At 41.4% G+C, this 72089-nt stretch overlaps 2 protein-coding genes across 3 annotated transcripts; both read right to left on the reverse strand.

Moving 5' to 3' along the window:
- Positions 1-6933: 6933 nt before the first annotated feature.
- LOC124648380 (protein POOR HOMOLOGOUS SYNAPSIS 1-like) lies at positions 6934-10497 on the reverse strand. Its single transcript, XM_047188163.1, has 7 exons — positions 10201-10497; positions 8537-8653; positions 8345-8410; positions 7679-7782; positions 7399-7592; positions 7213-7215; positions 6934-7064 (listed from the first exon to the last, which is right to left on the reverse strand). The coding sequence occupies exons 1-7, from the start codon at positions 10495-10497 to the stop codon at positions 6934-6936; spliced, it is 912 nt and encodes a 303-aa protein (XP_047044119.1).
- An 11409-nt stretch (positions 10498-21906) lies between these two features.
- LOC124688007 lies at positions 21907-24782 on the reverse strand. 2 transcript variants are annotated; one of them, XM_047221758.1, is made up of 7 exons: positions 24728-24782; positions 23988-24171; positions 23845-23891; positions 23738-23768; positions 23598-23656; positions 23486-23513; positions 21907-23093 (listed from the first exon to the last, which is right to left on the reverse strand). In XM_047221758.1, exons 2-7 carry the CDS (start codon positions 24046-24048, stop codon positions 21928-21930), a joined length of 1392 nt encoding a protein of 463 aa, XP_047077714.1. In that variant the 5' UTR covers positions 24049-24171; positions 24728-24782; the 3' UTR covers positions 21907-21927. The 2 variants fall into 2 exon arrangements, with proteins under 2 accessions (XP_047077714.1, XP_047077780.1); XM_047221824.1 differs by lacking the exons at positions 23738-23768; positions 24728-24782 and having other exon boundaries at positions 23988-24020.
- Positions 24783-72089: the final 47307 nt, after the last annotated feature.

Here is a 72089-nt window from a genome sequence, read left to right on the forward strand (position 1 = left end):
GCATCAGACGGCGTAGATCGAATCCCTGAAAACACAACGACAGGGCAGGCCCAAAGCCCCATTTGACTAAGCGAAGACGATTCGCAAAAAAAAAAGAGTAAACGAAGACGGAAATAAGCGTGGTCTAGCTCTGAATAGCAAGATCTCCTGTCCGAATTCACCTTCAGTCGCCGTCGCCATCACGCCTATCTCCACTGCTCTACAGTCACGGTCCTGTCCGGCTGCACCGTGCCGTCGAAGGGGCACTCTCAAGTCTCAACCAGCGCATGTGTTGCCCTGGTCGTTTTGCTCTAGCTCTGTGTTGTCGATGCCCAGCGGACTCGCTCGCTGGCATGAACGTAGTCTGCTCTGCTGCACCATGCCGTTGAGGTAGAGCTACGCTGCTGCCGGCCCACTCACTCGAAGGCATGCCCAGCTTCACACACGTATTCGGCTGCACCACGCCGCTGAGTTAGAGGTGTGCGCCGGCGCACTCGCTCACTGGGCTACCAAGCTTCACGGAGGGTGTTCGGCTACAACACACTGTCGACGTAGAGCTACTGCCGCTGCCCAGCGCACTCAGCTCACCGGCATGCCGAGCTCCGCGGACATGGTCGGCTGCACCATGCCGTCGAGGTAGACCTGCGGCTACGCTCTCGCTGCCCGGTTGCACCACATCGTCGAGGTCTGGGCTTTTGACCTGACTCCTTGCTATGTTTCCAGGGGATTCCACCTGCTGCCGTCGGATGCCCAAGGGACGGACCAAACACATCAACGTCCCTCAGCAGTTTTCTCGAAAACGTCAGAGGATCTCGTTCCCTTTATGGTCGGTAATTCTGGAGCTCGGAGATCCTATATTGTGAGAAAGCAAAAGGCTTGTTGTGCCCAGTGGACCACGCAAAATCGAGTAGCTTTTTTAGGGACGGAGGGAGTAGTATATTTCAAGCTTTTACTAGCCATGAACTATTTCTTAGTACTTGGAATGTATTTGGAAAAATAACTCGAGGTACTGAATTCTGCTTGATTGATAATAATGATGTGATTAAATTATTTTTATCCCCCAAAAGCAACCAGTGTGGCAGAGATAAGGGCAGAGAACATTGATGGGATGAAGGAAAAAAGTAAGAGGAGTCTTTGTGTTCCTGCGTGCGGTGGTGTGGAAAGAGACATGTAACAAGGAGCCAAGGAGGGAGAGAATCAAGTGGGTGCATGACAGCTGCCTGTAGTGGCAAGAAAGAAGTGGAAATTCATTGCAAGCCAAAAGTGGAGCTGTAGCATAGGCTTGGAAGCTTCGATTAAGGTCTAGCTGTTTAAAATATCGTGTATTATTAATGTTGTTTTTTAATTGACAGATTTGTGGTGTTTTTAGTTATCTTTTAATTGATGGATTTGTGCTAGGAACGAGGTTTACGGGACTACTTGGTCAAAAATATAACTGTTTTTTTACTTTATGGGACACATGTACACATGCAGATGAGTCGATGATTAGAGTTGAGCCATATTGTGGACAAAGGTGATTCTATTGAAGGAATATGTGTTCCGTGAAAAAATGTCTATCCCTTACTGGTAGTATGTCGTGAGGATGAGATGTAAACTGAAACTGCACATATTTCCTTAAATACATATATCACTCGATCTAAAGAGATAATAGGCGTTTTAAACACACAAAAAGAAGTGCTATTTAGCCACGAAACTATCCATATTTCTTCCAGATTCTAGAAGATGGCCATGCATATGCATTTATGATGTTAGTTTTTGGTTATCTCTTCTAACATTTTTATGATTTTTTTACCTTGTTGGAGTAAAGTTGGTAAATAGTTACCAAATTTGATTAGTTTGATATGTGCAATTCAGTGATGCAAATATAAGTTATCTTAAAAATATTTTACCAAATGATGTCTTTGTTGGACCGAGTCATAACGGATCACTTAGCAGCTGTGCTTCACTCGAGTGACACTCTAAAACATAATCTTGAAAAAGAAAAAGGCTCATGATACAGGTGATAGCTCTGTTATGTGAACTTTATTTTTTAATAATTTTTTGGTTTGCTTATATGCATCGTCGTCCGTGGCAACGCACGGGCATATTTACTAGTTTTGTTGTATAAGCTTTAATATAAGAGCGCTGCTCGACAGATAAGTACAATCCGATAATTGTTCTTTGACCAAGAACGAAGTTTGCCATCACTAATTATGATTTCCTATGCACCTTTATTTGTGATTTCCTTCTACTTGTTTCAAGTTGAATTATATGAGGAAGTTGTTCACTAGAATGTCTTGTGAATTAATATGATGCTTCTTGTCCGTATTTTATTTATCGACTCTTCACTCCATAAACATGTGGTCTTGTTTACTGAGTTCAGTTTCGCTTGGGGACAAGTGAACTCTAAGCTTGGGGGGAGTTGATACGTCCATTTTGCATCACTATTTTATATCATAATTTACTGTTATTCATTAATATATTTCATATTTAGAGATGATACTTATGTTATTTCACCTATTTTGCATGTTTCATGATTATTGGAGAATCATTCACCGGAGTCAGGATTCTGCCGGAAAAAGCACCGTCAGAATGCAATATTTCTGGAGATCAACAATTGACGGAAATTACACCGAAGATCTTATTTTTCCAGAAGAATGAGCCAGCCAAAAGGAGGAGCCGAGGAGGGCCGCCATGGGCCCCCCCATAGGCTGGCGCGGGCCCTGCCCTGGCCGCGCCGCCTTGTGGGGAGGGGGCCCACAGCCCCCTTCGGCCGCCTCTCCTTCGCATACTTCATCTACCCGAAAACCTAAGGTGCTGGGGATAATCGTGAGGAGACACAGCCGCCTCTGCGGGGCGGAAAACACCAGAGAGAAAAGAGCTCTCCGGCAGGCTGAAATCCGCCGGGAAATTCCCTCCCGGAGGGGGAAATCGACGCCATCGTCACCGTCATCGAGCTGGACTTCATTGGGATCATCATCACCATCATCTCCACCGCCGACACCATCATCTCCACCGCTGCACCTCGTCACCGCTGTAACATCTAGGGTTGAATCTTGATTGTTTGATAGGGGAAACTCTCCCGGTATTGATTACTCCTTGTTATTGATGCTATTGAGTGAAACCATTGAACCAAGGTTTATATTCAGATTGTTATTCATCATCATATCACCTCTGATCATGTTCCATATGATGTCTCGTGAGTAGTTCGTTTAGTTCTTGAGGACATGGGTGAAGTCTAAATGTTAGTAGTGAACTATGTTGAGTAATATTTAATGGTTTGATATTTAAGTTGTGGTGTTATTCTTCTAGTGGTGTCATGTGAACGTCGACTACATGATACTTCACCTTTATGGGCCTAGGAGAATGCATCTTGTATTTGTTTGCTAATTGTGGGGTTGCCGGAGTGACAGACAACTCTGAACCCCCGTTGGTATATCGATGCGGGAGGGATAGCAGGATCTCGAGTTTAAGACTCGTGGTTAGATTTATCTTAATTACTTTCTTGTATTTGCGGATGCTTGCAAGGGGTATAATCACAAGTATGTATTAGTCCTAGGAAGGGCGATGCATTAGCATAGGTTCACCCACACAACACTTATCAAAACAATGAAGATTAATCAACTATATGAAGCGAAAGCACTAGACTAAATTCCCGTGTGTCCTCAAGAACGTTTGGTCATTATAAGTAAACAAACCGGCTTGTCCTTTGTGCTAAAAAGGATTGGGCCACTTGCTGCAACTATTACTCTCGCATTTTATTTACGTGTACTTTATTTATCTGCTATATCAAAACCCCTTGAATACTTGTCTGTGAGCATTTACAGTGAATCCTTCATCGAAACTGCTTGTCAACACCTTCTGCTCCTCGTTGGGTTCGACACTCTTATTTATCGAAAGTACTACGATACATCCCCTATACTTGTGGGTCATCACAAACATGCCCAATAATATGTAGAAAGATCCTCCTAAAGAAATGTGAAATCAATCACCGAGGAGAGAAATGAAGAGCATGCTGCGAAGGTAGATAAACTATTAAACACTATTAGGGTAAGGCAGATATCCAAGTTAATGCCATCACCAATACTACTGTAGAGGAAGTAGATTTCATTGCTCGTAATCCTTATACCCTGCGTCGAACAGTCAAATTTATGGCTCGGATTTTCATATTCTAATCCTGCAGGTGCTCGAACAATTTTAACATTAATGGTGGAACAAACCATGGTAATCTCCAACTTGAAAATTCTCTGAAGTCATTTATGCAAGCTCAAACTGAGAAAAATATATTCTTATCAAAATTACGGAGAACCATGATGTAATTATTGGTAAACTAGCTAATCTACTATTAGAAATGATGTGCAGGCTTTACAAGGAAGGACAAAGACCGTTGATGTTGTCTGAATCAGATTGGGACCTCTATGTCTATGGTAGGATCGCAAACCGTAGAATCTTAACTTTTAGATTCGTAAAATCTTACATTCTACTTAGCAGGATTGTTGAATCGTTCCACTCAATTTGGGTCATAAAGTCATAGAATTGTATAGTAGAATCATGATTCTGACAACTATGGTTGAGACATAATTGTGCAAGATAGATTTTTTCGATAAAGGGAATATATTAATATCAAGAAGATACCAATTACACCCAGCCTCTACAACAACGCACCACCCTAATGGCACTACGGATGCACACAACCAAAAAAAGGAAAAGAAAACTAAGAAACAAAAGTCCCACTACAGTATCTCAGGCCTAACAACACCAGTACATCCACCGCTAAGACAACACCTGAATTACAGACTATGCAAAAAACGACGCCTCCAAGAAGAAAACAGTGCTCAAACACCATCGTTGCCCGATCAAAGATCTTAGGTTTTCACCCTGAAGATAGTCCCCGCTCTCAAAACAATGCCTCCACCAAGGCCATTGTCAGGCACAACCAGTTAAGGCCAAACCTTGGGTTTTCACCCTGAAAGGTAGGACTCTGCGCTTCACCTGTGTTGTCGCCCCCACTTTCATACCGCTGCTGTGAAGCCCGGAACACCAAGCCAGTCTCTCAACAGCGCGGAGACTTGAACCTCCCTTAGCTAGTCCTCCCCTCCGGCCCCCGAACCAATTTCGATTGAAGACCTCAAGATGATAAGGGTCAAAGCCAAGGATGAAACCCATGAAGAAATGAACTATTGCAATGCTCCAACCCCGGGGTACTCTGTGGAAGTCCTCGTAAATATAATCACGGTAAAGAATCCTGGTATCCAAAAAAAAAAGTAATGAAACTATATCCCGAACCAATTAATAAATGAAGTAGCCATTAAAGTTCGTGAGCTAAATAATAATTAAAAAGAAAGATTTTTTTACTTGCGGGACTATGTCCATATTCATGTTGTGTGTGCTTTCAACCCCTCCCACCCTAAAAAATTAAAGTAACAAGAGAGGTTTGAAAAATGAGGGGAAATACGGGGATTGGGTAAAATGGAGAGTTTCACCAGATCATCTCCCATCCCCAACTCTCTACATTGTTTCATTGACCACAGGTTGTTCACCTTAAAGACCTGATGCGATTATGAGTACAACCGGATGTGGACAGTACTCATCCTCCGAATTTTCATGGGCCGCCGGGGGCGCACCGGACACCACGCGACGTGCGGTGCTCTTCTGACCACTGGATCCTACCTCCGACTGAACTGTTTCAGGGTTGGCAAAGCCTTAAGCAGAAAAGATAACTTTTCCCAAGGCCCCCACGGGTGAAAATACGATAGAAGTAAACAAAGCCTGACGGAAGTCCAGCAGAGGCGGCGCCGCATGGGTGGTCAGGGTGGATGACACTGACACGTTTGCTGCAACGCACACCGCTGCACTCGGCCTTGCTGCTCCCGGAAGGAAGGAAATTGCCGGTACACCCAGGGGACTGGCCACGCTTGGCTCTGCCGTGGAGGGTGCCAACCAGGAACACGATATGCATACAGTCCGGGCATCCCTTGAGCAAACACTTCCTTCCATGGCAGTGCTGGTAGTTGGACATGATGATCACCAGGTTGATGGCCAACACGCCATTTTCCTCCAGTGGCACAGCAGCAAGAATTTCCGCAGACCGCATAACAGTTCATGCCTCGATGTGGGCAAACAGATGCACGAGCATCAGATTCTGACGGAAGGGTGACAGGCTTGGAAATGCTACGGGTGAAGATGCACACAAGGATAAACATCAGCCAGATATATATTGGCTAAATAAAATCGAGACAATGAGCCTAAGTTGTGATTGAACACCATGATACAGCACAAATAACATAACTGAACACACCAAGATACAACACGAATACACAAAGAGGCTGAAAGGCAGCATACCCTCAATTCAGAGTAATAAGCTTACGAAAATAGTCGAGGACGCAAATGCCTGAAGCTTCTACATTAATAGTTTGTTAAACTGTAGGTGCTGGAGCTACATCAGAGAAAACATACTGCCTAATTCTTGCTAGTCCCACAATGTTATCATCTAGGTAGCTTGTAGTGATACAGCCACGCAGGATAAGACTAGGTTTTCATTATAGGAGCAGTACCAACACTAGGCGAAGTACCATTACATTGCTATATTGGTCAGAAGCAAGTATGGTCTTCCAGTGGCGTACAAGAGGTTTTGCCAACTAAAGTAACATGTCGCCACCCAGTTCATCAATGGCTTTGTCGAGCGAGGCCAACATATCTAGGGGAAGCAAGAGTACTTAATCAATAGAAGCATGTGAAATGAGGTTGAATGTACAGGTAGTATGAAAAATACAGGGTGTAGGTTTTCAAATTGGCATGCGTTAAGCACCCGAAATGCTAAGAAAGCCATTTCATGGTTTATTATTAGCAATTATCAAGGAATATTAAAAAATTACACCCATGGGAAGAGGAAGAGAAAACATACCATTGAAAGAGTCGCCGCCCCCATATGTCTACAGCAGTAAAAGTAAAACAGAACGTGTTAAAACATATATCTTAGTCTGGCGAATTAAAGAACAATCTTGACGAGCGAGATACCTTTATCCCTGCCAAAATATCATCAATCTCTTTAGCAGTAACCTTTCCTTTATCAGTAATCAATTCGGTACCGGCAACTGCAACTGCAGCTATTATTACAGACAGGTCATGAAAAGATGGGATAAAACCATAAAAAATATAAGTAGCAATACAATTAGATTATATGTACCATCATGACAAGTATCCAGTGTACACGCCTGCAAAAACTGCAAACATTAAGAAAATTTCCTTGCATACCATCTGCAGGATTTACAAATAACCAGAGTATTACCTTTTCAGGAGCATGATGAGTTGCAATCGCTGGACAGGGTACGTTTATATCTGAGTTACATGTGTTAAAATTTACTTAAACTAGACCAGCAGACATCAAAATGAAGATATTTACACTTTCAGAGTAAATTTATCAGATCATGATTTGCCTACCTTTCTCATTTTTTATGGAATAACCTGTCGGCATTTCAGAGTAGCTATGAAGGTAACCGGGGTAGCTGCTATCGATATTTGTAGACAGAGGAGATGGAAGAACAGACTGGTCTAGCTCCTCAGGGTAGCCTAATGAAGATGCATCTGTCCTGTGATCAGAAGTTGGCTCCTCAAAGCTTGCCACCTCATCAGGCCTGGGCATAGAATATGATGTTATCAAAGGCATTATTTCCCCCATGTCACAAACATGATCCTTTTTTGCTTACTTATTAGTTATTACCTGTATTGAGGTCCATCAGGAGCAATATGTTCAGATGATGATGAATCTTCATACACGCAGTCGCTTCCAGATGGTATGACATCCATGGTGTTGCTTGAGAGCTCCTTTAAAGTCCATCGAACAAATGCATTTAGTGCTTGACAAATCATAAGACCTTACACGGTGAAGGCATATGTTGTCTAATACTAATTCTTATTGCTCACTCCCTCCAAGAAAATCTGTAACTAGCATGGAAGGTAAATATTATTACCCGACTCCCGTGCAAAGTAAATTTGAACCAAAGAAATCTGAATTGTGCAGTGATAGTACTAGCACAGCTGCTATTATCACCCAACAAGGTGATAAATGAAGGTAAGCAAACTTCGGTAACAGAGAGCCAGTATAGTATGTCAAAGGCCGAAAAGCATCCAGTCACTAACATTATGGTACTCATGTTCACACATTAAAGCAGCCAAGTAGGGATGTGTTGTGTACCATTGATAAAGAAATAGATAAAATCTTTCAAAACAAGGCGCAAGTTAAGAAATGGTGGTGAATACTACGAAAAACATTTCGAAGGTTGCTGTACGGCGTACAGCTACTAGTATTGTATTTATTGTGAATCTACAACTACTTAAGCCATGCCTGAATAACATCTGAAGATAACAGAAAGATAGAATATTGCACCTTCACACTATTCAAGAATGATTCTGCATCACCTAGATGTGGGAAACGTACAGCAAACTTCTGGATCTGCAGAAAAATCAATGGTATATATAATTTTGTCAAATTTATGTGCAGACACATTCCATACGAAAAAAGTACAACAACTACAACATCATTCGTCAGAATAGCATTTGGTATTGCAAGAAAACATGCCTGCTTGGACCTATCACAAAAGCTCACGAACACAACCCTGCTCCCTCTAACTGGGCACTCTGTCACGCATGCAACTTGTGGCCATGAGAAGTTGAGGATGGAGACATAGTGCTCCTCCTGTGCCATGAAAAAATACCTTAAATTTAAGTTATTAGGACAGAAAAAAACCATATGACCAAACAGAAAAGAACAATGTGTTACAGCTAGTGGACTCTCCTCATTTTTCCAGCCTCAATAACTTCTCTCGAACAATATTCGATCAAGGATTATGCAAAACTTAATACCATTAAGGTTCAAAAAAATCTTAATACCATCATGGGGGAACTTTGTGGCAAGATGAGCCTAAACCCTAAACCCTAAGAGGTAAGAGGTTTTTGGAAACTTCCTTTGAGAGAAATGTACTTGTTCAACCATGAAAATGTTCAGCCAACACAGTTCAGTTCCAACTTTCAAGTAATGGAATTTCCAGGGTTGCTCCCTCTTATACATTAGGGACCCAATTAAACGAATATCAATCTTGCTCTGACCAAACCTCATAAATGATTCCAGGTAGCACGAGTTTGTCTCCAAGCATAACAGTTCATTGAGTAACACGAAAATGAGAGCGTATTGGATAACTTGAAGAAGAGATTTACACTGTGAATTCAAAAGGAGAATAGAATAATTTCATTTTTTTGGAATGCGCAGAACAACCATGCATTCTTGGGTTCAGAAACTATCTACAACCTACCCATGTCGTCCAAATAATCTAGTAAGAAATAAATGCAGTCCACAGAGTTCTTCCACCTCCGAGGAACCATTTTTTGAATTTCCTCCTATGTCACATTTCTGGCCTTGTGGAGTATTTTACTTTCCAAACAGAATATAAGATTCACAAATTTGTAGGTTTTAATTTAGAACCTAACTAAAAGTAAAAATTGACACAAAGTGAACACAAGTTTCCCATAATAAGATGATCAAGGCAGGTTACAAGAAAAGAAAGATGAAAAACTACACATTAAATGAGAACATGCTGCATCATGGTAGGCTACAACAGAACAAACAAACAAAATAGTGAAAGTAGGGAAAACCAACATTAAATCAGCAAATACAACACAGCGTAATCTCACAAACACTGAACAACTTGTTTGGCTAACATTTGGCACATCAATCAGTTCAACAAGCATCTCTTATTTCAAATGCGAAATCATCTGAAGACCAGAGGTGGCTCTGACCCTGTTTAGAAATGCTGTGGCATCCAACAGTGCTAGCCTAAAAACAACCATGAACAATCATACTTACACAGTTACACTGCAGCACAATACAAAGACACACGATCCATATCGCAAACTCTTGAAACAATCAATAGCAGAGCACCAGCAAGCACACCGAAGAGCAATGCTGGGTCACCGACTGCTTAATCTAATGCAGGAAACTGGTTGAGAACTTACGATGACACAAAAAAAAAAACTATCAAGAACAGAGCTGCCAAACCAAACTAAACCAACGGTCTCTCGAGTTATACAAACAAATCAACTCAGGACAGCAGTAACAGGCATTTCTCAGATGCCTACGTCAAACATTCCTGCCTAGATCATACTGGCAAGCAAACAAGCATGTAACATTACAAGCGAAAATTAATATGACCAGAAGGGGGGGAAGAGGGGGACGGTTTGGGTACGGACGTAGACGACGTCGCCGATGGAGACGGTGAGGACGTGGGCAGCGAAGGAGTGGGTGGGGCGGGAGATGCAGAGCGCGGCGGTAGAGGCAGCCGGGAGCCAGGTCCCGTGGAGGCGGTTCCTGCCGCGGGACACAAAACGGAGGCCGGGGGGCGGCGCCGTCGAGGGGCTGCGCCGCGGCGTCGCGAAGTAGCGCGCGAACTCCACCTCCCACCTCTGGCTCCGCCGCTTGCCCCCCGCGCCCGCGGCATCCGCGCGCGACGTGGGGAGCTCCCTGCTCCTGCCGCCGGAACCCGCCATGGCGATGAAGGTGGTACGGAGGCTTGCCGTTTTGGGAAGTTGGGGTTTTTAGAGCAGAATTTGGGGTTGAATGGCGGAGGTGGATGTAGCTATTCCAGCATCGGCATTAGTTTTTGTCAGGATCAGTACAACAGCGACAATACCTTCGGTTCCTGTAGCCGTCAGCTAACCGTCAGATCATCATCCAACGGCTCTCAGCGGGTCACAACTGTTTACCATCTTGCCCTTTTCGGGTTGTAACGTTTTCAGTTCCGACAGGACATGGATGTAATTGCTTGAGCCTGCCTTTCGATATAAAGGGCAGGTGGGGTGGTTGGGAGGATCAAGCAATCCAAAAACCCTAATTTTGTTATCTATTTTCCCTTAGTTGTTGTAGATCCGAGCCACGAGAGCTCCTTCCCTATCTCATGCTTCGATTTATCGTCATGGATCAATCGTGATCCTGACAATTGGTATCCAGAGCCGTGGTCCTCCGACCACTCCGCACCGGCGGCGCTCCCTCCCTCCCTCCCTCCCATCGTCTCCAAGCACGGCGACATGCCGGCGAGTACCAGATCCAGATCTGTGTCACGTGAGAGGCAAGGTCAGGGCGGCCACACCGTCCACACGGCTTCCTCAACGGACGCCGACCATGCTGCCGAACGAGCTCGTCAGCGAGCCCAACGCGACGAGCGCTCCGTTGGGCGCCGTCTCACCAAGCATCAGGCAGAGTCGACCGCCGCCATCAACGCCCTCCATGACCAGATGTCTCAGATGACCGCGATGATGGCGCAGATGCAGACAAGCATGGCCCGCCTCACGCCGGCCGAAGGTACGAACAATCCTTCCTCTGCCTCCGATCAAGCTCGCAACTTTGTTACACCTCCTCCACGCACAAGCTCGGTCCTTTCACCCATACCAGAAGGAACTACCCCTGCACCCACCCCACACCAACCAAATCCGCCACCTTTCCCACCCAAACTCGGTGGATTATCACCGGATCAGCTACCCTTACCACCAAACCCACCACCAAACCCACCACCTGCTCGACAGAACGCCACCACCACAGTCACCACCACCACAGATCCAATTGTTACCACCACCTCAGCCTCTTCATCTCACCAACAAACCCACCAAATTACAAACCCATCCACCCAACCGCAGTATTACCAACAACTACCAGCCTACAACAATGGCTACACGCCATTCCCACCTCCCCAAAACCCCTACTACCCACAAAACCCGCAGTACCCTCCATATTATCACCCACCATTCCAACCACAACCATACACATACCCACCTCCACCACCGCCGCCTCCACAGCACCACAATACCACTGACACATACCCACACCAGCAAACCCACTATGGCGAGCCACAACTCCGTACTCCACATGTTGAGCTACCAACATTTCACGGTGACAGCCCACGAGCGTGGATAATGGAATCGGAGGACATCTTCAAGCTGGTTGGCATCACAGGGGATCAACGTGTACGTTGGGGCTTGGCACACATCCGTGGACAAGCTAAAACATGGCTCAGCAGTGCTGGTTTGGACCTTCAGCAGATTACATGGACAGAACTATGCCAAGTGTTGATCGACCGATTCCCTGATACACTATCTGTCGATCCCATGGAACAACTTCAGCTACTAAAGCAGGTGACATCAGTTGACCAGTACATCAACGCTTACGAATCGTGGATGACCACTATGAAGAGAGGACGCACCTATCTGCCACAGGATTTCTTTGTGGATCGTTTCATCAGTGGCTTGAAAGACAACATCAAGCACATTGTTCAGTGTCAGAAACCCACTACTCTCTTGTCAGCTTATTGGTATGCAAGACAGTATGAGAAATCCTATCTATCCAATAACAGGCGACCCCCAACACTTCTTCCATACCAGCAAGGGCCAATCCGCAATGCCTTGCCTCGGGAACCTCGTGAACCAAGAGACAGGAATCGAGAAGGACAACAAAGGGCCAGAGAACCTCGAAAATGTTGGTATTGCCCTGAAAACTGGGCAATTGGTCACAAGTGTGCTCCAATGCAGAGAGTCCTCAATGCAATACAGATGCAAGCAAGCTCTGAGGAAGATGAGGAAGACCAGCAGATACCACACCCAGCTATGGCTGCCCCCGGACAGCCAGAGGAAGAACTGATGCATATCTCTGTCTCTGCATACACAGGTTCTCCAAGCGATTCCACTATTTCCTTGTTGTTGTCCTTTCCTGGCACACAAGCAGTTGCTTTGGCTGACACAGGAAGCACAAACACATTCATGGACTACAAATTTGCAATCAAGCACAACATACCTATGATGGACACAGCAGCTAAAACAGTGGTAGTAGCAGGTGGAGGGAAGCTGATCAGTACTACAACAGCTCCAAACTGCTCCTTCACAATTCAAGGGAAACCATTTACAGCAACATTTCAGATCCTCCAGCTGCAGGGCTCTGACGTAGTCCTTGGTGTCAACTGGTTCAAGCTCCACAATCCTGTCACATTTGATTTTGTGGCCAGAACAGTTACTCTGGGTAAACAAGATACCTGCTATACATTCCCTGACCATCTTGTTCCAGACAAGCATCTCTTCATATCTGCTGATGAGTGCTCTAAATTATTGGACAATGGAGCAGAAGGGTATATGCTTTATTCTCCTGATCCTCCAAGCACCATCACTGACCAACCTCCTCTTGAATTGCCACAATTACTCCAGCAGTTCACAGATGTCTTCTCTGAAGCTACTGTCCTTCCTCCACACAGAGCAGCTGACCATACAATTCCTCTTCTACCAGGCGCCAAACCACCTAACATACGGCCCTACAGGATGTCCCACAGCCAGAAAAACACTATTGACGCAATTATCAAGCAACTGCTCAAAAAAGGGGAAATACAACCAAGTTCAAGCCCTTTTTCCTCTCCTGTCATCCTAGTAAGGAAGAAGGACAAATCATGGCGACTATGTGTAGATTACAGAGGTCTCAATGACATCACAGTCAAGAACAAATTTCCTATTCCTGTAATTGAGGATCTCCTGGATGAACTGCATGGTGCCTCAATATTCACCAAATTGGACCTGGCAGCAGGATACCACCAGATCAGAATGAAGACTGCAGATATTCCTAAGACTGCTTTCTCCACTCATTTGGGACACTATGAATATACAGTTATGCCTTTTGGCCTCAGTAATGCACCTACTACCTTCCAAGAGCTTATGAACTCCATTTTCGCTCCTTATCTCAGGAAATTCGTCTTGGTTTTCTTCGATGACATTTTGATCTATAGTTCATCTATGTCACAACATGAGCACCATCTACAGCTAGTGCTTAACACACTGAGGAACCATGAGCTTAAAGCAAAACTAAGTAAGTGCTCTTTTGGTCAGCCACAGGTTGAATACCTTGGACACATTATCTCTTCCTCGGGCGTCGCCACAGATCCTAGCAAAATACAAGACATTGTTCACTGGGACAAGCCCACAACTGTCAAGAAACTCAGGGGATTCTTAGGCCTTACTGGATACTATAGAAGATTCATACAAGGATATGCAACAATATGCCAGCCATTATTTGCTGCTCTCAAAAAGGACAATTTCCACTGGGGTCCTGAACAACAAAAAGCTTTTGATTCCCTCAAACAGGTGATGACAAACCCACCTCTTCTTCGTCTACCAGATTTCACAAAGCCTTTCACCTTGGAAACAGATGCCTGTGCATCAGGTTTGGGAGCAGTCCTCATGCAGGAAGGCAGACCACTTGCATTCTTCAGTAAATGCCTTGGCCCTCGTAATAGTGCACAATCTGTGTATGAAAAGGAAGCAATGGCAGTATTAGAGGCACTCAAAAAATGGCGCCACTATTTCCTTGGAAACAAATTGGTGATCAAAACTGACCAGAGAAGCTTGCAATACCTGAACAGCCAAAGACTGTTAGAAGGCATCCAACACAAATTGATGTTGAAGCTCCTTGAATTCGATTACTCCATTGAATACAAAAAGGGCACAGATAATACAGCAGCAGATGCCTTATCCAGACAGTTCCAAGACTTGCAGCCAGATGACACAGCTGAATCACTCCCCCAACCTCCTTCTCAGTGTCAAACCATGTCAGTAGCAATTCATGAGTCCTATGCTTCTGACAACAAATGTATCAAGCTGCTTCAGGAACTCACTCTGGACAAAGACAATAACCCTCCCTTTACTCTACAATCTGGTATCCTCAGATTCAAAGGAAGAATCTACATTGGCAGTGCCACAGATTTGAGAACTAGAATTTTCCACACCTTCCATTCATCACTATTTGGTGGTCACTCAGGCAGTAGAGTTACTGTGCACAAGATCCAAGACTTGTTCTATTGGCCCCAACAGAAGCAGTTCATAGCACAACTGGTGGCTGAATGTCCTGTCTGTCAAATATCAAAAACAGAGAAAGTGCAGTACCCAGGACTACTCAAACCCTTGCCTATACCCTCACAAAAATGGAAGGACATAAGTATGGACTTTGTGGAGGGATTACCCAAATCCCAAGGAAAAGATGTTATCCTGGTGGTAGTTGACAGATTGACTAAGTATGCACACTTCTTGCCTCTAGCACATCCTTACAATGTGCAGAAAGTTGCTGATCTCTTCATGGACAACATCATAAAATTGCATGGACCACCAGCAAGCATAGTCGATGATGGGGATACAATTTTCACCAGCTCTCTCCGGAAACAACTCTTTGGTGCTTTCAACATAGCCTTGAACTATAGCATCGCGCATCACCCCGAGTCAGATGGACAAACTGAACGTGTCAATCAGTGTTTGGAACAATACCTACGCTGTATGACTTTCCAGGAACCAAAGAAATGGGCTAAGTGGTTGCCAGCAGCTGAATGGTGGTACAATTGCTCCTACCATACTTCCATTAAGATGTCTCCCTTTGAGGCTTTGTATGAGTACAAGCCACCCCTGATGCATCAAATATCAGTGCCATGCAATGCTTCTGCAGAAGTGGAGGTCACCATCCAGGAAAAGGACCATATGATCAAGACCCTCCAGCAAAACCTGCTACAGGCACAACAGAGGATGAAGAAATACGCAGACGCCAACCGCACTGAACGATCATTTGAGCCAGGGGAATTTGTCTACCTCAAGATGCAGCCTTACCGAGAGACATCGCTGGGACTCCGCAACGCTCTGAAGCTGTCATCCAAATGGTATGGCCCCTTTCTCATCCTTCAGAAAGTTGGCTCCGTTGCATACCGTCTCCAACTCCCTCCAGATGCCCAGTTGCACAATGTGTTCCACGTGAACCAACTGAAAAAGCACTTGGGTACACACGCAGTACCAAATCCCAAACTGCCATTGGTCACCACCGAAGGGAAAATCAAAGTGGCTCCCAAAGCTGTCCTCCAGCGTCGCCAAATTCCTCGCAGCGCCGGTAACTATGATGTCGCCGTCCCACAATGGTTGGTTCAGTGGGAGAACATGTCAGCCGAGGAAGCTACCTGGGAAGATGCAGCATTCATCACGGCAACATTTCCCAAATTCAAGCCCTGAAGGCTTGTCTCAAGGAGGGAGCACTGTCAGGATCAGTACAACAGCGACAATACCTTCAGTTCCTGTAGCTGTCAGCTAACCGTCAGATCATCATCCAACGGCTCTCAGCGGGTCACAACTGTTTACCATCTTGCCCTTTTCGGGTTGTAACGTTTTCAGTTCCGACAGGACATGGATGTAATTGCTTGAGCCTGCCTTTCGATATAAAGGGCAGGTGGGGTGGTTGGGAGGATCAAGCAATCCAAAAACCCTAATTTTGTTATCTATTTTCCCTTAGTTGTTGTAGATCCGAGCCACGAGAGCTCCTTCCCTATCTCATGCTTCGATTTATCGTCATGGATCAACCGTGATCCTGACAGGTTTTTTTTTTTTGAGCAAATCCAGCATCTGCATTAGGGTAGGACTAGACAGAGACCAACCTCTACGAAGGTCTAATCCGTCGCGGAAACGCGCATACGATCAGCGCGCGGGGTTGCTCCAGCGTTTACACGTGGCAAGCTAGCAGTGCCTTGCAGCGTATTCCTTCCACGCGAGTACGTGCATCCCTTGCTCCAACGAGTACCAGCGCCCGCGTACGCGCATGTCTCGCGGGAGTACAACCAGCCAAGATCGATTCATCTTGCGTGACAAAAAATCAAGTGTATGACCTACACTTTTTTTTGGTATTAGGGCATCTCCAATGGGTGTCTCATTTCACGTGTGAGTACGGCCGGGAAGAATAACACGCGAGTACAGTTACATACAACATACGAATACAGTTACGTGTATCAATCGAGTACAGTCATGCACACGAACGAGTGCAGGTATAGTCGCGCACACGAGACAGGTACAGTCGTGCACATGAGTAAGTACAGTCGCGTACACGAGCGAGTACAGGTACAATCACGCACACGAGACAGGTACAGTCGGGCACACGAGACAGGTACAGTCGCGCAAACGAGTAAGTACAGTCACGTACACGAGTACAGGTACAGTCGCGCACACGAGTAAGTACAGTCGCGCACACGAACGAGTACAGGTACAGCCGTGCACACGAGTAACGAGAAAAACTGCACCAAACACACTAAAAACAGAGGTACTTATCAGTTAAAACACGAGTACAGTTAGGTACACACCACAGGTACAATCATACTACTATTGGAAGTACGGGAAAAAAATATCTCCAAACCTATCAACATGAGATCTAGTTTTGAAGATCTCGACGCGAAGATCTCAAAAGTGAAAGCGGTTCGTAATTTGGACTTACGGTTCTCAAGATATTTCATTTAAAAAAAACGAATCTAGAAGAAAAAGGAAAAAACTGACACAACTCAGTCTTCTCTCTCCTCCCCCATCCCCACCTTGCTTCCCCTTGCGACACGTGGCGAGCAGGGAGATCACTTCCCAGAGATTTCCTGGCACCACAACGCGCCACTTGTCGCATGCGGAGCGAGTTGTCTTCCCTTCGCGAAGGTCGGTCTTTTTCTAGAATTTTCGTCTGCATTAGTAGCCCTCGTCTTAGAGCCATTAAGGCCAAATGGGCCTTGGCCAATTCTTGCAGGGTGTGTTTTGTTTGAGCCCAACAACATTTATGTTATTCACTCTGTCTAAGAGAGGAGGTTCGAGATTTGTCTAATTTTAAATGTATCTATACTAGGGGTGAAAACAGAACAGATAATTTCCGACTGACCGACCAATCAGAGGCTTACGGAGGATGAAAACGGATTCAGTCAGATAGTTGATGGATACAATCACGGATACGGCTACTGGTTAGTGGATATGAAAAAGGATATGGTTTTACTAATATCCATCTGTATCCGAACATATACCGTATTGCACGGTTATATCCAACCAATATCCGACAACTAATATATCAAATCTTTGGCCCACTAATATATAAAATTTCAGCCCATCCCACAATTGACGACCTCTGTATATATATACTCTAACATTGTAACTCTACCCTCCTTCAATTCCCCCTAAACCATATCCCTGGTTGCTAGCTCCTTGTAACACTGTGCCCCTAGCTTCTAGGCCCTAGTAGCATCTATTTCCTATTTATAGAAGAATTTTTACAAGGTAATTTTACTCGACTAGTTGGTCCTATTTTATTTTCAAAGATAGATCCGACAAAATGTTCATCCGCAACCGAACAGTATCTACCCCGTATTTGGACCATAATCGTAACTGATAGGCTCCGATTTCGTATATGTATCGGCACACTATCTGCTCCGACTCTGTATTCATATCCGTACACTATCCCCTCCGATTTCGAATCAAAAAAAAAAATAGATACGAATATGGTTTCACTACTATTCTACCGTGTCCGCTCCGTTTTCGCCCCTAATCTATACACTAAATGTGTCTAGGTGCATCTAAATTTAGACAAACTTGCGACATTCTTTTATAGACATAGGTAGCAGTAGAGCTATAAATTTTTTGCCAACATTTTATGTGCCATGAGTTGGCCAAATTGGCCAAAAAAAAAAATTGAACTGGGGTCGAGAAGGAGCCGTTGGCATGCTAGAAGATTGGTCAACCATCCAAACAAGGAGTCAAGAACCAAAGTTTTGGTCATAACAAAAATCTTTCTAAGGTATACTTTGGCCTCAAACCAAGCACACCCTTTAGCTCAAAAACAGTTTTCAACTTTAGCAACAATTCCTTTTCCTTTTTTCAGCTATTATTTTCTTTCGTACACACTAAAGCATGTGGCCATTGAGGCGGAGATGGTGGGGGCAACCATCACAACAAGGGTGAAGAAGAGCCCCTTTTAGTGGAGGCTTTGGGGAAATTTGGATGCCTCCCTATTTTGGGCTCTCAAGGGCGCTGTTACACTTGACTTTTGCCCCAACCCCAATTCATGGAGATACTCTTAGATTGGGTTGGCAATAAATGAGTTAAATAATAACATGTCTCTGTTGTAATGTCTCAACTTCACAAATGACTTTCCGAACTATATAGGCATCTTATGGGTTAAAATAATCCTCTTACAAAATGAACTCGAAATTTTTGTCAAGATTAATTTCGAAGCCATTGCTATCTCGTGTCGATTGGAAAGAAGCTACCTAGGAGGTGCTTCTCAAGCTTCTATTTTTATGTAAAATACTTCTTTCCTGAAATACCCCTCCACCTACCATTGTGAAAATGGCATCCACCCATCAATCATTTATTTCTCCTCTCGCTGGAACGATTCGCTTATTCTCCACCCAAACACTGAGCGGTCTAGGGTTCCTAGCCCGCCGCCGCCACTCTCCATCGTCCAATTTCCCCCTTCTTTGCACTCCATTTCTCGGTCACCCAATATCCCCGGGCTTTGCTCTCTATCACCCGACGCCGATGTCGACTCCTAGGTTTACCCTTGCGCATCTCCTTCCCTCCTAGGTGCCGCTCAACGTGCCTCGACCAGGATCTTGCCAAGAGGTCACACACATCGGTCAGGTTGCATACTTTTCCCCTTTCTTCCAATCGTGTCCTCGCAACTTGAGCATGCATATGATTTTTCTGGTAGTTCAAAACATCGTTAGTAAAAAAAGGAATAGGAAACACTTATTACTCATTCGTGTCCCCTTTAGGAAAGAACTAGTGGCTATAATTTACTATTTTCATTGTTGTCAATTTTTTATTCTTAACCTGGCTGCTGACAAATGATAGGTCCTAGTATGCGATGTTCTCCCTATGTGTATGGTACCTTGATGATTGATTGCTACTAGATACATTGTTATTATTGTGACCGGTTTTGTTAGTAAGAAAACTTGTAATACTTTGATGACCTTCCTTTTATTTGACATCTTCTCATGTATCACTAACACCTTATTTTTATTGTAATATTTAGTATTTGATGATGTTAGTAAAAAGTTATCGTTCATGTCTATGATAAACACAAGATAAACTATGTACTACAAGTTAAACCTCGCACAATTACAGCTAGGGACATTATAGACATTTCCACAAATAACTCAGAAAAGAAGCTGAGGTGATAAAATCTAAAATAACTAGACTTTTGTTCCTCTAAAGCTTATTTCCTTCACATATTCTCTCGGGCAGCTAAACCTAAGTTATTTCTTCACAAGCCCTAGCTCGAAAGAACTGGCCATGAGTTAAGTTTTATACATATAGTCAACATTTTAAAAACCTTGTCATCATCATTTTAAACATTTATATTGGAAACTTGGAAATCAAGTGACGAGTTATTGTCATGGGAACTATTTACATAATATTACAAACTTTTATGAATTTTTTACATAATATTTACATACAAATTAGCAGTCTAAGATACATCTGTAAAACATATTGATGTCAAATACGCTATTTATTTATATGTTGGAGGGATGATTTGAGAATTCCAGAGAAAAATTTAAATTTAGACTCTGCATTAAAATGGCAAAACGAAACAAAAACTCTTGGCAAATGGAGCTAGCCAGTTTTATCTAGTGCACTTCTATATTTTTAATAAAATGTAAACCATTTATTTTCTCTACTTTGATTAAGAGGGTCCAGAAAAAAATTCGGGAAAATCATGTGACTTGGCCCTTCTTATTTAAGTTCACATTCTCTTCTAAATTTGAATAAATTATTTGAATTTAATTTTTCAATTCAAGTGAAAGTTACACTTGGGTCCGCCCTACTTCTGTCCAAATTAGGCGCACTTGATTTCGCAGTCCCTAAGGACGTACAATGTAAGTATCCAGAGATGTGATTATTAAAAAAATCGGTCTGTCACGTAGGAAACATTGATGGGATTATTAAAATCGCTCGATCAGTCACACATGCTTAGTAGCTGTTTATGCATTCAAATAGCAATGACTAATACATAATAAATTATCTAAGCACCTACGAGAGGTGATTGCATTAGAGTTTACATATGTGCTTAATATCTCGTTTCAAACAATCAAACATAATCACCTTCCGTTGTACGTGGCAACATGCCCTAATACATGTTACCATAGCATATGTTATACAAGTATTTAGAAGACAAAATACAAACAGTAGAATTCTTAGATGGCCAGGCATATACTTTTTTTTTACATGCCAGCCGTATATACTTAAAAATATATATATGAGTGGTCAAAAGCTTTAAAATGTTGAGCGTGTTATCCTTCTATTTCAGGACGGGGGAGCATAAAGATTACATAAATCGTAATATATCATTCTTATATTTCCATGTAACCTTTTGAAGTTATATTAGTTTTACAATTTGTTATACTGATACTGTTAGGACAAAGAAAGGTGGTATGTTGGATACTTTGATCACGTCCAAGGCGACAAGCTTTAAGGAGGAACGGTATTTGCCTATTGCTCTTTTCTTTCTGGATTGTGTATTTATCTATATAAACCTTTCTTTAGCAAATATCTACTTGTATCTACACTTCTACAGTAATATGTTTGAATTTATTTATTGGAACTTAGAAAATGGTTAATTTAAGATCTAAAAATCAAGAAGACCTTACACGCAGAGAACATGAGTAAAAACTTGTGTTCCTAAATTTCAGTACTGAAAACATGTCTTTCTATAAATTATAATTTGCAAGCTGGTAATGCATCTGTTAAATTTTAAGTACAAAGTTATGGCCTAAAGTCTATTTAAAACGGCCAAAGTTGTCAAAATTACAGAGCAGCAAACACATAGAGGCAGCAATAATTAAAGAAAAATTGTGGAAATTTGAACATCCAAGTCAGCAGATAACCAGATTTGTTGTAAACACCTTTCAGACTATCAGGAGAAACTGTAGCTTTCAGGATGTTCACAGGCTAAAACGGCAGACAAAGTACAATGTGTAGTTGTACAGTTGTACTAAAACCACGTCACAGTCAAATCACTTTAATATATGGGCACCGGATCGCTAATCTCCTAAGATCCGCCAGACTTCACTTTGTAACAACACAGTTAATCGTCTATTGTAACACCTCTATGCAACAGCATGATTTGATCTATAAACCAAATAATACATGATTTCCTACTGCTGGCACACCCTCTGTTGAAGCAGCCAATCCAGATGGAGGCTCAGACTGAAGCGGTTGTTGACGCACTACAGCAGAGTGCTGCTTCATCGCCGCGCTCTCAGGTGATTTCGGATGGTCCGAACTGGCAGCGGTGACATGAATAATGCCTGTCTCAGGTGTGTCATTTGCAGGCATGGCAGACATGTTAATATTCTCAGAGACACCAGCTGCAGGTATGTCAGGCACGATAACATTCTCAGAGACACCAGTTGGCTCAACCGTGCTCTTTGCCTTCTTGGTTTTCTTGCCTGCGGTCTTCTTGGCCCGACGTTTCGGCTGTGGTGCTGGAAGCACTCCATCAGCAGAATCGCTGCCATTTGACATGCTCTTCCTATGTGTAGAGCAGAAATCCATCCCCCATTTTGAGCTTGCACTACATCCTTCAAACTTGCAACGTCTACCGCCACCATGCTTGATGCAGAAATCACTCCGCCCTTGTGCACTCTTTCCGCACCCTTCAAACTTGCAACGCCTCCCCCCACCATGTGCGATGCAAAAATCTGTGTTTCCTTGAGCACCTTTTCCACATCCATCATGTTTACACCTCTTGCCACCACCATGCCTCACGCAGCATTCAGTGCGGCCTTGACTGCTTCCACACGCAGCATTGGAACATCCAGTGACTGAGCAGCGTTTGCCTCCTCCATGACCAATGCACAGAGGTGTGCCTCCATGTGCACCCTTGGGACAACCTTGAACCATACATGCCTTTGAACCACCGCTGTGGACCTTGCAGTACACTGTATTTCCCTGGGATCGCTTGCTGCATCCTTGGTAATTGCACATCACAACTTCACCATCAGGATTATCGACGCCTGTGCTGCCGATAACATTTCCAGCATTTTCCATCACTCTAAATCCCCCATCTCCTTCATACTTGGCTGAACCTTCTGATTTAGTGAATGGTACTACACTGGGACCAGGTTCACTATACGGGTGGCCTCCACCATGGGACATGCACAAAGCTATGCCATCTGGTAGGATATGAGGACAGCCAACCACCTGACAATGTTGGCCTACACGGTGATTTTTGCAGAACACTGTCTGCCCTTCAGCAACTTCTTTACACCCGAGTCTCTGGCAGCGTAGAACGGCTGTTTAATAAGAAAAAGAGAGCCTAAGAAAGATGCAATACGTTACAGAAACTACATGAATATTGATTTTATCGAAGAAAGAATTCGAGTTAGCCAATTATGTATGCCGCTCTATACAGTCTGGTCTTATCCAAACTGCCAAATCAATTGGTGTAAGACCATAAATATATCTAAAACTTGCTAACTTATGATGAAAACGCACCGATATAACACACCAAGATAACTTGAGCAAATAGAAATTTTCCAACGAAAGGGTTGTAATATTCGAACATCATTGCAAAAAAAAGGACTAACTGTTATATCTTCTTTTGAAAATAGTGGGCTCTAGAACAATGTGAATGTTTGGACAAGTGCATAGACTTTGGGGAAAATAAGTACAGAAGAAAACATACCAGAAGAAGAATCATCTGCCATACGCTTCTGTATGGAAAATTAAAACACAAACATCTCAGAAAAGAAACATTTTTGAGTGGACAATATTAATGAGAAGACAAGGCAGCTTACATTTAACTGCGTCATATTGACACGCTCTGCGAAGCTGATTTGTTTATTAGCATATATACCTATACCAAGTACAAAATTGTTGATGAAACAGATATAGTAGTTTACACAGTCAGAAAGTAATGTCAGTAGTTGTACAATACCTTGGTTATAAGATGAATCCATGACATATACCTGCATGGAGCATTTAATATGTTACAAAGACAAATAGTAATATGTGAATAATTATGAGTAGAACGTCAGACATTACCCCTTGCTGAGAAGAATGGCCATGTCCAATCATTGAGGTCTGTTGCCCTAAAAGATAAATGCATACATATTAAAGCACATTGAAAACCATAAATTTCAGCTTGAATGCTGCAAGAAGGCTGGGTAACTAGCATTTTAGCTAACCTTGCAGGTTATGAGTTGGATTGCCTGCCTGTGACATAGAAAAAACAGGTGGACCAGACATTGGCTATATCGTGAAAAATAAGAGCTTTATCAATACAGCCCAGTTGTTCCTTGTGGTAATCGAGCGCTGGTATCTGTCTTTTAAGCTCCAAGGAAGTCACCAATGTTTTGCAGCTCATCAAATCTACATAGAGTGCAGTGTATTCAGTTAGAGATACTAACAAATTTGAGTTTGTCAGTTAGCAAACCCCCTGGTTTCAGATCAGGTTTCTGAGGGAACAAGTGGCGTCCAAGAGTTGATTATAAGTATATCGTACATGGCATGGTGAAAAACAATATGGTATTGAAAAAACGGAAAGCTTTACAGGCATAGACCCTAAATTGTTCACAGAGAAGTACATAAAACCCTAACTTGTCTAATTGACTCCAATCATTGCAAGTAATGATCAAATCCCTAGTTCTTGACAGAAAAATAATAATTGGTTATCCTCGAAGAACATATGCAGCATCTGATTCCAAAACATGGTAATCCCCAAACCATCAATTAACCAATTAAATGACAATTCAAAGTTCTACAAAGCTCCATCGTCGTGTGATAGCAATGAAATTATGCTATGTCTTCCATCGAAACCAGAGGAGCATCAGATATTAGATGGTGTGCCGGATGTTGCAGCGGCACGCCGAGATGTTTCGAAGGTCAGTGGGATTTAACTAATCGCTGGATCAAAACAGCATCATACCTCGGAACCAATGACAAAAGAATTGCGGACGGGGTGGAGACGGCAGGATCTGGATTGGGACGACGAGGATGAACGGGGACGAAGATGGCGGCGACTCGTCGGAGGCGGGCGGCGCGGGATCGGGACGTCGGCGGTGACGGTGCAGCACGGCGGCAGATGTAGGGCACGGTGGTTAAGGTTGACTATCAGGAGAGATTTAGAGCCGCTTTTTTCTTTCTTTTTGGCGTTGATTTAGCCTGGGTAGGTCAGGGCTCGGTAGGGTTTTTTTTTCGACAACTAGGGAGGAAATAAATCAACGGGCCGATCTCGAGTATAGGGGACATGATATGGATCGGCTCCGGTTAAATGTGTCAACGAAGGCCCAAAACCAAAAGACCGAAATAACTAAATTTTAGGGTCCACTAAAGAAAAAGTAAATTTTAGGGTTTGAAAGCCTTTTTATATGAAGAGTTATCATCCATGTTTCGCTAATCTCCACACTTCCAAAGTTTTGTCCACAATTTTCCTTCATAGGCTGACCACGAGGATGTTGTCCTGCCCTTCAGCCAGTCCTCCCTCATCCTCTTAACCGCTGTCAATGTTATGTATGTTGATCGGACAGTGAAGACTCCCGACCTCTCAAAGTGCAAAGCCCAAAAGTCTCATTGATTTCACATACATAAAGGAATTCCCTTGATCACATCGACATATATAGGCAGAAAGAACTCCACGAGCTTTGCCAGATCCCAAGTTGTCGTCGACATATAAATGTAGTCACTGACCTTCCTTGGTGCGCCTAGTTTGCGTGGTGCGACTGGTCTAAGACATTCATTCCCTTGGAAGCCAGTTGTCAGTCCATGCATAGGTATCATTGCCAACGCTTACCATTCGAATTAGGCCGAATCTAAGAGCATCACAGCCCTCCAGAATAGCTCGCTATTCCTTTGAAGGGCGTGAAGACAGAGGCTCCTGCAGGACCACGCTTGCCTCGCAAGCAAGGCGAGGTTGAACAACTCGATATCGCGAAAATCCATTCCTCCTGCATATTTAGGTTGTGGCATCTCCTCCCATGAGACCCAACAAGTGTGCCTCTTACCTTTCTTGCTGCCTGATACGTTGCAAACGTATCTATAATTTGTTATGCTCTATGCTTGTTTTACATCAATTTATATATGTTTTGATTACACTTCGTTGCACTTTTATACATTTTACGGCAGTAACCTATTAATAAGATGCCACAGTGTCAGTTCCTGTTTTCTGTTGTTTTGTATTTCAGAAAAGTTGTATAGGAAATATTCTCGGAATTGGACGAAACAAAAGCCGAACTCAATATTTTTCCGTAACGAAGATATAGTCCAGAGGTGGTCGAAGAGGCGCCACAGGGCGGCCCGACCACCCCATGGCGCGGCCTGGGTGTGGCCCGCGCCTAGGAGTGGTGTGGGCCCCCCAGGAGGCCATCGACCTCGCCCTTTCGCCTATTTATTCACGATATCGGGAAAAAACTAAACACCCGAGCCTCCATCCATGAAAAGTTTCGTCGCGGCCTGATACATCTCAAACGTACCTATAATTTCTGATGTTCCATGCTAGTTTTATGACAATACCTACATGTTTTGTTCACACTTTATATCGTTTTGATGCATTTTTCGGAACTAACCTATTGACGAGATGCCGAAGTGCCAGTTCCTGTTTTCTGTTGTTTTTGGTTTCCGTAAATCCTAGTAAGGAAATATTCTCGGAATTGGACGAAATCAAGGCCCATGATCTTATATTTCCACGAAGCTTCCAGAACACCGGAGAGAGACCAGAGGGGAGCCTGGGGGGCCCACACGCCAGGGCGGCGCGGCCAAGGCCCTGGGCGCGCCCCCTAGTGTCTGGTGGCCCTAGGTCCCCACCGACTCCGACTCTTCGCCTATAAGAAGCTCCCTGACCTAAATCTTCGATACGGAAAAGCCACGATACGAGAAAAGTTCCAGAGCCGCCGCCATCGCGAAACTCCAATTCGGGGGACGAAGTCTCTCGTTCCAGGCACGCCGCCGGGACGGGAATTGCCCCCGGAGCCATCTCCATCGACACCACCGCCATCTTCATCGCCATCGCTGTCTCCCATGATGAGGAGGGAGTAGTTCTCCCCCGAGGCTAAGGGCTGTATCGGTAGCTATGTGGTTAATCTCTCTCTCTCTGTGTGTACTCCAATACAATGATCTCATGAATTGCTTTGCATGATTGAGATCCATATGATGAGCTTTGTATCGCTACTAGTCTATGTGCTACTCATGTAATGTTATTAAAGTAGTCTATTCCTCCTGCATGGTGTAAAGGTGATGGTGTGTGCATCGTGTAGTTCTTGTCGTAGGTTATGATCATAATCTCTTGTAGGTTATGGAGTTAATTATCACTATGATAGTATTGATGTGATCTATTCCCCCTTTCATAGTGTAATGATGACAGTGTGTATGCTATGTTAGTACTCGGTTTAAATTGCAAAGATCTATTATGCTCTAAGGTTACTTAAATATGAATGCTGAATGTTGTGGCGCTTGTTAACTCCGGCTTGAGGGAGCTCTTGTAGCCCTACACAATGAATGGTGTTTGTCATCCAACAAAAGAGTGTATGTAGCACAAGTGAGGAGAAGTTACTATTTATTATGTGATCAATGTTGAGAGTGTCCACTAGTGAAAGTATGATCCCTAGGCCTTGTTTCCAATACTGCAAACACCGCTTACTTACTGTTCTACTGCATGTTTACTTGCTGCCATATTTATTTCAGATTGTTATTACCACTCATATTCATCTATACCACCTGTGTTTTACTATCTCTTCGCCGAACTAGTGCACCTATACATCTGACAAGTGTATTAGGTGTGTTGGGGACACAAGAGACTTCTTGTATCTTAATTGCGAGGTTGCTTGAGAGGACTATCTTTGACCTCTACCTCCCCGAGTTCGATAAACCTTGGGTGATTCACTTAAGGGAAACTTGCTGCTGTTCTACAAACCTCTGCTCTTGGAGGCCCAACACTGTCTACAAGAATAGAAGTACCCGTAGACATCAAGCTATTTTCTGGCGTCGTTGCCGGGGAGGTAAGGTAAACGGCACTCACACTCCGGACCCCGGCAACCAAGCTATTTTCTGGCGCCGTTGCCGGGGAGGTAAGGTAAAAGGTATTCACATCCTCCGACTACTAAGTTATTTCTTAGCATTGTTGCCGGTGTGTGAGTGCTCGAAGCTATCTCCTTTAGATTCTGCAATTTTATCTTTTTGTCTCTTGTTTTTATTTTCACTAGTTAGGCATAATGGAAAACAACAACAAAATTAGTGAGCTTTTTAATCTTTTTCCTGAGTTAGAATTGTTTGATGCAAAAATTAAAAAACCTATGGAACCTTATTTGCATGCTAGTAGAAATGTTATTAGTACGAATGCAATTACTGCTAATGCTATGGAAAAGTCTAAGCTTGGGGAAGCTAGTTTTTATGATCTTTGTAGCTTCCCAGTTTTAGGGGAGAAAATTTGCTCTGATAATACTTTATCTCCCATATGCGATAACTCTAATGATGCTTGTGATATGTTAAATCCACCTACTGAAAGTATTCCTTTCAAGATACCCATGAAAATTATTGAACGTGTTATGGATAACCACTATGAAGGGGATGGAACTGTCCATCCTGGAGATCATTTACTGTTTTTGCAAGAATTATGCGGGTTATTCAAGTGTGCAGGTATCTCTATGGATGAAGTGAGGAAGAAACTATTCTCTATTTCGCTGTCTGGTAAAGCGGCGCATTGGTATAAATTGTCGAAGAATAGTCATTCTCTTGGTTGGGAGGAAATTGTATCTCTCTTTTATTCTAAATTTATCCTCCTCATGAAGTGCATATTGATAGGAATTACATTTATAACTTTTATCCTCGTGATGGAGAGAGTATTTCCCAAGCATGGGGGAGATTGAAGTCACTAATGGTCAAATGTCCTATTCTTGAGCTCCCCCGTAATGTTATTATTAATAATTTTTATGCAAGGCTTTCAGGACATCACAAGGACTATCTAGATGCCTGTTTGAAGGGATCTTTCACAAGCAAGGAGGTTGAAGCTAGATGGGATCTTCTTGATCGGATTGAGGAGAACGCTGAAGATTGGGAGAACGACAAAGGTAGAGAGTCAGGTATAAATTATGATTATAAATGCATTGAAACTTTTATGGATACTGATAAATTTCGAAATATGAGTGCTACTTATGGTCTTGACTCTCAAGTTATTACAAATCTTTATAAAGCTTTTGCTTCTCACATTGAATTGCCTAGGAAGAATTTTGATAAGTATCATGAACCTTTTAAAGACGCTTGCATGAAGGATGAAATCTGTTATTAATGATTGCAATGAACATGTTCAAACTTCTGAAAATGCTATTTCCTATAAGCATGTTTATTTTTGTGGAATACATAGACCTTGTGGAATTAATTAAATCAAAGATGAATATTGTATCCATCATAGGAATGAAAAAACTAGAAAGTGGTCTAGGGCTCTAGATGATCTTGGTGAAAAAGTGTGTGCCCTCTATCCTTTTATTTGTGAACTTTGCCATAGAGTTGGTCATTTTAATTTTCAATGTTCCTCCAATGATAATTCGAACTCCATGAGTAGTGCAAATTTGTATTGTGATGATGAAATTATTCCTAATCAGCATGATGAACTTACCTTATTTTTGAAGTGTGAAGAGTTATCAAGAAAAATTTCTTTGTTAGATATTAACGATCTTGATATTGATGATGTCCTGCATGGGTGTCTTTCTTATTGCATTAATAATTGCCATACAAATACTTCCATACAGAATATTTTAGAAGATGACACTTTGCCAAAATATGATAGGACCGTTGTGTGTTTTAAACTTATTAATGAAAAGGAGGAATCCTCCCAAGTTTCTTCTATTGTTTCTGGAAATAAATCAGGTTCTGTGGAAAAGTGATGACCCACAAGTATAGGGGATCGCAACAGTCTTCGAGGGAAGTAAAACCCAAATTTATTGATTCGACACAAGGGGAGGTAAAGAATACTTATAAGCCTTAACAACTGAGTTGTCAATTCAGTTGCACCTGGAAAAGCACTAGTAACAGGGGTGATGTGAAAGTAGCAGTAATATGAGAGCAGTAGTAACAGTAACACAACAGCAGTAATAGCAATATGAGAGCAATGGTACCAGAAAATAGTTGACATGTAGAACGAGTATATGATGATGAAAGATGGACCGGGGTTCCCAGCTATCTACACTAGTGGCAACTCTCCAATAACAAGTGACAAGTGTTGGGTGAACAAATTACAGTTGGGCAATTGATAGGATTGATAAGGCATTAAGAAAGAACATCAATTCATTAATCATGTAGGCATGTTTTCCATATTTAGTCGTACGTGCTCGCAATGAGAAACTTGCACAACATCTATTGTCCTACCAGCCGGTGGCAGCCGGGCCTCAAGGGAATCTATTGGATATTAAGGTACTCCTTTTAATAGAGCACCGGAGCAAAGCATTAACACTCCGTGAAAACATGTGTCCCTCACATCACCGCCATCCCCTGCCGGTTGTCCCGATTTCGTCACTTCGGGGCCTTTGGTTCCGGACGGTGACATGTGCATACAACTTGTAGATACAATCTAAGCAATAATTATAGAGCTCAAATCTAAGATCATGCCACTCGGGCCCTAGTGACAAGCATTAAGCATAACAAGATTGCAGCAACAATAACTTCATAAACTTTGTAGATAGACAATCATAATGTAACAATCCATCGGATCCCGACAAACACAACACCGATTACATCAGATGAATCTCAATCATGTAAGGCAGCTCATGAGATCATTGTATTGAAGTACATGGGGGAGAGAATACCAACTAGCTACGGCTAGAACCCGTAGTCCATGGGGGAACTACTCACGGAGCATGATGGAGGCGATGGCGTTGATGGAGATGGCTTCGCGGGCACTTCCCCGCCCGGCAGGGTGCCGGGACAGAGACTTCGTCCCCCGAATTGGAGTTTCGCGATGGTGGCGGCGCCCCTGGAGTCTTTCTCGGAGTTTCGTCAAGTGGTACGGTGTTTTTAGGTCGAAAGGGATTTTATAGGCGAAGAGGCGGCGCAGGGGGCACTCAGGGGCTCCCCACCACAGGCCGGCGCGGGCCCAGGCCAGGCCACGTTGCCCTATGGTGTGGTGGCCCTCTGGCCCCTCTCCGACTCTTCTTCGGTGTTCTGGAGCCTTCCGGGAAAATAGGAGGTTTGTTCTTCGTTTCGTCGAATTCCGAGAATATTGCCCGAACAGCCTTTCTGGAACCAAAAACAGCAGAAAACAGGAACTGGCACTGTGGCATCTTGTTAATAGGTTAGTTCCGGAAAACGCATAAAAACATCATAAAGTGCAAGCAAAACATGTAAGTATTGTCATAAAACAAGCATGGAACGACAGAAATTATGGATACGTCGGGGACGTATCAGCATCCCCAAGCTTAGTTCCTGCTCGTCCCGAGCAGGTAAACGATAAAAAGAATAATTTCTGTAGTGACATGCTACTTACATAACCTTGATCATACTATTACAAAGCATATGAAATGAATGAAGTGACTCAAGGCAATGATCTATAGTTGCTAACAAATAGATAACATATAGCAAAACTTTTCATGAAGTGTACTTTCAAGACAAGTATCAAAAGTTTTGCACAAGAGTTAACTCATAAAGCAATAAGTTCAAAGTAAAGGCATCGAAGCAACACAAAGGAAGATTTAAGTTTCAGCAGTTGCTTTCAACTTTCAACATGCATATATCATGGATAATGGTCAACACAAAGTAATATGATGAATGCAAATAAGCAAGTATGTAAGAATCAATGCACAGTTGACACAAGTGTTTGCTTCTAAGATGGAAGGAAATGGGTAAACTGACTCAACATAAAGTAAAAGATAGGCCCTTCGCAGAGGGAAGCATCGATTGCTATATTTGTGCTAGAGCTTTGGTTTTGAAAACATAAAGAGAGCATAAAAGATAAAATTTTGAGAGGTGCTTGTTGTTGTCAACGAATGGTAGTGGGCACTCTAACCCCTCGCCGGACAAACCTTCAAAGAGCGGCTCCCATGAATTATTTTTATTTTTGGGTGGCACTCCTTCCAACCTTTCTTTCACAAACCATGGCTAACCGAATCCTCGGGTGCCCGCCAACAATCTCATACCATGAAGGAGTGCCTTTTTATTTTAGTTTTATTATGATGACACTCCTCCCCACCTTTGCTTTCTCAAGCCATGGCTAACCGAATCCTTCGGGTGCCTTCCAACAATCACATACCATGGAGGAGTGTCTATTTTTGTTAATTAGTTTGGGACTGGGAATCCCATTGCCAGCTCTTTTTGCAAAATTATTGGATAAGCGGATGAAGCCACTAGTCCATTGGTGAAAGTTGCCCAACAAGATTGAAAGATAAACACCACATACTTCCTCATGAGCTATAAAACATTGACACAAATTGAGAAGCATTTTGAATTGTTTAAAGGTAGCACTCAAGCAATTTACTTTGGAATGGCAGGAAATACCACATAGTAGGTAGGTATGGTGGACACAAATGGCATAGTGGTTGGCTCAAGTATTTTGGATGCATGAGAAGTATTCCCTCTCGATACAAGGTTTAGGCTAGCAAGGTTGTTTGAAGCAAACACAAGTATGAACCGGTACAGACAAAACTTACATAAGAACATATCGCAAGCATTATAATACTCTACACTGTCTTCCTTGTTGCTCAAACACTTTTACCGGAAAATATCTAGACCTTAAGAGAGATCAATTATGCAAACCAATTTTAACAAGCTCTACGGTAGTTCTCCACTAATAGGTTTAAACTACATGAAAAAACTTAATCATGATCTACTTGAGAGCTCAAAACAATTGCCAAGTTTCAAATTATTCAAGACATTATGAGGCATTTTCTATTTCCAACCAAATACCAATAAGTATTGTAGCTTCCAACTTTTATCATTGAACATTAAAAGTAAAACGAAGAACAAGTGTTCATATGAAAAAGCGGAGCGTGTCTCTCTCCCAAACAAGGATTGCTAGGATCCATCTTTATTCAAACACAAACAAAAATAAAAACACACAGACGCTCCAAGTAAAGCACATAAGACGTGACCGAATAAAAATATAGTTTCAATAGAAGAAACCTGATAAGTTGATGAAGAAGGGGATGCCTTGGGCATCCCCAAGCTTAGACGCTTGAGTCTTCTTGAAATATGCAGGGATGAACCACGGGGCATCCCCAAGCTTAGACTTTTCACTCTTCTTGATCATATATCATCCTCCTCTCTTGACCCTTGAAAACTTCCTTCACACCAAACTTCTCATAAACTTCATTAGAGGGGTTAGTACTCAAAAAATTTGAATCCACCTTGGTCCTGTAGTGACACATTGAAAGAACTCAATAAAACATTAGCTACAGCTCTCCACGTCTAGAAAGCCTCACATAAAGTCCACAAGAGACAATGCAAAAAACAGAGACAGAATCTGCCAAAACAGAACAGCCAGTAAACACGAATTTTAAAATGATACTTCCGTTGCTCAAATCAGAAAACTCAAAACTAATGAAAGTTGCGTACATATCTGAGGATTACGCACGTAAATTGGCAGATTTTTCTGAGTTTCCTACAGAGAAATAATCCCAGATTCGTGACAGATAGAAATCTGTTTCTGCGCAGAAATCCAAATCTAGTATCAACCTTCGATTAGAGGCTTCACTTGGCACAACAAAACACAAAACTAAGATAAGGAGAGGTTGCTACAGTAGTAAACAACTTCCAAGACACAAATATAAAACAAAGTACTGTAGCAAAATAACACATGAGTTATCTCCCAAGAAGTTCTTTTCTTTATAGCCATTAAGATGGGCTCAGCAGTTTTAAATGATGCACTCGCAAGAAATAGTATTTGAAGCAAAAGAGAGCATCAAAAAGCAAATTCAAAACACATTTAAGTCTAACATGCTTCCTATGTAAAGGAATCTTGTAAATAAACAAGTTCATGAAAAGCAAAGTAACAAGCATAGGAAGATAAAACAAGTGTAACTTCAAAATTTTAAGCATATAGAGAGGTGTTTTAGTACCATGCAAATTTCTACAACCATATTTTCCTCTCTCATAATAATTTTCAGTAGCTTCATGAATAAACTCAACAATATAACTATCACATGCAGCATACTCACAAACATATAATTTTTATCAAGCTCAAAAATAGTGGAATTAAAACTTTCGAACACACTTTTATCAATAATATAGCAAGATGAATGATCAATCTCAAGAGAAATGGGACACATAGATAATGTCAAGAACTCTCCAATCCCATTTTCATCAGTAGTACAATTAATATTATCAAGTAACATAGGACCATCATCTAGAGCTTTATCATTAACATTTGCCAAGCAAAATTCTTTAGTACCATGCATTTCGACATCAGGCACAAACAAAGCATTATCATAAGATTTATCAAAGTAGCATGGATTATCATAAATAACAGTAGCATAATCATTCTCACAAGTATTACTCATGGGTACTATTTCGAGAGAATCCACAGGAACATAACATTCAACCTCTTCCGGTGAGCATGGAGGACAATCAAATAGTGTAAGAGATAAAGAGTTACTCTCATTAGAAGGTTGACATGGGTAGCTAATCCATTCTTCCTCCTTTTGTTCGTCGCTCTCTTCTTCTTTTTCATCCAATGAGCTTTCAAGTTCATCAATTTCTTCTTCCACCGGTTCCTGCAAATTGTGAGTGCATTCTTGTGCATTAATGTGTCTCTCTTTATAATCAAGGATATAAGGATTCCTACTGTAGCATTCTATGCAAGAATTAAGGATAGTAGAGACATAATCTTTAAGGCCCTTACAAACAACACAAGTTTCATAATTCTCAACCATGAAGGATTCTATCTCGGAGGCTCCCATAAATAAGACAAATTGTTCTACCTCTTCGAACCCATAATGAATATAGCAATTCCGATTATAGTTCTTAATTAAAAACTCCTCACTAAAGCCACATTGAAATTTAAGATGTTTAGTATCCTGTTGAGAGCAACAGTTTATATTATGGCGTTCAAGCAAGATTTCAGCAATTGTATTCAATTTTTCTATCATAGCACTCATTATTTTACCAGTTCTTGATTCTCTATAATTATTATAACATTCTATAAGCTCCAAGTAGGTTGTTGGTTCTCCCATAACAGCAGTTTTTAATTTTTAGGTTTTTCAAATTTTTATGGATTTTCGGGTATATAGGGAAAATAAAACAAGACAAAAAGAAACTAAGCAAAATAAAACTAGACAGAAATAAACTAAGCAAGACAAAATAAAATAAAAGCGGAGAGAGAGGTAGAGTGTACTCCCCAGGTGAACTTATGAGTAGAGCTATGCCTCCCCGGCAACGGCGCCAGAAAATAGTCTTGATGACCCACAAGTATAGGGGATCGCAACAGTCTTCGAGGGAAGTAAAACCCAAATTTATTGATTCGACACAAGGGGAGGTAAAGAATACTTATAAGCCTTAACAACTGAGTTGTCAATTCAGCTGCACCTGGAAAAGCACTAGTAACAGGGGTGATGTGAAAGTAGCAGTAATATGAGAGCAGTAGTAATAGTAACACAGCAGCAGTAATAGCAATATGAGAGCAATGGTACCAGAAAATAGTTGACATGTAGAACGAGTATATGATGATGAAAGATGGACCGGGGTTCCCAACTATCTACACTAGTGGCAACTCTCCAATAACAAGTGACAAGTGTTGGGTGAACAAATTACAGTTGGGCAATTGATAGGATTGATAAGGCATTAAGAAAGAACATCAATTCATTAATCATGTAGGCATGTTTTCCATATTTAGTCGTACGTGCTCGCAATGAGAAACTTGCACAACATCTATTGTCCTACCAGCCGGTGGCAGCCGGGCCTCAAGGGAATCTACTGGATATTAAGGTACTCCTTTTAATAGAGCACCGGAGCAAAGCATTAACACTCCATGAAAACATGTGTCCCTCACATCACCGCCATCCCCGCCGGTTGTCCCGATTTCTGTCACTTCGGGGCCTTTGGTTCCGGACGGTGACATGTGCATACAACTTGTAGATACAATCTAAGCAATAATTATAGAGCTCAAATCTAAGATCATGCCACTCGGGCCCTAGTGACAAGCATTAAGCATAACAAGATTGCAGCAACAATAACTTCATAAACTTTGTAGATAGACAATCATAATGTAACAATCCATCGGATCCCGACAAACACAACACCGATTACATCAGATGAATCTCAATCATGTAAGGCAGCTCATGAGATCATTGTATTGAAGTACATGGGGGAGAGAATACCAACTAGCTACATCTAGAACCCGTAGTCCATGGGGGAACTACTCACGGAGCATGATGGAGGCGATGGCGTTGATGGAGATGGCTTCCGGGGGCACTTCCCCGTCCCGGCAGGGTGCCGGGACAGAGACTTCTGTCCCCCGAATTGGAGTTTCGCGATGGTGGCGGCGCCCCTGGAGTCTTTCTAGAGTTTCGTCAAGTGGTACGGTGTTTTTAGGTCGAAAGGGATTTTATAGGCGAAGAGGCGGCGCAGGGGGGCACCTGGGGGCTCCCCACCACGAGCCGGCGCGGGCCCGGGCCAGGCCGCGCCGCCCTATGGTGTGGTGGCCCTCCGGCCCCTCTCCGACTCTTCTTCGGTGTTCTGGAGCCTTCCGGGAAAAATAGGAGGTTTGGTCTTCGTTTCGTCGAATTCCGAGAATATTGCCCGAACAGCCTTTACGGAACCAAAAACAACAAAACGAGGAACGGCACTCGTGGCATCTTGTTAATAGGTTAGTTCCGGAAAACGCATAAAAACATCATAAAGTGCAAGTAAAACATGTAAGTATTGTCATAAAACAAGCATGGAACGACAGAAATTATGGATACGTTGGGGACGTATCAAAAAGCCTCCCTTCAAGCCTCTTCCTCCTAAAGAAGGGAACGAGGAGAAGGAAAAGAAGAAGAAGGGAACGAAGAAGAGGAAGAAGAGGGGGAATAAGAAGAAAGAGGCAACGGCATATCCCCGCGTGTATGAGGTAACGATAGGTAACCGTAAGTATGTTGCTCCTAATGATTATTATGATAATGAATCTGAGTACAATGATCTTCCTATGCCCTTTACCCATATTAGTGATCATGATTTGGAAGAGCACACTACCTTTGATATTGGGAACCTCTTTGGTACTGATTATGAAAGTAATGATGATAGCACTATTCATGTTCCCTCAAATGATGATATTGAAAGCTCTAAGCTTGGGGATGTTGTGCTTGAAGATCCTATATTTGAGACCTTTACTTTTAGTGAAAATGATGATATTGCATATTCTGGTTTAGATAATCGTTGTAGAGATGGATATGACACATGTTACAATTATCCTTATGAATCTTTTCATAGTTATGATGGGCTTGCCAAAAACCATTCTCTTAGTATGCAACTTGTTTACGATGTTCAAATTCTTGATAATGATCCTGCTCCAATTACTATTAATGAGAAGAGTTTTTCTTATGTCAAAAATGATACCTTTATGCATATGAACCATGATAAGAATGTTTTAAGTGATGGTTATATTGTGAATTTCATCAATGATGCTACTGAAAGTTATTATGAGAGAGGGAAACACGGTTGTATGCATCTTAATAATATTCAGTTTCCCCTCTTTATGTTGAGAATCTTGAAGTTACTCGTGTCTTATCTTCTTATGCTTGTCACTTTGTTCTTCATGAATTTATTTGTGTACAAGATTCCTTTTCATAGGAAGAGGGTTAGGCTTAAATTTGTTTCATACCTGCTTTTTGATGCTCTCTTTGCTGCGACTCTCATCCTTAAAATTGTTGAGCCCATCTTAATGGCTATAAAGAAAGCACTTCTTGGGAGATAACCCATGTGTTTATTTTGCTACTGTATTGTTGAGTCTTGGAAGTTGTTACTACTGTAGCAACCTCTCCTTATCATGTTTTTTGTGCCAAGTAAAGTCTCTATGGTAAAGTTGATGCTAGATTTGGATTGCTGCGCAGAAACAGTAATTGCTGTCTCGTCACGAATTTGCGCAGAACTCTCTCGTAAAAAAATCAAAACAATCCGCCAATTTACGTGCGTGATCCTCGGATATGTACGCAACTTTCATTAGTTTTGAGTTTTTCCGTTTGAGCAAGTTAAGTGCCTCTGTAAAATTCGTCTTTACGGACTGTTCTGTTTTGACAGATTCTGCCTTTTATTTCTCATTGCCGCTTTTGCTATGTTGAATGGGTTTCTTTGTTCCATTAACTTTCAGAAGCTTTGTGCAATGTCCAGAATTGTTAAGAATGATTGTGTCACCTCTGAACATGTGAATTTTTATTATGCACTAACCCTCTAATGAGTTTGCTTTAAGTTTGGTGTGGAGGAAGTTTTCAAGGGTCAAGAGAAGAGGATGATATACTATGATCAAGAAGAGTGAAAAGTCTAAGCTTGGGGATGCCCCGGTGGTTCATCCCTGCATATTTTAAGAAGACTCAAGCATCTAAGCTTGGGGATGCCCAAGGCATCCCCTTCTTCATCGACAACTTATCAGGTCACTTCTAGTGAAACTATTTTTTATTCCGTCACATCTTATGTACTTAACTTGGAGCGTCTGTGTGCTTTTATTTTTGTTTTGTTATTTTCATTCTCTGAATAAACTCATGCTCATGTGGGAGAGAGACACGCTCTGCTTTTTCATATGGAACACTAGTGTTCTTAGGTGTGCTTTAATGTTCATGGTGAAGGCTGAAATTGCTTCGTTGGTTGTTATTTTGTTGGAATCAGAAAATGCTTCATATGGTTTGGAATAACTTGATACTTGGCAATTGTTTTGAGCTCTCATAGATCATGTTTAAGCTCTTGCATCATGTAGTTTAATCTATTAGTGGAGAACTACCGTAGAGCTTGTTAAATTTGGTTTGCATGATTGGTCTCTCTAAGTCTAGATATTTTCTGGTAAAGTGTTTGAACAACAAGGAAGACATTGTAGAGTTTTATAATGTTTGCAATATGTTCTTGTGTAAGTTTTGTTGTACCTGTTCATACTTGTGTTTGCTTCAAACAACCTTGCTAGCCTAAACCTTGTACTGAGAGGAAATGCTTCTCGTGCATCCAAACACCTTGAGCCAAAACCCATGCCATTTGTGTCCACCATATCTACCTACTATGTGGTATTTTTCTGCCATTCCAAAGTAAATTACTTGAGTGCTACCTTTAAAATTTCATTCCTTTATCTTTGAAATATATAGCTCATGGGACAAATAGCTTAAAAAATATTGTGGTGATGAATATGTAGTTATGTGTCTTAGTTCTTATAAGTTGCTTGTTGAGCGGTAACCATGTTTCTGGGGACGCCATCAACTTTTTATCTTTGTTGGATATCATGTGAGATGTTATGCATGTTCGTCTTGTCTGAAGTAAGTGTGATTTCATGATCAAATGGTTTGAGTATGCATGTTTTAGAGAAGAACATTGGGCCGCTAACCAAAGCCATGTATCATGGTGGAAGTTTCAGTTTGGACATACAACCTCAATCTCTTATGAGAATATTATCTGTTGTTGAATGCTTAAGAATTAAAAGAGGAGTCCATTATTTGTTGTCTATGTTGTCCCGGTATGGATGTCTAAGTTGAGAATAATCAAAAGCGAGAAATCCAATGCGTGCTTTCTCCTTAGACCTTTGTACAGGCGGCATAGAGGTACCCCTTTGTGACACTTGGTTGAAACATATGTCATGCAATGATAATCCGTGTTATCCGAGCTGATTAGGACAAGGTGCGAGCACTATTAGTACTCTATGCATGAGACTTGCAACTTGTAGGAAGTATTATGCATAGCACATATGAATTATTACTACCGTTGACAAAATTGTTTCTATGTTTTCAAAACAAAAGCTCTAGCACAAAAATAGTAATCCATGCTTCCTCTGCGAAGGGCCATTCTTTTACTTTATGTTGAGTCAGTTTACCTACTTCTTTCTATCTTAGAAGCAAACACTTGTGTCAACTGTGTGCATTGATTCTTACATGTTTACCTATTGCACTTGTTATATTACTCTATGTTGACAAATATCCATGAGGTATACATGTTACAAGTTGAAAGCAACTGCTGAAACTTAATCATCCTTTGTGTTGCTTCAATACCTTTTACTTTGAATTTATTGCTTATGAGTTAGCTCTTATGCAAGTCTTGTTGATACTTGCCTTGAAAGTACTATTCATGAAAAGTTTTGCTATATGATTCATTTGTTTAGTCATTATCTCTTTGTTAGCAATCTTTTGCTCTGAATCACTCCATTCACTTCATATGCTTTACAATAATGTTGATCAAGATTATGATGGTAGCATGTAACTTCAGAAATTATTGTTGTTATCATTTACCTACTCGAGGGCGAGTAGGAACTAAGCTTGGGGATGCTTGATACGTCTCAAACGTATCTATAATTTCTGATGTTCCATGCTAGTTTTATGACAATACCTACATGTTTTGTTCACACTTTATATCGTTTTGATGCATTTTCCGGAACTAACCTATTGACGAGATGCCGAAGTGCTAGTTCCTGTTTTCTAATGTTTTTGGTTTCAGAAATCCTAGTAAGGAAATATTCTCGGAATTGGACGAAATCAATGCCCATGATCTTATATTTCCACGAAGCTTCCAGAACATCGGAGAGAGACCAGATGTGGTGACCCAGCGTACCACTGCATGGTGTAGTACACAAGTCGTTGACATAACACAAGTGAAACACCGTTCCACTCATATTACATCCCTCAGAGTGGTACAACAGAAACATATGCGAGTCCAAGGTATGTCTATAGAAGGATACACAAGTTGTTTACAAAAGATCAACACATCCTCCTACTTTACAGTGAGGTAAAACTTCAAATAAATCTCCAGAAGAACGACTCGTAGCCTAACTTATTGCTAACTCTAGCTTAAGAGCTACATGGCTTGCTATAGAACTCTAGCTACTTAGGTGCTAGGATTAGGGAAAAGTTCCCTTCTAGTACTAGTCTAAGTTTCCACTCTAGTTGCTGCAGCAATTGACTTCATTGACTTCTTTGCTTGGATTCTCCATCTTGTTGCAGTTGACTCCTTTGTCTTCGAGTTCCACGGTAGTTTATCCTCCGGTGCCTCCATAGCTAAGCAGGGGATTTAAGAGTGGGATGAGTACGAGCGTACTCAGCAAGTTCATATTAGGAAATAGGTGTATCATGCACTAGCTACAGCCACGGACCGGAAAGTCATAGGCGAATGCAAGTTTTCATAAACATTTCTTCAAAAGGTTTATTTTATTCTGAAAACTATGCCCGTCGGTCTTCACGGAGTTGACTAGAACTTCATGGAGTTCCTTTCCTGCCGCGTTCGCAGTTCCTTCCCGGAACAGGGAGTGACAGATCACAATTCGAGTATCCTCTGCAGAGGTGCGTTGCTTTTCCCATAAGAGAACTTAACCTTGTTGCCAACCAAGTCGCGAGCCTTGTCCACACTTCCTTGGTATGGGGCCGGTATAAGAACCAAGCCAATCACTCGCCTTCTCCGCGACCTCGCGGACCCACCCTTTTGTAAGTCTCGTCCTCTCCTATATCTATGGGTAGACTAACACAGGCACTTGTTCTCTCCTATACCGTTAAGGTAGACTGATCCGAACAACTTATGTGCCCTGTCCTATACACCATAGATAGACTGATACGGACAACCCTTACAATCCTTCATAGACCAATAATAAGTCTACCCTCTCTTGTATCTAATGGTAGACTGTGCAGGACCACATGTCCCCACCTTTACCAAAGATAGACTGATACGGGCAACCCTTATTACCAGTCCGTTGGCATGCGAGAGGGAAAAGATACAACTGGCTTCCCCAGAGCCATTATAGATCTTATGGTCAACGCGATATGTACGGCGCTAGAATCACTGGACGGCATTGGTACTTAGTCCTAGATGAATAGTACCCTTGCAATGGAACCTCCACCAATCAACACATACCATGGTTCCATTGCCCACCACATAGTCATATTCATAATTGTAAAATAATACTTTGCTTTTCAATGCATGAGTGATAAGTATAGTACTTTGCATATAGTTTGATAAAAATAATCATATGACATGAGCAAGCGATGAACTTGCCTTTCTTGACTGCAAGATTATGCAGGCAAAAGCTTCGATACGTGAGAACTCCAAATTCTGAAATACCATCATTGTCAGGTAAGGACAATGTTTAAAGAATTGGCAAAGATGCTATAATGCATAATATGAGATGCAATCGTCTCGAGCGTAACCTAACCTTGATGATTTAGGATGGATGAGTTGTAAATATTTCTTAGGGTGTGTTGCACTTTTAGGATGATTCTCAAACAAGGTTCTTATTAGGGTTTGTGATATAATAGCATAAATAAGTGATAGAATGCATCATAATAAACATACACACAAAGGAATGGTGGTTGCATAACAAGTCAAGAGTAGTTGTCAGTTTTAAGTTCTACAGGACATGGTTAATGATTACTTGTATTATACTTCAAAAGAATAACTTTTCAAGAACAGGTTAATTAAGAAATAATAAGTATAAATAAGAACTATGGTTTCTATGGTTGGATTGACATCTGTACTTCAAAAGAATAACTTTTGAAGAACAAGTTAATAAGTATAATAATTACTTCAAATAGGAGCTATGACTTCTAGGGTTTACTATATATTGGATTCATTTAGTTTTCTAATAGGTACTAGTTGTTTCTTAAATAGAATGGTGTATATGTAGCAAGTATTGGTAGGTTAATTACTATGGTTGCTCCTAAGTATCATATCAAAGGATAATTCAAGGTAATGCTATGAGTTAGGTATTAGGGTTTACTATGGCTTCACATTTTCTTTACTAACTACTCAATAATAGGTTCTATACTAGGTGGTTTATTATTTCCTAAATAGGGTTTAGTTGAATAGGAGCATATAATATGCATTACTACACAAGATTGGTATTAGGGTTCATCATTAGGTTTCTATTAGGGTTTGATGGTTGAGATTGAATTCCATGGTGTGATATTAGGTATGAGGATTAATGGTGCTAACATATTAACAAGCTAGGGTTTGCTCCTAAGTGACACTAGTGGATCATATAGGTTTTAATTAAACATAAAGACATGAAATGATGATCACATGTAAAGTGATGTTGTCTTATCTTAGTAGATCATGATCATGCATGAATTTGTTTCTAACTAGGGTTCTATAAGTATAGGTGTATCTTATATAATTATATGGGCTAAACCCCTAGGGTTTTATGATTTCAATTAACTTTGGATGAGTACATAAAATAATGGAATCAAGGTCTTGCTTAAATTAAATCTAGGGTTTCTAAATTATGGTACAACTCTTAAAATGTTATTTGACAATATAGATGTGGTTATTAATTACTTTGAAACAAAATTAATAATTGTTTCACATTTTATTAATTTTCACAAGAAGTAATAATTAAGATAACTCCTATTGAGGTTTAATTAAAAACTAGGGTTTAACAATTGTTATCTATCTATTATATAATTAAAACAACAAACAATTAGCGGTGGAGATTAGACATTACTTAACCAATGGATGAGATTAGGCACACGACATCTCTTATATCTCTACTAACCGAAAGAGATGCGCATGCTTCCTTACGTTATATCTCTACGCACCGAAAGAGATGTGCATGCTTCCTTACGTTCGAACTAGAACAGGAGCCGTGCACAACAAGAATTCGTTCAAGATTCAGTTATTTTAGTCAGAATTAACAACCGTACAAACAAACACTTCTATATATCCTATCCCGAGTCGGGAAGCGCGCTCCTATCTCTGCATAATCCCCTCTCTCGACTCTCGACGCTAATGCTTTTTCACACCGACAACATGGAGCACGGCGATCTCCCTTTCTAGCCTCGCGGTAGGCATCCGAGATCGATAGGAGGCCGCCGTCGGTCTGCAGCACTCGACCAACAATGTCCGCGGCCCATCGTCTTTCTCCGCTGTGGCACGCCGACAAGATGGAGCACATCAATTTCCCATCCAGACAATACGGACGCCATGTGCAATTTATTGTCGTGGTAATCCATGCAGACGTCGCATAGGTGATGTATATGTACAGCAACCCCAGGCACTTTGGATTATAACTTTATCAGGTTTGTTGTCATTGAGTCTATAGATCTGTCAAACAACACTACTTAGAAGCTAGCTGTACCAGGTTGTTGGAACCTGGTACATGGGCAGAGCTACATGGGCAGCCGGCGGATGTCACAAGGGCATTAGCTACTGGGATGAACTCACGTGTGGTGCTGCTCCGCTACAGTATGGATTCCTTGCTTCGGTGATGTATGTTGAAAGTGCATACATATTTGTATTATACCTTCTAAGTTTCGTCTATTAAATTAGTCTTTTCTTGACAGATAATGGGTCTCTGATCGAAGCTCTAGACAATTATTGTTGCAGGAATTTGAGGGACATACATATCAAGGTGACTTACCAGGAGTCTTGCATGCACAAGCAGTTTTTGTTATCAGTGAGATTAGATTTTAGTTTTAAATCAGAGCATATCAATTTTTACGCGTAATGATTAGTCAATTTATGAATTGCACCTCTGATGCCATGATGCGGGTCTCATGGAAGAAGGCAGGAGCACAATCGAAAAGCCGGGAACTATGGCGAGCAATAACGCGATGGCAGTATGCCAGTATGGATGTCCACTGAAATCCTAGGTGGTGCAGCCGGTCGATTATACAAAAATATGTTATGATCGAAACTATGATGTGTAATAATGGCAGGGATCAGATGGCTATCCAACATGATCCCAGCTGGTGGCCAATATCTTCGTTCAGATCAGAGAAGATGTCGTCGTTGCGCCGGCGGTTGATGCTAGACGCAAAGCGTGAACCCTGCATCTGCATCGCCGACGTCCTGCAAGCATGCTCCTCCAAACGGTGTCAACTTTTTTGGCCGGCTGGCCCTGTATAAGAGGACTTGCTCAAACATGAGACTTTTTCATAGGGCCGTCCACGACTGATTTTATAGACACAACATCTAGGGAGTGGTGTTTCGGAACATGGGTGCATATGCTCCCACTATTTTGAAATACATCTTACACGGATTTTGAACTTCAAAAAAATTGAAACGAAAAATTTGTATGTACATCTTCACGTGCTACACGCTCACAAAGTCGTTTCATAAAAAGTCGACTCATTATGTGATGTGTATAAAAAAGACAAATTTCAGTGCAAAAATAATGCTTTCCACAAGATAAATTTTCCCTTTTTTACATAGACCAGAAGAAATGTTGGTTTTTTTTGTGAAACTTGAGGAACCCACATATATTATGAAGATGTACATGTAGAATTTTTTGTCACATTTTTTTGACACTTTGAAATGTGATTTTTTGGTAGAGGGAGCATACGCACCCAGGAGCCGAATTAAATTTCCCCAACATCTATCCATGCGTGGAGCAGACTCATCGACTTTCCCAGTTTCTACCCGTCAGCAGTTGGGTAACAAAAAAAAATGGGGCGTGCTGATAATCCTCCGGAGGATTTCAAGTCCCCGAACCTCCGGATTCCCCGCTTGACACGTGTACAAAGAAAAATAAACTTTCGTCACCCACCTCCAACTGGTCCTCCACCATAAACAAACACGCGGACATGAACACCGACAGCCCCAGGCCTAGAACTCCAGCACATCACCGGGCCCCGACCATTGTTGCCGGAAGACCGCGTCGCCGGAGAATACTGCGTCGCCGGAGAATACCGCGCCGCCGGCCATTGTCGCTGGAATAGCACGCCGCCGGAGAGGAGCACAGGGGAGTAGTCGTCGGTGACGAAAAACAACACCGCCGTGAGCTTGCAGCAGCACTACGACGACGCTCGTCGGCGGGCTTGCAGCACGAAGGCGGTCTAACAACGGCGGCATTCGTCGCTTTTAGCTCCGGCGGCGCACACCTTTGCAGCTCCGGTGGCGCAACTTTGAAGCTCCGGCGGCGCACCTTTGCAGCTCCGGTGGCGCACCTTTGAAGCTCCGGCGGCGCACCTTTGAAGCTTCGGCGACGCTCCTTTGCAGCTCCGGTGGCGCACCTTTGAAGCTTCGGCGGTGCACCTTTGCAGCTCCGGTGGCGCACCATTGAAGCACCCCCTTCCGCTCCTTGCAGTTCCGCCGCTCCGCCGGCAGCACCGCCGGTTGCTGCATGTAGCTCCGCCGGCAGGCCATGCAGCATATGCGATGGGCCTTCGCAGCTCAGACGGGAGGCTGTTGCAGCGTCGACCATGATCCTTTGCAGCTCCGCGTGGTGGCCCTTCCAGCTCCGGCGGCGCCCACAACAGGTTGTAGCATCAGTGTCCGCCCTTTGCAGCTTCCGCGCCAAAGCTATTGAAGCGCCGGCCGCAGGCGCTTGCAGCAGGGGCAGCACGCGGCGACGCCGGCAGCAGAAGGGACGGAGCCACGTCGGAGAACATCCACTGAGCGGATTTCCTCAAGGGAGGTTGAAGGACGGGCCACACGAAGACAAGGAAGATTGATCTCAGCAAGGGCTCGAGTTAGCAGCCGCGGCGTCGTTGTGTTGGCCGGCCAGTTTGTAGGAGCAGCGGCGGCGGCCGGCTATAGCGGCATGGGTGGTGTACCGAGGAACTCGCCGAGGAGGCCGAGAAGAATGGGAACGAGCTAAAAATCGAGAGGACAGGGATGAGAGATGAAGCGATAAGGAAGCGGGTGGGGGCCACCCACGTTTCTCCCGCCGCGTGGTGGCTACCTGGAAGAATCTGGAGGAAGGGGCGATGGGTTGACGTGGCTCGGCCTGGTCCACCAGATCAAGATGCATCGACGACGCGGGAGTCGGAGGCACAGCGCGTCCCATCCTCCGACGGATATGGAGCATTTTCCAAAAAAAATCTCATATTAAGTTGATTAGTTATTTTGTCCGAATTTCATCAATGAGCACAACGCATGATAGATTGGTAGCCGAAGGTACATGCTCAATCGCCGTACAACCTGAGGAAAATGTGAAGTCTAAATTCTGACACCAAATACTGTACGAATTATATGTATTTCCAAGAAGAAAATCACACGCTCCAAATTGTCTCAAAAAATATTTTCTCAATATATAGTTATTTTATATTTTTACTGATGTATGCTGTTAAATACTTCACTTCGCAAAAGTTTTTCGTCAAACATCTCTATCTTTCAAAAGTGATCGTTAAAACATACGTATTACATACTCTCCGTACAAAAATCAGTCTCAGTTTTGACTATGCAGATGTGTGTAGACATATTTTAGTTGTACATGCATCTCAGTTTTAAACGCAGGGAGTATAACCTTAACAAAAATATTGCTGGAAAGGAGCATCAAACCGTCACACGTTATGAGGAGGTAGATATAACAAAAAAAAGACATATGTACTTGAAGTCAATCTTATTAACCATAATTTATAGTTTTAATATATTTTATTGACAGATGATAGGAAAAAAATCATTTTTATATAGTAGATATTTATGAGATTCAGAACAAAAGTCAAGTGTAGTGTAGTGGTGAACTAAATAGAATAATAATAGTTACACAAACAAAAGATTTCACAATGCTTTTTTGGTTAGCAGTGTTTGTACAATTATAAATGTCAAAATAATAACACATGAACAACCAAAAATCAATATAATAGAACTAAAAAATCATAAAATAGGAATATATAACACTGCTAGCCGCGCAAATGCGCGGGTAACCCTGCTAGTTAGGTTTTAAAATAAATAACTTGTTAACTAAATATGTTTAAGTAAACAAGTTTTGGATTACCCAAAATAATATTAGTGGTTGGTATTTTCTTACTTTATTATTATTTAAAGAAATAGTAAATGGTAATTTGCAAATTAGGGTTTATGAATTATCACTAATATTTAAGTGAATGCAATTATGATAAATAAAATTAATATTAACATTTTACTTAGTTACTGAATAGTTAAAATTTAATTTTTGAAACTTAAATAAGTGAATTTTTATTTTGACACACATTTTTAAATAAATGAAAAGGCATAATTAATAAAATTAACAATAAGTGAATTTTTATTTTGACACACATTTTTATTTTATATTTTATTTTAATAGATTTTATTTTTGTGAGTATTTTGATATATTATTTGTATTTTTCCGAGTTGATATGAATTTTATTTATTTTGGCAAAGTTTCAGTATTTTTCTGGAATTTGAATTAAACACCAAATGCTAAAGGTACCCGAGACAGAGTCTACCCTGGTCACTGACTGGTGGACCAATGTCCACGTCAGACGCCACGTAAGCGTGGACCAGGTCAAAATAGGTGATGTGTCAACGAGGCTCTCTGCCGGCGGCCAGCCGTGGTGAGCGCCGGCGATTCCGTTCCTCCCCAGACGATTGAGAGCCACGGCTCGCCTCAGCACGCGACAGGGAACCTATTGATCCTAGCGCCGCTACCTAAAGGTCGCCGTAGCGTGTTCGACGGTGAGGTGAAGCGGCGGCGCTTGCAGACGAACGGCGCGACAAAGCTACAGGACAAGATCGAGCAAAGCGAGCACACCGGGAGATCGAGGAGCTCACCAGGAGCACAGAGTGCTTGACGGCGTGTCCTATGGTGGTCTGAATCGACGGCGGCAATGGTGACCGGCGTCGGAGAAGATGGAGCTGGCGTGGTCGCTCCAGAGGTCCTCGGCCCGATTCCTTGCATGGCTTGAGCAAGAAGAGGATGGCGATGACGATGACGTCCACGGCGTGGCTCGAGGGTGCTCCAGACGGCGGCGAGAAGCGATGGCCGGCTCAGCTAGGGTTAGGTTTTTTCCATAAAATTGAAGAAGAAGGAGAGAAGGAAACGGGACGCCAGGTTCGTCGAGGGTTTTTATAAGCTCCTCACGGTCGGCGACGTCCGCGAAGTCCACGAAATCGGCCGGGACGTGGCGCAGCTCGTCGTGCTGTCGAGCGCCAGTGAAAGGAAGAGGATGAGGACGAGCCTACCCCTCTCGCTGATATTTTTGGACGAAGGGGTATGGTGTCTTGGGCTGGGCTGAGGCTTGGTCGATGCTGGGCTGGTCCTGGGCTGCCCTGGTGCGGCTTGGCCTGGCAAGGTAAGCTTTTCCTTTGTTATTTTCTGTTTTCTTTTTGTTTTATATTTATAGATTGGAATTTAGATTCACATTTTGTTTTGTTTGCAGGGTTCTAATTATTTGAATATCAACAAGATTTGATGATGATAACCACTATATCATTTTGTTGTTTAAAAAACAAAAATGTTTTAATGTTTGAGTAAATTGGTATTTTGTGAGAGTTGTTCCAAATTTAAATAGGCATAAGTTTATGTGTCTCTTTTATTTCCCTTTTTATTTAGGTACCAATTTAATTTAAGTGCTTTGAAATTTAGAACATGTGCATGGTGAACACATTCTACTTTGCAAATGCTTAGCCATAGTGATTACTCACATATTATTTAATTATGGCTAGAGTTTAATAAATGAATAATAGAATGGGATTGTTTCATGATTTTATGTGGAGAATTGTTTCTAGGGTTTTAAGAAAATGGTTTGGATAATCTCTATGATTACTAATCTTGAATCACAAATTTTATTTTAACTCAATTAAGATAAATACTAAGCTCATCAAATTCAATTAATTTTCTAATGTGATTCTATTTTATAAACTTCTATTTCATTTGGTTCATAAAGCAAATTATTTGAATTGCAAAGTAGAATAGGATATTGGTTTCCTTCTACTCACCCAAATGACATTAAGTCATTAGGTATGCAAGGCTTGGTTGTATCCTTGTGATCCGTGATACACAAGGTAGGGCATAATATTCTATGTGGGATGGAGCCCAAATGAAAGGGTTTAGGGTTTTTGGGTAATGCTTCACTAGTTGAAGTTTAAATAGGCATGAGGCATGGCAGGGTTTTACTTATCATCCAAAGTGATGCTTGGATTGGAATTCAAATATGGTCTAGGGTTTAAGTAGTGATCACCAATGTGATACACCACTAAGATTAGGTATGAGCATAAGCTTGATTATGTTTTAGTGGCTAGGTTTATTCTCCTCACTTAGGTAGAATTATTGTATCAAGGCAATACTAGGTTTGTCTCAAGTGTTTGGATAGGCAAGGTTTAAATACAATATCATTACTACTCTATACAAGGCATGAGTATTGGTATGGATTAACTACTATTGATATATTTATCATTTCATGAGAAGAATGATATCTATTGATCATATGTATAGGTTTAACTTATCAACTCAATTTATAAAGTAAGATCATGCATTAGACATAATCCACTTATTCCTCACTAATCTCTCTTCTTTAATACTTCTCTCAACACATTCACTTAGATTCTTAGGGTTTATGATCATCACCCCATTTGTAATGATCAAAGTATTGGCCTCATAATAATTGATTAGTAAATCATGGTTCTCTCTCCAAGATCAAGTATAAGTCCATATACTTGAGTATACCTCTTTAGGTTGAGCTCTTCTTATATAGGTAGGGTTTCTCTAGGGTTTATGATCATTACCAAGGTGTAATGATCACCACACTTGCCTCTCTCTTAGATCACTAGTAAAAGAGGTTCCTACTTACTATTAAGTATTAGCTAGGTCAAGTAGGGTTTAGCACTTGGCTTGTACTCTTTATAGCATTGATTAGTATTAATGATTTACCTCACATAGATAGGTTGAATATTAAACTAGGTTCCACTCAATGGATAATATAAGCATATTAATGATTCTCTCCTTTCTCTAAGGTTTAATGGAATGAGTTGGGGAACAAGGTTGGAATGGTCAAGGGTTAATGAAGAATGAATATGATTTTCCTTGGCTTGGGTTCAAGCATTGTAGTTGAAAAGATATACCATGTGACTCATGTTAGGAACATTTATGTAGTAGAAAACATGGATAAGATAAGTAAAGAATAGTTTCTTAATTAATTGAGTTCTTTGATTCAGGATTGAATAATTATTCATGTGTTGTTGTAAGGAATGGCATGTGGAGATCCTTTTATAAGATCTTGTAGTTGGTCCTCACTTAAGGTGTTGTTTGTTGTAAATCTACTTCTATTTGATCTAGCCCATAGATCAAATCATCTCTACCCAAAACAAGGTTTTAGCAAAGGTCACAATGAAGTTTATAGCGCTTGACTTGATGATCTACTTCAATTCCAGCAAGTCAAGTGAAACTTCAGTTACTGTGGTAAGTTTTATTTGAAAGCGCGAAAATTCCCCGGATTTTCTATGCATGAATGCAATGCACACTTTGGTGTTCTCTCATTTTATTGCCTCTAAACCTGGGATATTACACCAGAGGGGAGCCTGGGGGGCCCACATGCCAGGGCGGCGCGGCCAAGGCCCTAGGCGCGCCCCCTAGTGTCTGGTGGCCCCAGGTCCCCACCGACTCCGACTCTTCGCCTATAAGAAGCTCCCTGACCTAAATCTTCGATACGAAAAAGCCACGATACGAGAAAAGTTCCAGAGCCGCCGGCATCGCGAAACTCCAATTCGGGGGACAGAAGTCTCTGTTCCGGCACGCCGCCGGGACGGGGAATTGCCCCCGGAGCCATCTCCATCGACACCGCCGCCATCTTCATCGCCATCGCTGTCTCCCATGATGAGGAGGGAGTAGTTCTCCCCCGAGGCTAAGGGCTGTACCGGTAGCTATGTGGTTAATCTCTCTCTGTACTCCAATACAATGATCTCATGAATTGCTTTGCATGATTGAGATCCATATGATGAGCTTTGTATCGCTACTAGTCTATGTGCTACTCATGTGATGTTATTAAAGTAGTCTATTCCTCCTGCATGGTGTAAAGGTGATGGTGTGTGCATCGTGTAGTTCTTGTCGTAGGTTATGATCATAATCTCTTGTAGGTTATGGAGTTAATTATCACTATGATAGTATTGATGTGATCTATCCCCCCTTTCATAGTGTAATGATGACATTGTGTATGCTATGTTAGTACTCGGTTTAAATTGCAAAGATCTATTATGCTCTAAGGTTACTTAAATATGAATGCTGAATGTTGTGGCGCTTGTTAACTCCGGCTTGAGGGAGCTCTTGTAGCCCTACACAACGAATGGTGTTTGTCATCCAACAAAAGAGTGTATGTAGCACAAGTGAGGAGAAGTTATTATTTATTATGTGATCAATGTTGAGAGTGTCCACTAGTGAAAGTATGATCCCTAGGCCTTGTTTCCAATACTGCAAACACCGCTTACTTACTGTTCTACTGCATGTTTACTTGCTGCCATATTTATTTCAGATTGTTATTACCACTCATATTCATCTATACCACCTGTGTTTTACTATCTCTTCGCCGAACTAGTGCACCTATACATCTAACAAGTGTATTAGGTGTGTTGGGGACACAAGAGACTTCATGTATCTTAATTGCAGGGTTGCTTGAGAGGACTATCTTTGACCTCTACCTCCCTGAGTTCGATAAACCTTGGGTGATTCACTTAAGGGAAACTTGCTGCTGTTCTACAAACCTCTGCTCTTGGAGGCCCAACACTGTCTACAAGAATAGAAGTACCCATAGACATCACGGCCGCCATCGCAGACCCTAGCTCGGGAGGGTTCTGAAGCTCTTCCCGCACCCTACCGAAGGGGGAGATCATCACCGGAGGCCTCTACATCGCCACGCCCGCCTCCGAAGTGATGCGTGAGTAGTTCATCCCTGTACTATGGGTTCATAGCAGTAGCTAGATGGTTGTCTTCTTCAATGTGTGCCTCATGTTTAGATCTTGTAAGCTGCATATCTTGATCAAGATCATCTTTTATGTAATGCTACATGTTGTGTTTGCTGGGATCCGATGAATATTGAATACTATGTTGAGATCGATTATATATACTTGTCATATTTTATTTGTGATCTTGCATTCTCTCTGTTGCTAGTAGTTGCTTGATACGCGTGAAGCACACGTCCATTGGGAACCCCAAGTGGAAGGTATGATGCGTATAGAAGCAAGTTTCCCTCAGTATGAAACCAAGGTTATCGAACCAGTAGGAGCCAAGAAGCACGTGAAGGTTGTTGGTGGAGGAGTGTAGTGCGGCGCAACACCAGTGAAACCGGCGCCAATGTGGAACCTGCACAACACAATCAAGATACTTTGCCCCAACGTAACAGTGGTTGTCAATCTCACCGGCTTGCTGAAAACAAAGGATTAAACGTATCGAGTGAAAGATGGTGTTTGTTTGCAAAGAACAGTAAGAAACAATAATTGCAGTAGAATGTATTCAGGTGTAAAAGAATGGACCGGGGTACACAGTTCACTAGTGGTGTCTCTCCAATAAGATAACTAACATGCTGGGTGAACAAATTACAGGTGGGCAATTGACAAATCAAGATTCAATACATATCAATGATGATTACTATGTGATTTAATCAGGGCATTACGACAAAGTACATAGACCGCTATCCAGCATGCATCTATGCCTAAATAATCCACCTTCAGGTTAGCATCCGCACCCCCTCCAGTATTAAGTTGTAAACAACAGATAATTGCATTAAGTATGGTGCGTAATGTAATCAACACAAATATCCTTAGACAAAGCATCGATGTTTTATCCCTAGTAGCAACAGCACATCCACAACCTTAGAACCTACTCGTCACGATCCCGCATTCAATGGAGGCATGAACCCACTATCGAGCATAAATACTCCCTCTTGGAGTTACAAGTATCAACTTGGCCAGAGCCTCTACTAGCAACGGAGAACATGCAAGAACATAAACAACACATATATGATAGATTGATAATCAACTTAACATAGTATTCTAGATTCATCGGATCCCACCAAACACAACATGTAGCATTACAAATAGATGATCTTGATCATGTTAGGCAGCTCACAAGATCTAAACAATGATAGCACATGCGGAGAAGACAACCATCTAGAGCCATAGTCCAAGGATGAACTACTCACGCATCAATCCGGAGGCGGGCATGATGATGTAGAGCCCCTCCGGTGATGATTCCCCTCTCCGGCAGGGTGCCGGAGGCGATCTCCTGAATCCCCCGAGATGGGATTGGCGGCGGCGGTGTCTCTGGAAGGTTTTCCGTATCGTGGCTCTCGGTACAGGGGTATTTGCGACGAATGCTTTAAGTAGGCGGAAGGGCAACGCAGGGGGCCACACGAGGGCCCCACACAACAGGCCGGCGCGGCCAGGGCTTGGGCCGCGCCGCCCTAGTGTGTCGGCGCCTCGTGGCCCCACTTCCTTTCCCTCGCCTCTCCGGAAGCTTCGTGTAAAAATAGGACCCTGGGCGTTGATTTCGTCCAATTCCGAGAATTTCCTTACTAGGATTTCTGAAACCAAAAACAGCAGAAAACAGCAACTGGCGCTTCGGCATCTTGTTAATAGGTTAGTGCCGGAAAATGTATAATAATGTTGTAAAGTATGTATAAAACATTCAAGTATTGTCATAAAAGTAGCATGGAAGATAAGAAATTATAGATACGTTTGAGACGTATCAAGCATCCCCAAGCTTAGTTCCTACTCGCCCTCGAGTAGGTAAACGATAACACAAATAATTTCTGAAGTGACATGCTACCAACATAATCTTGATCAACATTATTGTAAAGCATATGAGATGAATGGAGTGATCTGAAGCAAAAGATTGCTAACAAAGATAATGACTAAACAAATGAATCATATAGCAAAACCTTTCATGAATAGTACTTTCAAGACAAGTGTCAATAAGACTTGCATAAGACCTAACTCATAAGCAATAAATTCAAAGTAGAATGCATTGAAGCAACACAAATGATGATTAAGTTTCAGCAATTGCTTTCAACTTGTAACATGTATATCTCATGGATATTTGTCAACATAGAGTAATATAACAAGTGCAATAAGTAAACATGTAAGAATACATGCACACAGTTAACACAAGTGTTTGCTTCTAAGATAGAAAGAAGTGGGTAAACTGAGTCAACATAAAGTAAAAGAATGGCCCTTCGCAGAGGGAAGCATGGACTACTATTTTTGTGCTAGAGCTTTTGTTTTGAAAACATAGAAACAATTTTGTCAACGGTAGTAATAATTCATATGTGCTATGCATAATACTTCCTACAAGTTGCATGCCTCATGCATAGAGTACTAATAGTGCTCGCACCTTGTCCTAATCAGCTCGGATAACACAGATTATCATCACATGACATATGTTTCAACCAAGTGTCACAAAGGGGTACCTCTATGCCGCCTGTACAAAGGTCTAAGGAGAAAGCACGCATTGGATTTCTCGCTTTTGATTATTCTCAACTTAGACATCCATACCGGGACAACATAGACAACAGATAATGGACTCTTCTTTTAATGCTTAAGCATTCAACAACAAATAATATTCTCATAAGAGATTGAGGTTGTATGTCCAAACTGAAACTTCCACCATGATACATGGCTTTACTTGGCTGCCAAATGTTCTTCTCTAACATATGCATACTCAAACCATTTGATCATGAAATCGCACTTACTTCAGACAAGACGAACATGCATAGCATCTCACATGATATCCAACAAAGGTAAAAAGTTGATGGCGTCCCCAGAAACATGGTTACCGCTCAACAAGCAACTTATAAGAATTAAGACACATAACTACATATTCATCACCACAATAGTTTTTAAGCTAGTTGTCCCATGAGATATATATTGCAAAGATAAAGGAATGAAATTTTAAAGGTAGAACTCAAGTAATTTACTTTGGAATGGCAGAAAAATACCACATAATAGGTAGATATGGTGGACACAAATGGCATGGGTTTTGGCTCAAGGTGTTTGGATGCACGAGAAGCATTTCCTCTCAGTACAAAGTTTGGGCTAGCAAGGTTGTTTGAAGCAAACACAAGTATGAACAGGTACAGCAAAACTTACACAAGAACATATTGCAAGCATTATAAGGCTCTACACTGTCTTCCTTGTTGTTCAAACACTTTGCCAGAAAATATCTAGACTTAGAGAGACCAATCATGCCAACCAAATTTTAACAAGATCTACGGTAGTTCTCCATTAATAGATTAAACTACATGATGCAAGAGCTTAAACATGATCTATGAGAGCTCAAACAATTGCCAAGTTATTCCAAACCATATGCAGCATTTTCTGATTCCAACCAAATAGCAATTTAACGAAGCAATTTCAGCCTTCGCCATGAACATTAAAGCACAACTAAGAACACAAGTGTTCCATATGAAAAAGAGGAGCGTAATATCTCCAATATAAGGATGATGGGATCCAACTTTATTCAAACAAAAATAAAAGCAAACCGACGCTCCAAGTAAAGAACATAAGATGTGATGGAATAAAAATATAGTTTCACTAGAAGTGACCTGATAAGTTGTCGATGAAGAAGGGGATGCCTTGGGCATCCCCAAGCTTAGATCTTGAATCTTCTTAAAATATGCAGGGATGAACCACCGGGGCATCCCCAAGCTTAGACCTTTCACTCTTCTTGATCATAGTATATCATCCTCTTCTCTTGACCCTTGAAAACTTCCTCCACACCTAACTTCAAGCAAACTCATTAGAGGGTTAGTGCATAATCAAAAATTCACGCATTCAGAGGTGACACAATCATTCTTAACACTTCTGGACATTGCACAAAGCATCTGAAAGTTAATGGAACAAAGAAACTCATTCAACATAGCAAAAGCGGCAATGCGAAATAAAAGGCAGAATCTGTCAAAAATAGAACAGTCCGTAAAGATGAATTTTGCAGGGGCACTTAACTTGCTCAAACGGAAAAACTCAAAACTAATGAAAGTTGCGTACATATCTGAGGATCACTCACGTAAATTTTCAGATTTTTTTGACTCTTCTACAGAAAGATCTATGCGAATTCGTGACAGACAGCAATGTTGTTTCTGCGCAGCAATTCAAATCTAGCATCAACTTTAACATAGAGACTTTAATTGGCACAAAAACATGATAAGGAGAGGTTGCTACAGTAGTAAACAACTTCCAAGACTCAACAATACAGTAAATAAAATGAAACTTGGGTTATCTCCCAAGAAGTGCTTTTTTTTAACGCCTTTCAGCTAGGCGCAGAAAGTGCAAATCAAGTATTATCAAGAGATGAAGCATCAACATCATTGCCTCGGGAGTTGGGAGTTTTCTCAACAATGCATTGTATCTGGTCTATATAAGTAACTCCTCTTTCATTACTCCTAGGCTTACTATTCTCATCAAACAAATTTTCAGGAACAAGCCAAGCATAGTTATTTTCTAAAGCTTCATGCATCCCTAGGAGCTTACTAGGTATCGGTGCTTTAATCTCCTTACCATCATTAACATTATTAGTGTACTTAATTCTATCCATATCAATCTTTTCAAGTATTTGTTTAAAATCAGGAAAGAAACCAAGCCTCTTATGCTTAATAAAAACTTTTCTAGCTTCTTTAGCTATATCTTCAAATTCTCTAACAAGGACTTTTAAAACAAAATCTCTCTTTTCTCCCATCTCCATATCCGAAAGTGTAAGAAACATATGTTGTATTATGGGATTAAGATTAACAAGTCTAGTTTCCAACATGTGTACCAAACAGGCAGAAGCACTTTCATAAGTAGGAGCAGTTTTTAATAATGGTATATCTTCAAAATCTTCATCCATACTAACATGGGTGAAAAATTCTTCTATATTATCTCTTCCAATGATAGACCCTTGTCCTATCGGTATTTTTTCCAAAGTAAACTTAGGATGAAGCATGATTGTGGTGACCCAGCGTACCACTGCATGGTGTAGTACACAAGTCGTTGACATAACACAAGTGAAACACCGTCCCACTCATATTACATCCCTCAGAGTGGTACAACAGAAACATATGCGAGTCCAAGGTATGTCTATAGAAGGATACATAAACTGTTTACAGAAGATCAACACAGCCTCCTACTTTACAGTGAGGTAAAACTTCAAATAAAGCTCCAGAAGAACGACTCATAATCTAACCTATTGCTAACTTAAGCTTAAGAGCTAATTGGCTTGCTATAGAACTCTAGCTACTTAGGTGCTAGTATTAGGGAAAGACTCCCTTCTATTACTAGTCTATGTTTCCACTCTAGTTGCTGCAGCAGTTGACCTCATTGACTTCATTGCTTGGATTCTTCATCTTGTTGCAGTTGACTCCTTTGTCTTCGAGTTCCACGGTAGATTCTCCTTCGGTGCCTCCCTAGCTAAGCAGGGGATTTAAGAGTGGGATGAGTACGAGCGTACTCAGCAAGTTCATATTAGGGAATAGGTGTATCATGCACTAGCTACAGCCACGGACTCGTAAAGTCATAGGCGAATGCAAGTTTTCATAAACATTTCTTCAAAAGGTTTATTTTATTCCGAAAACTATGCTCGTCGGTCTTCACAGAGTTGACTAGAACTTCATGGAGTTCCTTTCCTGCCGCGTTCGCAGTTCCTTCCCGGAACAGGGAGTGATAGTCACAATTCAGTATCCTCTGCAGAGGTGCGTTACTTTTCCCATAAGAGAACTTAACCTTGTTTCCAACCAAGTCGCGAGCATTGTCCACACTTCCTTGGTATGGGGCCAGGTATAAGAACCAAGCCAATCACTGCCTTCTCCGCGACCTCGCAGACCCACCCTTTTGTAAGTCTGTCCTCTCCTATATCTATGGGTAGACTAACACAGGCACTTGTTCTCTCCTATACCGTTAAGGTAGACTGATCCGAACAACTTATGTGCCCCGTCCTATACACCATAGATAGACCGATCCGGACAACCCTTACAATCCTTCATAGACCAATAATAAGTCTACCCTCTCCTGTATCTAATGGTAGACCGTGCAGGACCACATGTCCCCACCTTTACCAAAGATAGACTGATACGGGCAACCCTTATCACCAATCCGTTGGCATGCGAGAGGGAAAAGATACAACTGACTTCCCTGCGAGCCATTATAGATCTTATGGTTAACGCGATATGTACGGCGCTAGAATCACTGGACGGCATTGGTACTTAGTCCTAGATGAGTAGTACCCATGCAATGGAACCTCCACCAATCAACACATACCATGGTTCCATTGCCCACCACATAGTCATATTCATAATTGTAAAATAATATTTGCTTTTCAATGCAAGAGTGTTAAGTATAGTACTTTGCATATAATTTGATAAACATAATCAAATGACATGAGCAAGCGATGAACTTGCCTTTCTTGACTGCAAGATTATGCAGGCAAAAGCTTCGATACGTGAGAACTCCAAATTCTGAAAATACCATCATTGTCCGGTAAGGACAATGTTTAAAGAACTGGCAAAGATGCTATAATGCATAGTATGAGATGCAAACGTCCCGAACGTAACCTAACCTCGATGATTTAGGATGGATGAGTTGTAAAGATTGCTTTAGGGTTGGTTGCACTTTTAGGATGGTTCTCAAACAAGGTTCTTATTAGGGTTGGTGATATTATAGCATATACAAGTGATATAATGTATCATAACAATCATACACATAAAGAATAGTAGTGGAATAATATGTGAATAACAGCTTGTCAATTTTAAGTTCTACAGGACATGGTTGATGATTACTTATTTTATACTTAAAAAATAACTTTTGAAGAATAGGTTAATTAAGAAATAGTAAGTATTTCAACTAAGACTAGGCTTCTAGGGTTTGACTGACCTTTGTTCTTCAAAAGAATAACTTTTCAAGAACAGATTAATAAGAATGAGAACTACTATAAATAGAAGCTATGGCTTCTAGGGTTTACTATTGGATTCATCTAGTTCTCTAATAGAGACTAGTGGGTTTCTTAAGTTGGATTAGTTCTATATACAACAAGTATTGGCAGGTTTATTACTATGGTTGATTATGGTATCATATCAAAGGATGATGGTCAAGGTGGTGTCATGAGTTAGGTTTACTATTTCTTCCTATTTACTTCAATAAGCAATCACTAATGGTTTCTAAGCTAAGTGGTGTATTACTCTCTAAGTAGGGTTTAGTGGGATAGGAGCATGTGATGTGCATTACTACACAAAATGGGTGTTAGGGTTCATCATTTAGGATTCTACTAGGGTTTGATGGTTGAGGTTGGTCCTAATGGTATGGTATATAGAAGTGGTGATCAATGGTACTAATCCAATTAACAAGTTAGGGTTTATACCTAGGTGGTACTAATTGGATCATATAGATGTTAAGCAAAAATAAAGACATGAGATGATGGTCTCAGGTAAATTGATTTTATTTTAGTGGATCAAGGGTATGCACTCATTGGTTGTTTATTAAGCTTCTACACCTAAAGGTGAAGTGGATATAATAATATGAGCTAAACCCCTAGGGTTTTAAGGTTGCACTAATTTAGGATGATCACATGAAATAATGGGATCAAGGTCTTACTCAAATTGAAACTAGGGTTTCTAAATTAAGATCCACCTCTTAAGTAATACTTGGTACTAGAGTTAATGTGATTAAGTACTTGAAATAAAGTTATTAATAAATTTAACATGCTATTAATTTTTTAGAGGTTTAAGAATTAACTGATTACTAGTTAGGGTTTAATTAGAAATCAGGGTTTCCTAATTATTGTTAGGTTTTAAAATAATGACTTGTTAACTAAAGATGTTTAAGTAAATAAGTTTTGAATTACCAAAATAATATTGGCTTATAATATTTTCTTGAGTTACTATTATTACAGAAAATAGGAAATTGTAACATGCAATTTAGGGTTTATGAATTACCACTAATATTTAAGTTAATGCAAATATGATAAAGAAAATTAATCTTAACATTTTAATTAGTTACTGAATAGTTAAAATTTAAATTTGAAACTTCACTAATTATTGAATTCAATTTGCATTTTAAACAATTAGAAAAACATAATTAATAAAGATAAAAATAAGTGAATTTTTATTTTGACACACATTTTTGTTTTATATTTTATTTGAATAGAGTTTATTTTTGTGAACATTTTGATATATTATTCATATTTTTCTGAGTTGAAATGAATTTTCTATGATTTTGCAAAGTTTCAGTTATTTTGTGGAATTTGAAATTTGACATAAATACTAAACCTACCGATTCATACCTAGCCCTAGAGACAGACAGGTGGGACCTAGTCCAGGTCACCTGCCTCGTTGGCAGTTGACCGAGTCAACATGACCAACGGGTTCCCCCACCACATCACCCTGCCGGCGGCTCAACGCCGGCGAGGCAGGGCACGACGGAGACGCCGTTTTAAGGCCTCCCCGGATGCGCTGCTGGCCTCCTTCGAATCCCCACAGCATGCTGAACACGATAGTGCTAACGCTCGATGCGGAGAACCACGGGAACTACGCCGGCGACATGCTCTGCGGCGGCGCAACTCCGACGAGAACCTAATCGGAAGCTACAAATGATGCCGAGAAGGAACAGGAGGGTCCACAGGTGCGGAAGAGTAACCTGAAGCGAATGGAGTGGTCGATGTCGTTGATGGTGTACTAGAGCGGTCCCTATTTCGCCAATCCCGGCGATGGCCGGAGAAAAGGGGAAACAGAAATTGACGTCGCCCGGAGCTCCCCTTCTCGATTCCTTTCACCAGGAGGATCTACAGCGGCAGGCGCATCCAAAGAGCTACTCCACGGTCACGGGGATGTTCTCAATCAACGGCGGCATGATGGTCGCCGGCGACAGAAGCTTGCGGAATGTGGAAGAAAGAGAGAGCGGGAGAGGATAAGGATGGGCGTCTAGGGTTTCTCTAGCTGTGGCGATTCTCTCCGACCCTCTTATAGCTCCAATTACGGTCTATGTCGACGGCGAGCTTCGGCGACCAGCGGCCAGGATGCGAAGACAAGGTGTGTTAGGGTTCCAGTGCACGAATCGTGATGATCTCGGATGACACGGACGCGAATTCGACAGGGTACGGTTTTGGAAGGTTTGGCGACATCCAGGCCGAGCTTATCCACGACGAGGACGTGTCCAGGCTGCTCTCGTGCGCTGTCGTCCCCAGAGAGGAAGACGACGACGATGGCCTTAGTTTAATCACGAAACGGTATGGACCGTTTCTAGTTGTGACTGGGCTGAAGCTGGGCCGCGTAGGTGGTGCTGGTCCTGGGCTGCACGGCCAGGTAAGCTTCCTCTCTTCTTTTCTATTTTCTGTTTTTATTATCTATTTTTATTTTATGTTTTGAATTTGCTCTTTGAATTCAATTTTAATTCTATTTTGCTTTGCAGGTTTTAAATTATTTGAGTATCAAGATAACTTGATACTATTGCTTACTGCATAGTGTTGTTGTTTAAACAAATATTTAATATTTGATTAAATTTGTTTCTTGTGGGGTGCATTCTAAATTTTAAACTGGATATGGTTTAAGTGTTTGTCTCAATTACTTTTTATTTAGAAACCAAATCTATTTAAAGGGTTTGAAAATTGATAACATGTGCATGGTGAACATATTATTTACTTTTTCTAGGGTGCTTAACAATAGTGATTACTCACATATAGTTTGATTTAAGCTAGGGCTTAAAATAAGTGGTAATGAGAATGGGATTGGTGCATGATTTTATGTAGAGAATTGTTTCCAAGGGTTTAAGAAAATGGTTGGCTTAACCCTATGTTAAATAATCTTGCTTAGCAAACTCTTGCTTGAATTATTTAAAATGAATCCTAAACTCATCATGATTAACTCTCTTGTTGAGGTGATGCTATTTTATAAAATACTATTCATTTGGTTCACTTAGGCAAAGTATTTGGATTGCAAAGTACAATAGGATATTGGTTTCATCCTACTCACCAAATGGCATTTAGTACTAAGTATCTATGGCTTGGTTTATACTTGTGATCCACGATACACAAGTTAGGACATAATATTTTATGTGGAGTGGATCCTATGTGAAAGGGTTTAGGGTTTTGCATTCTCTTCACTAAATTGAAATATATGTAGGCATGAGGTATGGCAGGGTTCTACTTATCATCCAAAGTGATGCTTGGATTGGAATTCAAATATGGTCTAGGGTTTAAGTAGTGATCACCAATGTGATACACCACTAAGATTAGGTATGAGCATAAGCTTGTGATGTCTACGTTCCCCCTCCTTTCCTGTAGACAGTGTTGGGCCTCCAAGTGCAGAGGTTTGTAGAACAGCAGCAAGTTTTCCCTTAAGTGGATCACCCAAGGTTTATCGAACTCGGGGAGGAAGAGGTCAAAGATATCCCTCTCATGCAACCCCGCAACCACAAAGCAAGAAGTCTCTTGTGTCCCCAACACACCAAATAGGTGCACTAGTTCGGCGAAGAGATAGTGAAATACAGGTGGTATGAATATATATGAGCGAGTAGGAATGGTGCCAGAAAATAGCTTGCTGGCGTGTAGTTGATGGTGGTAGTATTGCAGCAGTAGTAACACAGTAAAACAGTAAACAAGCAGTAGTAACTCAGCAGTATTTAGGAACAAGGCCTAGGGATTACACTTTCACTAGTGGACACTCTCAACATTGATCACATAACAGAATAGATAAATGCATACTCTACACTTTTGTTGGATGATGAACACATTGCGTAGGATTACACGAACCCTCAATGCCGGAGTTAACAAGCTCCACAATAATGCTCATGTTTAAGTAACCTTAAGTGTAAGATAGATCAAAACGACTAAACCAAGTACTAGCATAGCATGCACACTTGTCACCTTCATGCATATGTAGGAGGAATAGATCACATCAATATTATCATAGCAATAGTTAACTTCGCAATCTACAAGAGATCATGATCATAGCATAAACCAAGTACTAACACGGTGCACGCATCGTCACCTTTGCACACATGCAGGAGGAATAAAACTACTTTAATAACACATCACTAGAGTAGCACATAGATAAATTGTGATACGATGCACATTGCAATCATAAAGAGATATAAATAAGCACTTCACTACGCTCTTCAACGAGTGAATAAGTACTTCGTGAAATATAGCCTAAGAGACCCACACGGTGCACACACTCGTCACCTTTACACACGTGGGACAAGGAGTCTCCGGAGATCACATAAGTAAAACTCACTTGACTAGCACAATGACATCTAGATTACAAGCATCATCATATGAATCTCAATCATGTAAGGCAGCTCATGAGATTATTGTATTGAAGTACATAGGAGAGAGATGAACCACATAGCTACCGGTACAGCCCCGAGCCTCAATGGAGAACTACTCCCTCCTCATGGGAGCAGCAGCGGTGATGAAGATGGCGGTGGAGATGGCAGCGGTGTCGATGGAGAAGCCTTCCGGGGGCACTTCCCCGCTCCGGCAGGGTGCCGGAACGAGAGACTCCTGTCCCCCGGATCTTGGCTTCGCGATGGCGGCGGCTCTGGAACTTTTCTCGTATCGTGGCTTTCTCCGTAAGGGTTTTCGATGCAGGGGCTTTAAATAGGCGAAGAGGCGGCGCAGGAGGGTCAACGAGGCAACCACACCATAGGGTGGCGCGGGCCCAGCCCGGCCGCGCCACCATGTCATCCGGGGCCCACGGGGCCCCCTCCGGCGGCTCTCGGGTGTTCCGGATGCTTCCGGGCAAAATAGGAACCCGGGCGTTGATTTCGTCCAATTCCGAGAATATTTCGTTACTAGGATTTCGAAACCAAAAACAGCAGAAAACGAGAACCGGCACTTCGGCATCTTGTTAATAGGTTAGTTCCGGAAAATGCACGAATATGACATAAAGTGTGCATAAAACATGTAGGTATCATCAATAAAGTAGCATGGAACATAAGAAATTATCGATACGTTGGAGACGTATCAGCATCCCCAAGCTTAGTTACGCTCGTCCCGAAGCGAGTAAAACGATAACAAAGATAATTTCTTAAGTGACATGCCATCAACCTTGATCATACTATTGTAAGCATATGAGATGAATGCAGCGATCAAAACAATGGTAATGACATGAGTAAACAAATGAATCATAAAGCAAAGACTTTTCATGAATAGTACTTTCAAGACAAGCATCAATAAGTCTTGCATAAGAGTTAACTCATAAAGCAATAAATCAAAGTAAAGGTATTGAAGCAACACAAAGGAAGATTAAGTTTCAGCGGTTGCTTTCAACTTATAACATGTATATCTCATGGATATTGTCAACATAAAGTAATATAACAAGTGCAATATGCAAGTATGTAGGAATCAATGCACAGTTCACACAAGTGTTTGCTTCTTAAGGTGGAGGGAGATAGGTAAACTGACTCAACAATAAAAGTAAAAGAATGGTCCTTCAAAGAGGAAAGCATCGATTGCTATATTTGTGCTAGAGCTTTGGTTTTGAAAACATATAGAGAGCATAAAAGTAAAGTTTTGAGAGGTGTTTGTTGTTGTCAACGAATGGTAATGGGCACTCTAACCCCCTTGCCAGACAAACCTTCAAAGAGCGGCTCCCATTTTATTTTATTTTTGGGTGGCACTCCTTCCAACCTTTCTTTCACAAACCATGGCTAACCGAATCCTCGGGTGCACGCCAACAATCTCATACCATGAAGGAGTGCCTTTTTATTTTAGTTTTATTATGATGACACTCCTCCCCACCTTTGCTTTCTCAAGCCATGGCTAACCGAATCCTTCGGGTGCCGTCCAACAATCACATACCATGGAGGAGTGTCTATTTTTGTTAATTAATTTGGGACTGGGAATCCCATTGCCAGCTCTTTTTGCAAAATTATTGGATAAGCGGATGAAGCCACTAGTCCATTGGTGAAAGTTGCCCAACAAGATTGAAAGATAAACACCACATACTTCCTCATGAGCTATAAAACATTGACACCAATAAGAGGTAATAACTTTTGAATTGTTTAAAGGTAGCACTCAAGCAATTTACTTTGGAATGGCGGAGAAATACCACGTAGTAGGTAGGTATGGTGGACACAAATGGCATAGTAGTTGGCTCAAGGATTTTGGATGCATGAGAAGTATTCCCTCTCGATACAAGGTTTAGGCTAGCAAGGTTTATTTGAAGCAAACTCAAGGATGAACCGGTGCAGCAAAACTCACATAAAAGACATATTGTAAACATTATAAGACTCTACACCGTCTTCCTTGTTGTTCAAACTCAATACTAGAAATTATCTAGACCTTAGAGAGACCAATTATGCAAACCAAATTTTAGCAAGCTCTATGTATTTCTTCATTAATGGGTGCAAAGTATATGATGCAAGAGCTTAAACATGAGCACAACAATTGCCAAGTATCACATTATCCAAGACATTTTACCAATTACTACATGTAGCATTTTCCAATTCCAACCATATAACAATTTAACGAAGAAGAAACTTCGCCATGAATATTATGAGCTAAGAACACATGTGTTCATACGAACCAGCGGAGCGTGTCTCTCTCCCACACAAGGATGAACTTATTCAGAGAACTAAGATAACAAAACAAAAATAAAATCACACACGGACGCTCCAAGTAAAGTACATAAGATGTGAGTCGAATAAAAATATAGTTTCACTAGAAGAAACCCGATAAGTTGTCGATGAAGAAGGGGATGCCTTGGGCATCCCCAAGCTTAGATGCTTGAGTCTTCTTAAAATATGCAGGGATGAACCACCGGGGCATCCCCAAGCTTAGACCTTTCACTCTTCTCGATCACATTATATCACCCTCTTCTATTGACCCTTGAAAACTTCCTTCACACCAAACTTCAAGCAAACTCATTAGAGGGTTAGTGCATAATCAAAAATTCACATTTTCAGAGGTGACACAATCATTCTTAACACTTCTGGACATTGCACAAAACTTCTGAAAGTTAATGGAACAAAGAAACCCATTCAACAAAGCAAAAGCGGCAATGCGAAATAAAAGGCAGAATCTGTCAAAAACAGAACAGTCCGTAAAGACGAATTTAAAGCTGGCACCAGACTTGCTCAAATGGAAAAACTCAAAACTAATGAAAGTTGCGTACATATCTGAGGATCACGCTCGTAAATTGGCAGATTTTTTCGAATTTTCTACAGAGAACTGTGCCCAGATTCGTGACAGACAGCAATGCTGTTTCTGCGCAGCGATCCCAAATATAACATCAACTTTGACATAGAAACTTTACTTGGCACAAAAACATGATAAGGAGAGGTTGCTACAGTAGTAAACAACTTCCAAGACTCAACAAAACAAAAATTGCTGTAGTAAAATAAACACATGGGTTATCTCCCAAGAAGTTCTTTCTTTATAGCCATTAAGATGGGCTCAGCAGTTTTAATGATGCACTCGCAAGAAATAGAAGTTGAAGCAAAAGGGAGCATCAAGAGGCAAATTCAAAACACATTTAAGTCTAACATGCTTCCTATGCATAGGAATCTTGTAAATAATCAAGTTCATGAAGAGCAAAGTAACAAGCATAGGAAGATAAAACAAGTGTAGCTTCAAAAATTTCAGCACATAGAGAGGTGTTTTAGTAACATGAAAATTTTTACAACCATATTTTCCTCTCTCATAATAACTTTCAGTAGCATCATGAGCAAACTCAACAATATAACTATCACATAAAGCATTCTTATCATGAGTCTCATGCATAAAATAATTACTACTTCCAACATAAGCATAGTCATTCTTATTAATTGTAGTGGGAGCAAATTCAACAAAGTAGCTATCAAATATAGGAGGTATATTGTAATCATAATCAAATTTATCCTCCATAACAGGTGGTAACAAAAGACTACTATCATTATAATCATCATAAATGGGAGGCAAAGTATCATCAAAGTAAATTTTCTCCTCAATGCTTGGGGGATTAAAAATATCATGCTCATCAAAGCCAGCTTCCCCAAGCTTAGAATTTTCCATAGCATTAGCAACAATGGTGTTCAAAGCATTCATAGTAATAACATTCCCACTAGCATGCATATAAAGTTCCATGGGTTTCTTAATTCTTTCTTCAAACACATCATGTCCTAATTCAAGATAAAGTTCATAAAGATCTCTCATATTTTTGTTGTTTTCCATTATGCCTAACTAGTGTAAACAAGAAACCAAATGTCGCAATTGCAGAGTCTAAAGGAAATAGCTTCGAGTACTTACAACGACGCCGGAAAATAGCTTAGTAGCCGAGGTCCGGAGTGTGAGTACCTTTACCTTTCCTCCCGGCAACGGCGCCGGAAAAGTGCTTGATGTCTACGTTCCCCCTCCTTTCCCGTAGACGGTGTTGGGCCTCCAAGTGCGAGAGGTTTGTAGAACAGCAGCAAGTTTTCCCTTAAGTGGATCACCCAAGGTTTATCGAACTCGGGGAGGAAGAGGTCAAAGATATCCCTCTCATGCAACCCTGCAACCACAAAGCAAGAAGTCTCTTGTGTCCCCAACACACCAAATAGGTGCACTAGTTCGGCGAAGAGATAGTGAAATACAGGTGGTATGAATATATATGAGCAGTAGCAATGGTGCCGAGAAAATAGCTTGTCTGGCGTGTAGTTGATGGTGGTAGTATTGCAGCGAGTAGTAACACGATAAAACAAGTAAACAAGCGAGTAGTAACTCAGCAGTATTTAGGAACAAGGCCTAGGGATTACACTTTCACTAGTGGACACTCTCAACATTGATCACATAACAGAATAGATAAATGCATACTCTACACTTTTGTTGGATGATGAACACATTGCGTAGGATTACACGAACCCTCAATGCCGGAGTTAACAAGCTCCACAATAATGCTCATGTTTAAGTAACCTTAAGTGTAAGATAGATCAAAACGACTAAACCAAGTACTAGCATAGCATGCACACTGTCACCTTCATGCATATGTAGGAGGAATAGATCACATCAATATTATCATAGCAATAGTTAACTTCGCAATCTACAAGAGATCATGATCATAGCATAAACCAAGTACTAACACGGTGCACGCACTGTCACCTTTGCACACATGCAGGAGGAATAAAACTACTTTAATAACACATCACTAGAGTAGCACATAGATAAATTGTGATACGATGCACATTGCAATCATAAAGAGATATAAATAAGCACTTCACTACGCTCTTCAACAAGTGAATAAGTACTTCGTGAAATATAGCCTAAGAGACCCACACGGTGCACACACTCGTCACCTTTACACACGTGGGACAAGGAGTCTCCGGAGATCACATAAGTAAAACTCACTTGACTAGCACAATGACATCTAGATTACAAGCATCATCATATGAATCTCAATCATGTAAGGCAGCTCATGAGATTATTGTATTGAAGTACATAGGAGAGAGATGAACCACATAGCTACCGGTACAGCCCCGAGCCTCAATGGAGAACTACTCCCTCCTCATGGGAGCAGCAGCGGTGATGAAGATGGCGGTGGAGATGGCAGCGGTGTCGATGGAGAAGCCTTCCGGGGGCACTTCCCCGCTCCGGCAGGGTGCCGGAACAGAGACTCCTGTCCCCCAGATCTTGGCTTCGCGATGGCGGCGGCTCTGGAACTTTTCTCGTATCGTGGCTTTCTCCGTAAGGGTTTTCGATGCAGGGGATTTAAATAGGCGAAGAGGCGGCGCAGGAGGGTCAACGAGGCAACCACACCATAGGGTGGCGCGGGCCCAGCCCTGGCCGCGCCACCATGTCATCTGGGGCCCACAGGGCCCCCCTCTGGCGGCTCTCGGGTGTTCTGGATGCTTCCGGGCAAAATAGGAACCCGGGCGTTGATTTCGTCCAATTCCGAGAATATTTCGTTACTAGGATTTCTGAAACCAAAAACAGCGAGAAAACAGGAACTGGCACTTCGGCATCTTGTTAATAGGTTAGTTCCAGAAAATGCACGAATATGACATAAAGTGTGCATAAAACATGTAGGTATCATCAATAAAGTAGCATGGAACATAAGAAATTATCGATACGTTGGAGACGTATCAGCTTGATTATGTTTTAGTGGCTAGGTTTATTCTCCTCACTTAGGTAGAATTATTGTATCAAGGCAATACTAGGTTTGTCTCAAGTGTTTGGATAGGCAAGGTTTAAATACAATATCATTACTACTCTATACAAGGCATGAGTATTGGTCTGGATTAACTACTATTGATATATTTATCATTTCATGAGAAGAATGAGATCTATTGATCATATGTATAGGTTTAACTTATCATCTCAATTTATAAAGTAAGATCATGCATTAGATATGATCCACTTATTCCTCACTAATCTCTCTTCTTTAATACTTCTCTCAACACATTCACTTAGATTCTTAGGGTTTATGATCATCACCTCATTTGTAATGATCAAAGTATTGGCCTCATAATAATTCATTAGTAAATCATGGTTCTCTCTCCAAGATCAAGTATAAGTCCATATACTTGAATATACCTCTTTAGGTTGAGCTCTTCTTATATAGGTAGGGTTTCTCTAGGGTTTATGATCATTACCAAGGTGTAATGATCACCACACTTGCCTCTCTCTTGGATCACTAGTAAAAGAGGTTCCTACTTACTATTAAGTATTAGCTAGGTCAAGTAGGGTTTAGCACTTGGCTTGTACTCCTTATAGCATTGATTAGTATTAATGATTTACCTCACATAGATAGGTTGAATATTAAACTAGGTTCCACTCAATGGATAATATAAGCATATTAACGATTCTCTCCTTCCTCTAAGGTTTAATGGAATGAGTTGGGGAACAAGGTTGGAATGGTCAAGGGTTAATGAAGAATGAATATGATTGTCCTTGGCTTGGGTTCAAGCATTGTAGTTGAAAAGATATACCATGTGACACATGTTAGGAACATCTATGTAGTAGAAAACATGGATAAGATAAGTAAAGAATAGTTTCTTAATTAATTGAGTTCTTTGATTCAGGATTGAATAATTATTCATGTGTTGTTGTAAGGAATGGCATGTGGAGATCCTTTTATAAGATCTTGTAGTTGGTCCTCACTTAAGGTGTTGTTTGTTGTAAATCTACTTCTATTTGATCTAGCCCATAGATCAAATCATCTCTACCCAAAACAAGGTTTTAGCAAAGGTCACAGTGAAGTTTATAGCGCTTGACTTGATGATCTACTTCAATTCCCGCAAGTCAAGTGAAACTTCAATTATTGTGGTAAGTTTTATTTGAAGCGCGAAAATTCCCCGGATTTTCTATGCATGAATGCAATGCACACTTTGGTGTTCTCTCATTTTATGGCCTCTAAACCTGGGATATTACAGCCTCTCCCCCTTAAACTGAACTTCGTCCCGAAGTTCGAACGCTCTCACGTTTCGGAATGTGGAACGGACTTGAACAGATCACAATCCTTTCAAACTCCCTAGTGATCTCATTAGATATAATTGAATATATCCCTTGTCTCGATCCTTCATGAAGTCTTCGATGTCCGGCACTGATACTTTCTTCAATTCTATGATTTCTTCCAACACTCTAAGCTTATAGGCTTACTCTCCAAAGATTCTTGGATTAGGACATCTTCTTATGATAATGGACTTTACTAATGGTTGTGGTGACATCTTCCTATTTGGGTACTCGAAGCTTGGTTCTACCAGCTGCGGTAATTCAGCTGTGGTGCCCAAACCTTAAGTCTAAAGGATTGGTTTAAAGTAAGGTATTGTTTTTCCCTTACTACCATAACGAATGTAATGGTACTTCGTAAGGTATTTATAATAGGCATGGTCCTGGTTGTTTAGTCCTACGAATGGATTAGACTCATTTAGTCCATCCAATCATGACTTCTAGTTCATACTAGTTATCTTCCTTTTGGTTTCTTTAGGTTCCATGAAAGGAATCTTTCTAATAGGCTTATGTTTTGGTATGGTCAAACCCTTCGGTCTTTTGTTTTCTTAGACTTTGATTGTCCTCCGACATCTTCTTCATCCAACTTCATTAGCTTAGACTTACTTGAGCTCTTCTGCTTCTGAGTAATTATCAATTACCCACTCAAGTTAAGGTATAACCCTTACTTCCTCGAGATATGAACCTCGGCTTCTGGTCTGACAACCTCCTAAGAGTACTATTATATGGATACTTCCACCAATCTTATGAAAATAGGATCGGACTTCCTCTCAGTTCAGACCTTTTTCTTCGTCTTTCATACTCCAAATCATATCTTAATACTTCTCCTTCAATCTTCCTCTCCCCCTTGGAGTTTACTAATTATCTTCAAACTCCTTTTCTTCTAATCATTAAACTCCAGGGTAGAAGATTGTTTAAGTCTGGGTTATATTTTGTACCTTTCTAAAGTCTCACGAAGAATTCTTTGCGGGGTATTCACACATTTGTGGGTATCCAATGTGAATCCCCCGACTAAATATTTATTAGCTACGGAATACCAGCTACGAAATCCCTCTTTCCTTTAGAGTGAAAGAACGATTAAGCTGTGGACTATTTGTTACCAGCTGCAGACTATCTAACACAAGATGTGGCTTATTGGATACCAGCTGTGACTATGTTATGG

This window comes from Lolium rigidum, chromosome 1 (genome assembly GCF_022539505.1).
Source record: "Lolium rigidum isolate FL_2022 chromosome 1, APGP_CSIRO_Lrig_0.1, whole genome shotgun sequence".
NCBI lineage: Eukaryota > Viridiplantae > Streptophyta > Magnoliopsida > Poales > Poaceae > Lolium > Lolium rigidum.

Bases quoted from the DNA above. Each gene is read 5' to 3' on its own strand.
- LOC124648380 (XM_047188163.1), bottom strand. From the start codon at position 10,497: ATGGCGGGTTCCGGCGGCAGGAGCAGGGAGCTCCCCACGTCGCGCGCG. The intron at 8,411-8,536 runs GCATGTTTTCTT...ATTTTTCTGCAG, and splicing joins TTTGTGATAGGTCCAAGCAG to ATCCAGAAGTTTGCTGTACG. The intron at 7,593-7,678 runs GTAATAACTAAT...TTCTATGCCCAG, and splicing joins CCTGATGGACCTCAATACAG to GCCTGATGAGGTGGCAAGCT.
- LOC124688007 (XM_047221758.1), bottom strand. From the start codon at position 24,048: ATGTCTGGTCCACCTGTTTTTTCTATGTCACAGGCAGGCAATCCAACT. The intron at 23,892-23,987 runs GTTAGCTAAAAT...TTTATCTTTTAG, and splicing joins TCCAACTCATAACCTGCAAG to GGCAACAGACCTCAATGATT. The intron at 23,657-23,737 runs GTATTGTACAAC...TACTTGGTATAG, and splicing joins GGATTCATCTTATAACCAAG to GTATATATGCTAATAAACAA.